Consider the following 72,089-nt stretch of genomic DNA (forward strand, 5'->3'; position numbering starts at 1 on the left):
TGTCGTCCCCTTCTCCTTGTGCCCTCCATCTTTCCCAACATCAGGGTCTTTTCTAGGGATTCTTCTCTTCTCATGAGGTGGCCAAAGTACTGGAGCCTCAACTTCAGGATCTGTCCTTCTAGTGAGTACTCAGGGCTGATTTCTTTGAGAATGGATAGGTTTGATCTTCTTGCAGTCCACGGGACTCTCAAGAGTCTCCTCCAGCACCATAATTCAAAAGCATCAATTCTACGGCGATCAGCCTTCTTTATGGTCCAGCTCTCACTTCCGTACATTACTACTGGGAAAACCATAGCTTTAACTATACGGACCTTTGTCGGCAAGGTGATGTCTTTGCTTTTTAAGATGCTGTCTAGGTTTGTCATTGCTTTTCTCCCAAGAAGCAGGTGTCTTCTGATTTCGTGACTGCTGTCACCATCTGCAGTGATCATGGAACCCAAGAAAGTGAAATCTCTCACTGCCTCCATTTCTTCCCCTTCTATTTGCCAGGAGGTGATGGGACCAGTGGCCATGATCTTAGTTTTTTTGATGTTGAGCTTCAGACCATATTTTGCGCTCTCTTCTTTCACCCTCATTAAAAGGTTCTTCAATTCTTCCTCACTTTCTGCCATCAAGGTAGTATCATCAGCATATCTGAGGTTGTTGATATTTTTTCCGGCAATCTTAATTCCGGTTGGGGATTCATCCAGTCCAGCCTTTCGCATGATGTATTCTGCATATAAGTTAAATAAGCAGGGAGACAATATACAGCCTTGTCGTACTCCTTTCCCAATTTTGAACCAATCAGTTGTTCCATATCCAGTTCTAACTGTAGCTTCTTGTCCCACATAGAGATTTCTCAGGAGGCAAATGAGGTGATCCGGCACTCCCATTTCTTTAAGAACTTGCCATAGTTTGCTGTGGTCGACACAGTCAAATGCTTTTGCATAATCAATGAAGCAGAAGTAGATGTTTTTCTGGAACTCTCTGGCTTTCTCCATAATCCAGCGCATGTTTGCAATTTGGTCTCTGGTTCCTCTGCCCCTTCGAAATCCAGCTTGCACTTCTGGGAGTTCTCGGTCCACATACTGCTTAAGCCTGCCTTGTAGAATTTTAAGCATAACCTTGCTAGCGTGTGAAATGAGTGCAATTGTGCGGTAGTTGGAGCATTCTTTGGCACTGCCCTTCTTTGGGATTGGGATGTAGACTGATCTTCTCCAATCCTCTGGCCACTGCTGAGTTTTCCAAACTTGCTGGCATATTGAGTGCAGCACCTTAACAGCATCCTCTTTTAAAATTTTAAATAGTTCAGCTGGAATATCATCACTTCCACTGGCCTTGTTGTTAGCAAGGCTTTCTAAGGCCCATTTGACTTCACTCTCCAGGATGTCTGGCTCAAGGTCAGCAACCACATTTCCTGGGGTGTATGAGACCTCCATATCTTTCTGGTATAATTCCTCTGTGTATTCTTGCCACCTCTTCTTGATGTCTTCTGCTTCTGTTAGGTCCTTTCCACTTTTGTCCTTAATTGTGGTAATCTTTGTACGAAATGTTCCTTTCATATCTCCAATTTTCTTGAATAAATCTCTGGTTTTTCCCATTCTGTTATTTTCCTCTATTTCTTTGCATTGCTCGTTTAGAAAGGCCCTCTTGTCTCTCCTTGCTATTCTTTGGAAATCTGCATTCAATTTCCTGTATCTTTCACGATCTCCTTCGCATTTTGCTTGTCTTCTCTCCCACGCTATTTGTAAGGCCTCATTGGTCAGCCACTTTGCTTTCTTGCATTTCTTTTTCATTGGGATGGTTTTCGTTGCTGTCTCCTGTATAATGTTACGAGCCTCCATCCACAGTTCTTCAGGTACTCTATCCACCAAATCTAAATCCTTGAACCTGTTCTTCACTTCAACTGTGTATTCATAAGGAATTTGATTTAGATTGAATCTTACTGGCCCAGTGGTTTTTCCTACTTTCTTCAGTTTAAGCTGGAATTTTGCTATAAGAAGCTGATGATCTGAGCCACAGTCAGCTCCAGGTCTTGTTTTTGCTGAGTGTATAGAGCTTCTCCATCTTTGGCTGCAGAGAATATAATCAATCTGATTTCGATGTTGCCCATCTGGTGATGTCCATGTGTAGAGTCGTCTCTTGTGTTGTTGGAAAAGAGTGTTTGTGATGACCAGCTTGTTCTCTTGACAGAACTCTATTAGCCTTTGCCCTGCTTCATTTTGATCTCCAAGGCCAAACTTGCCAGTTGTTCCTTTTATCTCTTGACTTCCTACTTTAGCATTCCAATCCCCTATAATGAGAAGAACATCCTTCTTTGGTGTCATTTCTATAAGGTGTTGTAAGTCTTCATAGAATTGATCAATTTCGGTTTCTTCAGCACTGGTAGTTGGTGCATAAACTTGGATTACTGTGATGTTAAAAGGACTGCCTTGGATTCGTATCGAGATCATTCTATCATTTTTGAAGTTGCATCCCAGTACAGCTTTCGCCACTCTTTTGTTGACTATGAGGGCCACTCCATTTCTTTTACGGGATTCCTGCCCACAGTAGTAGATATGATAGTCATCCGAACTGAATTCGCCCATTCCTGTCCATTTTAGTTCACTGATGCCTAGGATGTCAATGTTTATTCTTGCCATCTCATTTTTTACCACATCCAGCTTACCAAGGTTCATGGTTCTTACATTCCAGGTTCCTATGCAATACTTTTCTTTACAGCATTGGACTTTCCTTTCGCTTCCAGGCATATCCGCAACTGAGCGTCCTTTCGGCTTTGGCCCAGCCGCTTCATCAGCTCTGGATCTACTTGTACTTGTCCTCCGCTCTTCCCCAGTAGCAAGTTGGACGCCTTCCGACCTGAGGGGCTCATCTTCCAGCGTCATATCTTTTATATGCCTGTTGTCTTTGTCCATGGAGTTTTCTTGGCAGGGATACTGGAGCGGCTTGCCAGTTCCTTCTCCAGGTGGATCACGTTTGGTCCAAACTCTCCGCTATGACCTGTCCATCTTGACCTGTCCATAGCTTGCCTGAGTAATTCAAGCCCCTTATTGTATGCTTGTGAAACGCGGACCACTTATAAACTAACCTGATCTAATTCTTGTCTTCTGCCCCACCCCCCAATGTCAGGAAGAAGATACTGGCAAATATATTTGTTTGGCATCTCTCAATCTCTTCCTTTTATGATAAAAGATGTTTTAAAACGCTGTAATGGGCATGGCCAATGCGGAGGTGAAATGGCGCGGGGCTTTTGCTATGGCGGTGCCTCGATTGTGAAATTCTCCAATGTTGTCTACTTGCGTATGTCAACTGAAGACATATTTATTTGCCCTGAGTGTTTGGGAGATACTGGTAGATTTGATGTGAATTTAGCATAGTTGGTCTTGTGTTATTGCGCTATGTTGTTTATTTTAATTTAGTTTGTTTTATTGTTGTAAATAATGGTGATCAGTGCTCACGGCTAGCCCACTGGGATCAGCACTTACGACAAGCTGTAAGTAAGCACAGGTAATTCCTTTGCATCGCTGTTTTGAAATGAAGTCCGCAATGCAAAGGATCTTCATCTGCAGGCGCAATTTGAGCTGTACCCACAAAGTTTTTTCTCATTAGATTTTGGTCACCTGATGTCCTGGTGACATTAGATGACTGACATTTGGGAAGCCCTACCCACCTTTCAAGAGCGACGCGGGTGGTGCTGTGGTCTAAACTACTGAGCCTAGGGCTTGCTGATCAGAAGGTTGGTGGTTCGAATCCCTGCGACAGGTTGAGCTCCTGTTGTTTGATCCCAGCTCCTGCCCACCTAGCAGTTGGAAAGCACGTCAGGTGCAAGTAGCTAAATAGGTACCGCTCCAGCAGGAAGGTAAACGGCATTTCTGTGCGCTGCTCTGGTTCGCCAGAAGCGGCTTAGTCATGCTGGCCACATGACCCGGAAGCTGTACGCCGGCTCCCTCAGCCAGTAACGCAAGATGAGCGCCGCAACCGCAGAGTCGTCCGCGACTGGACCTAATGGTCAGGGGTCCCTTTACCTTTACCTTTACCTTTACCCACCTTTCAAAAGGGCCTGCAGATGGTAAGGATTTCGACTATAAGCTATTTGGTCAATGGTACAACTCAGTATGAGGCCCCTTCCTATGTTTCATTGGAAATCTGTACATATGCTAGCAAAATGGGCCTGTTTCTGGAAATCCTTGTCCACTGCCAAGACAGGGAAGTGTTTAAATGTGCCTTTCCATTTCCAGCATCTTTTAGAGGGTGGGACGGGAGACGAACTAGGATTTTAGCATTCAGTAGCAGCTCAAACATGTACAGTGGACAGTGATTGCTAACTGGCTTGGTTTTATTTCCAAACATTCAACCTGCTTTCTCTGTGACCTTCAGCAAAGCTCACCGTTCGTCTTGTCTGAGGCTGAAGGACGCCGTAAAGATACCAGAGATAGCTGGAACCTAGGTGCCTTTTGAGATGTCTAAATCGTTTTGAGACTAGGCAGCTGTCCTGCAGCTCTCATTTTTATACTGTGAAGGAAGCGCAAAGCAGATAAATCCAAGAGGATGATTTACCATAGCCATTTCCCACCCTCCCCCTATATCTCCGTTGCTGAAAAGATAGTCAGATATCCTCTTCCAGCTCTCAGGAGCCGTTCTCCTCTTCCTTTCCCTTATATCACCTTAACCCTATCTTTGGCTGCTGTTGTTTTTTTAAGCCATCCACTTGTATGGATATGGATATGGATATGGAGATATATATATATATGACGCCAGGCAGAGTAAATTCAGTCAGTTTGTCAGTGTATCCAGCCACATTCTCAGTCTCTGCTCAGTGTTCCATGACAACAAGGTGAGACGGCAGAGGTTATCCGAACAGCTGCTTCCTAAGCTAGAAATTCCAGGCATTGAAAACCATCTGTCTATACATTCACAAACGTATATAAGGGCAATCTATCAGGCGTCCTTCCTTTCGATCAGGCCTCGATCAGGCCTCCTTCCTTTCTAGACGCGGAACAATAAGACAGAGTTCCTCACTTTGTGTCACACAGAATGGCTGATTTGATTAAGTCCCCAACTCTCATTATGCTAGGTAGGGGTGTAGAATTTCAATGATAATCCATAATGCATGACCAGTTTGTCGCCATGGCAACATAAATTCAAGGTTACTAGCTCAGACGCATAATTGGGCGCGCATTGAGTGCTGAAGAAGGGCTGTTAAAATTCTTGTCATAGAAGAGTCACATCCATCATGCTGTCTAAAAATTGCGAAGGGCTCATAATCAGAAGTGGGGGGGGATATCCTTGGAGAATAATGTTAATAAAATAATGATTATATCTAATAGAATTGTTTAAGGTTCTCTCCCCCCCCCCCTTTTAAAGCACTTTGGTTGTGTGTGTGTTTTTAAAGCATTTTCTGGCAATAATGGTCAAATAGGATACTTCTTCAAAATTAGGCAGCTTTGGTCCAGCATTCATTGGCCCCCAAAATATTTGTGCAATAAGCCTGGCCTAAAACATTCCTTTCCCACATATGATTGCTCTTGAGCGAATCTAAGGATATGCAAAGAAGGTGGCCATTGTGTGGCTCAAAGCAGTTTGGGAAGTCATGCTAGCCACAATTGGACATTTTTTTTTGTCCTCAAGAACATTTTCAGCTTGTAAAAAGGGAAGAATATGGAGGAATTAGAATTTTGCTGGTTTGCTTCTTTTAAAAAGGGGGGGAGAAATACACCGGCAGCCATTTTAGGTTTTGAAGATGAAAATAGGCAGGGTTGGGGAGCAGATGGAAAGAAAAATGTTAAAAATAGACAGGAAAGGGTTTCTAGACAATATATACAGCAGATAAACAAATAGGTGGTCGGTGTTTGTTTGTTTTTTTAACTTCCCTTCTCTCACCATCTGCATCTACAGTTCTGGAACTGTTATCTGATAGCTGTCAATCAGAATTGATTTATTTATTTATTGTTCTTTCATCATTTTTGGTGTGTTTTGTGTTTTCATTTCAAAATTTAGTTGTCTCTGCAGTATAAAAACCATCTTATTTTTGATGCTTACATGCTTGGAACATGACATGTTTATTGCATGAGATCGTGATTGTAGTATGGTATCATTACTTGAAGTATTCCCTATATAAGAGGCTGAATGCAGTCCTAAAGATAATAAGATCTTTCACGGATTCAGACCATGCAGTCTAAGGGATGTGATCTCGTTAGCTTCAATGGGAGACAAGCATATGTCTAAAGGGATTTAATTTTGGCTGGATCGTGCCCCAGTTGTTTTCTTTCAAGTGTGATCTAGTATAAATTGAAGTGAGTGGTCCACATAGGGCAAAGAAAGGATAATACTGTAGATAAATAAGTAGAATGAAAAAGCTGACACACAGAGCTGCAGGAGTATCCTAGCTCTTAGCTGACTTCCTGGCCACAATCCTATACAGTACACACACATCTGGGAATTAAAGGGGGCTTCCTTTTCAATTTGCATGTACAGGGTCGCACGCTCATTATTTATCCAACCAGTGCTGCTTCACTGTGAGCAAATACCCTTCTCTTCCTTTTCCCTTCCCTGCGTTCTAGTCCAATTCACCTTCTGGCCAGGTATGTCCTTGATCACCTCACACGTTGTGGGGTTGTTGTTGTTTTTTTGGTCATGCAAGGTGCCATGACTTTGCCGCATAGTCCTAGTTCATTGTGGTGGGTTCGTCAAGTTACTTTCCTTCACTGAATTGGCCAGCTGTGGCCTAAATTTTCACAAGCAGCAGGCAAGGTGTTGATCCGTTTCTGCCACAGCAGCCCCATTGTGAAAGCGGAAGTCCTTGCCCAAGGGCTGACAGGGCTGGTTGGGTGAATCCTGCACCGAGTGTGGAATCTTGTTGTGCGGAAGAGCATTTCACCAGGTGAGCCTGGATCAGCAGTTTGAAGTGGTATAATCCAATCACAACTGAGTCAGAAGAAGAAGAAGAAGAAGAAGAAGAAGAAGAAGAAGAAGAAGAAGAAGAAGAAGAAGACAATCACATGCTCACAAGCTACCTTATTGTTTTCTGTAGTTGTTGTCTTGCTCAAATTCTGCGAGACCAGAAGGATTGGAGCAGGGTAGTACTCAAAACTCATACATGTGGTTGTTGTTGCCTCTTTTTATTGAGATTGTATGTTGAATACTAATGCTAAGGATTTGTTCTCCAAATCAGCCGTTTATAGGTAACCTGCCAATGATCAGTCTTCATCCCATCCTATGACTGTTCCTTCATAACTTTCTACATCCACTACCACACCCAAACTAAAATATCATATTTAATTAAAGATACTAAAGGGAAATGTCCTGCAAGTCACTTTTCTACTATCTGGATTGCACGGTTTACGCTTCTGCTATTTAAATCACTGCAACCTGTTCTGAGGGTTTTGAGATGGGGCGGGATGTAAAACATGCTAAATGCGTCGACACTCCTGTGGTGTTTGCTTGGTTATATAGATAGGGAAGAAGAAAGAATAATAATACAAAAAAAATGCTGTACAGCTTTAATAAGATCCGTTGATGAGATGTGTTTTTATTTGAACACAAAGCTGCTATGATGCAAAGCTTTCAAATATCACATCTGGAAATATACTCACTTTTTGATGTGTGCATGTAATTCCAATTAACATTATGTAAATGAGAATAAACCCCCATCAGGGGCTATTGAGGTAGGGGAGAAGTGCAGGAGTAGCTTGGCAATTCTGATTTAAATAACAAGTGACTTTTGTGAAGAATGCCAGCATGTGGCCCCATGCACTCGCATTGTAGGAATACAGCAGCTCTCACAGCGAACGCCCAATTTATATATTGATGCTCAGTGGTGCTTAGCCAAGTGAACCCGTCGTTAGGGGCAAATATTAAACCCCCAATGTGCTTGCTTCAGGAAGGAGTATTTTCAAAAGGGCTCTCCTCTGTTTAGGAGCAGGCATCAAAGAGCTTACTGGGAAAGAATGGCTTTGTGAATAAGAGAAAAGGAGACTGGTTGAGTTCAAAGGTGTGGATCATTTGTATTTGTGTGCGGCACTGTGTGCATGTGTGTCAATAGGATATCTAGGATATGTCAGGCAGAATTAAGTGTCAGGCAGAATCAGGGGTTGGAGACTGAAATTATTGTGCTCATCTCATTGACTAATTACTCTCTTATGGTTCCACTAGTCCCGGTCTTTGGAAGTATTTTTTTATTTTATATATAAAAAACCCCATGTTTTCCAATTTTACTTCTTTTTTAACCCTTGTGTCGTTTCATGTTTTTCATGAATTGGAGTAAGGGCAGCTTATCATGTCCTCTGCTATCTTTGTAAAAGAGAATGAGCGTATATTAAAATGTGTAGAGGTTTTGGAAGCATGCTCTGTTTATGTAGGTCGGAGCTCTTGCCTTGTTCCTTGACAACCAGAAGCGTATTACTTCCTTTGGCCATTTGGCAGCATAGAAAATTTGTGTTAGATATATTCAGGTGAAATGCAAGCATTGGGGGGGGGGCTAGACCTAAGGATGATCAGTGAGCAGAGGAAGTGTGGCAGGCATAACAGTACAGTGTGGTGACTTGGTAGCAGCAGCAGCAGCAGCAGCAGCTGCAGGAGTTGCTTCTATGTCTACTCTCCTGCCTAGTAGCTCCAGGGATTGCCCTAGAAGTCACCTGCCCAGCAAGCCAAGCTTCTCAAGTTCCAAGCACAGATATCTGAAGGGGAGATCCGATTATGAGCAGCTGCTTGCATGGCCCAGTGTTACACATGACTGGGAACCCCCTGTGCAATTGGGGATCCCAGTCATGCAGTGCATCTGCACAGCAGCACCTCCTGATGCCTATGCTCACTGGCGGAGGAACGGGGGGCAGGGGGAACGCACCGCCCCCCAACACCATCGGGGAGGAGGGTACCATTGCGGCCGCCCCTCCGACATGCACCGCGCATGCCCCCTGTGCGCCACGCCCCCGGGACGTGCGCCAGCCACTCCCCACCTGCTCTCCGCCCCTGGTGCTGGACCTCCTTTCTGTGCCTAGGCTTCCTTCTTTAGATGCCTGCGCTCTTGGCTGTGCACTGGGGGCAAGGCCAGTAGCATGGCCCCACTCAGTGCCAGATTTACGTATAAGCTAAACAAGCTATAGCTTAGGGCCCCACTCTCTTGGGGCCCCAAAAAAAATTTGAAAGAAAAAACTCCCCTGATACTTCTTCTTTATTATATTTCAGTTCAACAATAAATAAGGTCAAGGTAAAGGGACCCCTGACAATTAAGTCCAGTCACAAACAACTCTGGGGTTGCGGCACTCATCTCGCTTTATAGGCCGAGGGAGCCGGCGTTTGTCCACTTCCGCAGACAGTTTTTCCGGGTCATGTGGCCAGCATGACTAAGCCGCTTCTGGCGAAACCAGAGCAGCACATGGAAATACCGTTTACCTTCCTGCCGGAGCAGTACCGATTTATCTATTTGCACTGGCATACTTTCGAACTGCTAGGTTGGCAGGAGCTGGGACCGAACAACGGGAGCTCACCCCGTCGCGGGGATTCGAACCACCGACCTTTCGATCAGCAAGCCCTAGGCTCTGTGGTTTAACCCACAGCGCCACCCAAGTCCCTCTTTGATAAATACATGTTTTGTTATGTGCAAATGGCTTTAGATACCTAAAAAGGTAAAGGTAAAGGGACCCCTGACCATTAGGTCCAGTCGCGGATGACTCTGGGGTTGCGGTGCTCATCTCGCTTTACTGGCCGAGGGAGCCGGCATACAGCTTCCGGGTCATGTAGCCAGCATGACTAAGCCGCTTCTGGCAAACCAGAGCAGTGCATGGAAACACCGTTTACCTTCCCGCTGGAGCGGTACCTATTTATCTACTTGCACTGCGTGCTTTCGAACTGCTAGGTATGGCAGCAGCAAGGGGAGCTCACCCTGTCACGGGGATTCAAACTGCCGACCTTCTGATCCGCATGCCCTAGGCTCTGTGGTTTAACAGTCCCTTTTAGATACCTATTAGGTCCATAAATTACCATATAGCATATATTCAACACAAAAAAACAGCCACAAATTGTTGTTGACAAAGGACATATAAAGGGCCCCATTCCCTTCAGTAGCTTAGGGCCTCATCAAACCTAAATCCGGCCCTGGCCCCACTCCCCCTTGCATACATGTGTGCCACAAATGAAGAGGTTTAAATTCACCCCACTTTAGAATTCAAGTACAGGCTCGCCTACCACATCTGCCATCACTGGCCATAGGAGGGAAGGGGGAAGGTTTTTCAAACTAGATCTGCTTCTGACAAACCCTGCCAACCTCTCTCTCCCCTGTAGTTCCTCAAACTTTGCTGCAGTGCTACCATCCCGACTCTGGCATCGCTGCCGCCTACTTGGATGGTGTGGTGACATCCGAGGCAAGATGGCATCCCATCCAGGTAGGTATCTGTGACAGTGGTGTAGGGAGGCATTGTCCCACAGGCTGTGTCTCAAACCTATCCTAAATGAAATAATTCCCCATTGGCTCTGGTTTTTGTTGCCTGGGGCATATCTTAAATTTAGATTTCAGAATCGATCTTTACATTCATTCATGAACACCTTACCAAGAGACACATTTCACACATTGGCAAATCTACCCATCTGCTAGAATTTTATAAAATCTAGAATCGGAGAATTGCCGAGTTGGAAGGGACCCTGAGGACTTGGCAAAGAGACAACATGCGGCCTTGGGTGGTTGTTTTTACCAGCAGGCGGGAGCAAACACAGCGGCATAGCGAAGCTCTCATATCCAAAAGGGGCGAACCTCTTTGAACTGCCATCATGAGGGTTATAGGAGGACCTGGAGTGCAATTTCAAATAATAATAAACAAAATACGATCATGCTATCCTCGCTCGTCACAACCACTTACTGCTGTGAGTGAGTGCAGAACTTGATCTAAAGTGCGTAATTTATTGTCTCTTTTGCTCAAGGAGCTCTATGTCTTTAAAAAAAAAATTCTAGCCACATTTGCTGTTCATTTTGCACATTTTGAGGCACTGCATTTCATTGTGTAAAGTGGTTTCTGGGAATATGCCACACTCACAGTCCAGAAGAGCACGCTTCAGGTGGAGAGTTATGCTGTGTGTGTTTGCAAATAACAATTTGTGTGAGATAAAAGCTGTTGCAGGAAGAAGAGTTATATGCATTAACTGCACACCTGGTTACATTTTCTCTTTATGTTATTTGCCATGGGGAAAGGTGCTTAGTCTTGTGTTTAGTGTGGAAAGTATTTGTGTCATAGCTTTTTGCCATGTGACGGCACTTCTTGATTGAACCTGCCAGCAACAAGTAGCCTGGCAGTCTTGAATAAGCCAGCAAGCACCGACATTATGTGCCTGGGACCTCCCCCAACATCTGCACCTACAGCACGAATGTCTGTAAGAAGGGGGCATGCAGTGACTTCCAGAGGATCTGGAACCCCTGTGCTACCTCTGGTTACGTACTTAATTCGTTCCGGAGGTCCGTTCTTAACCTGAAACTGTTTTTAACCTGAGGTACCACTTTAGCTAATAGGGCCTCCTGCTGCTGCCACCGCGCCGCCACATGATTTCTGTTCTCATCCTGAGGTAAAGTTCTTAACTCAAGGTACTACCTCCAGGTTAGCGGAGTCTGTAACCCGAAGTGTTTATAACCCGAGGTGTTTGTAACCCGAGATACCACTGTACTTCTAAAGGTTCCACTCTTTACAAATATGTTGTGCTGTATGTGTTGTCATCAGAGGAAGAGCACATGGCATTGTGAGTAGGGCGATTTGACTCAATGCCAATTCTTGCTCCTGTCTTGAGGAACATGGTGAGCTACCAGAAGCAAGGCTCTTTTCAAGGTGAATTGGAAAGCAGAGATGTTCTAGTCAACACCACCCCATCCCTCTTGACACCTTCCAGGCACAGGAGGGCAAAGATCTGAGGTGAAGAGCTCGCTGTTCTTGTGCAGGCTCCTTGTGCGGTTTAGAACTGTGCAAAATCATAGCTTTTCATAGAATCAGAATGGTAGAGTTGGAAGGATAATCCTATTCCAACCTCCTGCAGTGCAGGAGGGATCGAACCTGCAACCTTGGTATATTAACAGCACCACACTTCAACCAACTGAGCTATCATGTGGGGATCCTTCATGAGCAGCACAGTAGGCTACTTACTGCAGACCTTTGCACTCCAGCACCATGGAGAGCAGCATGGTCAGGCAAGGGTTGTGTGGGGTAGGGGGCAGAGCTAGCTAGCAGCTCTCTTACACCCAATTCAGCTCAGCTACATTAGCAAAGAAAAAGCGTTTTATATGCGTTATAACACTGTGACCACCAGATGGCGCTGTGGAGTTCTGTATTTCGCCAACGTGATTTCCCCACTTCGAGGTTTACAACGTGTTTTCCTGAAACGATTTTTTGATGTGTCTAGATCCAGCCCTAGGGCTGATTAGAGCTGCAGTCTGAAGGGCCACAAGTTCCCCTGTAAATAAAGATATTGCCTAACTGTGGATTTTGGATGGCCTTCTCCTTCCTCTTCCTGGACCAATCTTGCTAGCTTTGGCTGCTTCTTGTGTGTATTGCTAGTGTTCTTAAGTTATTTACTAACATTACAAAGGTATACCAATCTTTTGCTGCACTTTGACCCGGACAGCGTTCTTTGGCAAGGTGGTTGCAAAACAACAACAACAAAACTAAAATATTTTACAAACAAGCTGTGCATTATACACATGGTTTAGAGGTTTGGAATGTGCTCGTGCTAGAATTTCTTATTTGTCAGATCTGCAGGATTTCATTCTGAACTTCCTGGTATAGTTATTATAATATAGAGGGTGGAATGGAAGTCGGGGAAGGGGGGAGGGGAGGTGAGGGGAAACCCCAGCTATGAAGAGGTGGATTATTTTGACATAAAGTGGTGGGAAGCCAAAGTCAGGCAGTTAGAAAGCCTTCTCTAATGAAGAGCTGCTATATTTAGGATCTGGTTAACATTTAGGAAATTTGTAGGCCGAGGCATTTCCGGGCTGAATTGCCAGTGCTTAAAGTGCAGCCCAGCACTGAAGGAGGAAAAGAATGATGTTTTCCCAGGAATAATAACTCTATCTGCCTCTGTGGTGGCTCCGTTTCCCCCAAAGATTTGAAAGGAACAGATGTAAAAATCATAGACATTCTCATTAAAATGTAACAATATGGCATCTCATTATGCCAAGACATAAAACCCAGCATCAGAGATGACAAGCTACCGTCTTCTGTGCTGTGTTAAGAAGAGTCTCATGATGAGAATGGAAGACATACAGGAGGAGATGCATGCAGACAGAAAGATAATAAGAATAAATAAGGTGGTGGGTTTTATTTTATTTTATTAAGCCTTAAGCCAGCAAATACAAAGCTCCATTAGCATGCTAGATGCAACTGGCAGTGTGTTTGCTCACAAAGGCTTCCCGGATAAGCAAGCGCTAAGGCAGTGCAAAGCTTCCAAGCTTTTCGTGTGCCCTCAGATTACCGTGAACTCAACACCATGACAAAATGGTGCTAATCACTATCGTCACCTCTTTCCTTTGTGTAATATTTTTGCAAAGTAAGGTAGTTGTGTGACCATAATGGCCATCTTGGGGGTCTTTTCACATCCTTGAAATCTACATATCACCAAGAGACCCTCCAAGTGCAGAATAAACGTTCATTGATAACTTCAAAAACCTCTGGAACTATACTTTTTGGGCGGAGTGATCTTCAGTGGCAAAGTGCTCACTGAGTTTACTTTCACTTTCACTTTAGAACGGAAGGACACTAAAAATAGTACTTAAATAAAGCATTAATACAAACAAATAACCGCGGATCTTAATGGATCCACGAAGTGTATTCCGACATCTGGGGTTGCGCCGCTCATCTCATTTTATTGGCCGAGGCAGCCGACGTACAGCTTCCGGGTCATGTGGCCAGCATGACTAAGCCGCTTCTGGCGAACCTGAGCAGCGCACGGAAATGCCGTTTACCTTCCTGCCGGAGCAGTACCTATTTATCTACTTGCACTTTGACATGCTTTCGAACTGCTAGGTTGGCCGGAGCAGGGACTGAGCAACGGGAGCTCACCCCATCATGGGGATTCGAACCGCCAACCTTCTTATTGACAAGCCCTAGGCTCTGTGGTTTAACCCAGTGTTTTTCAACCTTTTTTGGGCAAAGGCACACTTGTTTCATGAAAAAAATCACGAGGCACACCACCATTAGAAAATGTTAAAAAAATTAACTCTGTGCCTATATTGACTATATATAAAGTACCGTAATTTTTCCCACGGCACACCAGGCAACATCTCGCGGCACACTAGTGTGCCGCGGAACAGTGGTTGAAAAACACTGGTTTAACCCATAGTGCCACCCGCAATGATTGAATAGGGCAGCCCTATTTTCATTGGATAAATGTTGGAGGATATGACACTAAACTTTAGGAACAACAACAACAACAAAACGGAGAGGAAAGCAATAGGTATAGATTTAGTGCTTGGAGAGATTTAATTGAGGTAGAAGGAATCAATCCAAGGAGTGCCCCATTCATCTGAGTTGAAATGATGATTTTTTCAATATTGTCAATCACCTCGTCTAGGCTCTCAGTGCATCTCATGTGGAACACGAAGAGCATGTGTGCCAGGGTCTGAAGCAGAGTGCTGGATACCCAAATGTTTGATAGCCAGGCACCATGCAGTATGCTTAGTATACTGGCAGCATAAGCAGTAAAGAACCAGTTACAGGTGGGTAGCCGTGTTGGTCTGCCATAGTCAAAACAAAATAAAAAATTCTTTCCAGTAGCACCTTAGAGACCAACTAAGTTTGTTCTTGGTATGAGCTTTCGTGTGCATGCACACTTCTTAAGGGGAGTGGAAGGCTCCATATTGCTGCTAGGGAGTCCTTTAGGTTCATAGAGTGGAGTGGAATGGGTCACATCGTGTGTGCTCTGTGGCAGAGCGTGTGCATTTCCGCACAGAAGGTCCCCAGCATCTCCAGGTAGGGCTGGAGAGACTCCTGCTTGTAACCCAGAAGAGCCAATGCCAGTCAGTGTGGGCAATACTGAGCTAGATGAACCAATGGTCTGTCTTGGTAGGAGGCAGCTTCCCAAGCTCCCTTCCTGTGTTAGCGCATGCAAACGCTTAAGCATAAACGTATAATTGAGAGCCCGGGGAAGAAACTGTGGGCAATGTTTTGCCGTCATACCAACAGCAAGAGGTGATGTTGCATCATTTCTGAGTTTTGGTCCGGTGATGGCAGGCAGTGTCTTGCACCGAGTTGTAGGTGCTTCCAGGGAAGGTATATCAATGTAATCAAACCTGCAAGACTACACCTATCAAAAGTTGTTCTTTCCAGGGTCTTTACATCTGCTGATTGATGATTACCCAATTCCAGTGATATGACCTGAACGCTGTTCAAACAGGACTTCCTCAGTCTGGTGCCTGAAGTGAGCCGTCACAACAACTTCAGCCCTTGCACCTGATGTCTAAGTGACACAAACAGAGCAGCATTACATTGCAAGGATAGCTCTGTGCAGATCTCCATTCACGTCAGTGAAAGGGTGAAACTCTACACACGAGAAAGTGGCACGGTTATGAAGATGTACTTCAGTGCATCCGATAAGGAAGCCTGCCTGCTCTTGGTTAACATCGCAGCTGCCATGTCAATACAACTCTTCTTGCGTCCTGCGCACACTTTCCAGCTTGAGTACACAGGAAATTGTAAGACATCGCCTTGCTCCTCCAAAGCAACATGTAAATTAGAGCAGGGGCGGGCAGATCGCTCAATGACTTGCACGGAGATTGGCAAGGGTTTCTGACTCCCAGGTCTTTAAAAATAGCAGTGCTAACAAGGCTTTTAGCACTCCTAAATTAGGCTGCTTGAAATCTCTGGTATTATTATGGAAAAGGACGTCCCTATTTTCATCGGAGAAATGTTACAGGGTATGCACTCAGATTCTGCTTGCTGCTTTTCCACGGGCATCTGGCTGACCATTGTGAGAACAGGATTGGCCTAGATTGGCCTTTGGCCTGATCCTGCACGGCTGGTCTTTACTTTCTTATTTCATATATAAAACCAATTCCAAATCCAGTACAGATACAGACTGGGTTAAAAATATCTGCTTAAAAGTCTGGGAAGATCTTCAACAGGTGCCAAAAAGACAAGATTGACAGTAACTATCCGATATGTAATTAGGGGGTGGGGTGGGATTCCAAAGACAATACATGGTGCCTACAGGGATGCTGTAGAAGTGAGATCTGGATCTTCTACATCACCTGCTCCATTATTTCCATCATGCAACATGTGCAGTAAATCCTGTGTATTTATGTGATATAGGTTGAATCCTGATAAGTACTGCCGGGGGGGGGGACAGGAGGCAGGCAGATGTGGGGAACTCCCTGGTCCTGAATGGGGTAACTGTGCCCCTGAAGGACCAGGGGCACAGCCTGGAAGTCATTTTGGACTCACAGTTGTCCACGGAGGCGCAGGTCAGTTCTGTGTCCCGGGCAGCTGTCTGCCAGCTCCATCTGATATGCCGGCTGAGGCCCTATCTTCTCCCCCACTGTCTTGCCAGAGTGGTGCATACTCTGGTTACAAATTTGGACTACTGCAATGCGCTCTATGTGGGGCTACCTTTGAATGAGACTTGAAAATTACAGATAATCCAGAATGTGGCAGCTAGACTGCTGACTGGGAGTGGCCACCAGTACAATATAGCACCGGTCCTAAAGGATATTCACTCCCAGTACATTTCCAAGCACAATTCAAAGTGTTGGTGCTGACCTTTAAAGCCCTAAATGGCCTCAGCCATGTCTACCTGAAGGAGCATCTCCACTCCCATCGTTCTGCCTGGACACTGAGGTCCAGCTCTGAGGGCCTTCTGGTGGTTCCCTCACTGAGAAAAGTGAGGTTACAGGGAACCAGGCAGAGGGCCTTTTTGGCAGTGGCACCCTCCCTGTGGAACGCCCTTCCATCAGATGTCAAGGAAATAAACAACTACACTGTATCAGAAAGTTTTAAATGTTTGATGTTTTAATATGTTTTAATACGTGTTGGAAGCTGCCAAGGGGAGCTGGAGCAACCCAGCCAGATGGTTGGGGATTAAATAATAAAATGTTTATTATCCTGAAATACTTGTGTTGGTGCATTCACAGAAGTGGGGGGGGGGACTTTTAGGCTGCAATCCTGCACATGCATACCTGGGAGAGATCAGTGGGACTTCCTTCTGAGTACACTTATTTGGGATTTCAGTTTCAATTTTGTTCACCAAGGTCTTCTCAACTGAGTCAATAAGACTCACAGAAACACAATTATTTTCTCCTTTTTTCCTCAGCATCTCATTTTATTAACTTACAGAAAACAAACCAACAATGGTCAATAAATAAACAAATAAATAAATCCTCCTTGTACAATCAATGGTAGCAATGTCAATAACAATGCTGAGATGAAATGAAGCATTATTCTCTCCACAGGGTTTGGCTTAATTCCCCTGACCGGTATGTTTATTTGTTTTGCATGGTTTATTATTAGGCATGTGAAGTATTTCAGGTTGTAGTATGTGAAACACAAAATTAGGGGGTGGGGGAATCAATAAGGAATATGTTCTTCAAAAACAATAAAGAAAAAGAAAATAGAAGTTAGATATTTACTACAACAGTAAAAAAAAACAAAAATCCATGAAGTTCGTATCAAATATTTTCTTTTATAAAAAAAAATATGTAGTAGTTGGAGAGACGAGAAAAGAGAAGCAGCTTTGTACTGTGATTTTTTTTCTTTTTTAAACCCACTTAAAATGTTTTGAATTACATTTTCCTGTAATTCGCAGGAGATTTCTTTAAAACCTATAGAAAGTCTGTGTCACCATGTGATTGCTGTAATTAATATATTTAATATGGGAAAATGAAGACATTTGGGATATATAATTTCAATGATTGGATTGGTATGTGAATGTTGAACTGACATGATGTGCAGTTGAGCCTCCTGAAACAATGCTTGCATAGAGAGTAGCAAAGAGACCTTGACTTGCAAAAGCCCCCGGGGTTTATCCTATTCTTGAAATGTTGAGTGTACCTTTTCATTCTGAATCATCTCCTTTGTAAATACAGGTCGAATGAAGCAGTCATTCACATGGCTCTGATCTGGAAAGTATTCCATTGTGCTGCCAAACCTCTGCCCAGTTCTGCAGGACTCACAGTGGCACATAAACCTTGAGGACTGGAACCCAGTGTGCAACTGATGGCAGTGCTTGTGGTGGCGGCAACTTTTTCCTTCAGTTCAGAGTGGCATTCGGCTTATGGAAAGTGGACTGTAAATAGCGAGTGCCCCACTGGCTCTTTATTTCTTGAAGGAAGGTTCAAGATTATTGAGTGCTCTCTGAGAAAGCTGGGGAAGATCAAGCCCAGGATGTGCTCCACCTAGTGGTGTGGAGGAGCACAGTTCCAGTACATTGTTCCCCAGCAGAAGAACGTTATCTGCAGGATAACATTTTGCTAGTCTTGTGAGCTTGCGGGCGGGGGGGGGGGGGACACACGCAGTCTTCCTTCCTTCACTTGGCAAGAGTCTTTTCTGAACTATTTCTTTTATTGTTACTCTGCCCTTCCTCTGAAAGGAGGCTCCATTACAAATTGGACCTGAATATTGAAAGAATTAGGACTCAGCTTGTATTGCTTCAGTGTTTTCCAAATTTCTGGCCAATCAATCCCCAGTTCTTTCAGCACCATCTAGAACTGAGACTGAGACTTTTAAGCTTGAGACTGGCATAAAGTGGTGAGGGCATGGAGCTATCCCCTCTGCTGAATCCAAAGTGGTGTAAGTGCCTGCTGCAGTGCAACAACATCCATGGCCCTCTACTTTTGGGACAATAAATTAGAACCTGCCACCTTCCCAGAAAATCTTGCCTGAGCCATTAGCCTCAACATAGCAGTGAGCAACTCAGTTGTTTAGAGTGTGGTGTGCATGCTGCATAAACAGTTCATTTCAGATGATATGACACTACCCCCAATCTCTCTAAGCATGCCAGTTTAAATATGTAGTCGAAGCATCGGTATTGTAATATTTAACTGGTTGCTATTTTAAAATAAAATTGTTGATGTATTTTATCAAAACTCATTTATTTCGGAAAAGTCCATCCTTGCAAATCCTGATTTCGTGCTTTGTTTCCCCCTAGTTTGCAGGCGTATTTTGTCCTATATTATAAAAGCAGAATAAAGGCTTTTAGAAACACACCAATATTGGCTCCGTAGGTCTGCTGCTGGAACAGGTTTCAGAATGCTTCTAACATTTCCTCAGAAATTGTACGTTGTTGTCAACCTACCTTTTCATCATGTGGTGAAAGCCTTGCTCCTTCTCTGGATAGGTAAAGAAAGCACACACACACACACACACACACACACTCATTATGAGCCGAGCTACAAGTGGATAATTTCAGGTTTACCCACTTTAGTCCCATTAGCGTGCTCCAAATCAGTATTAATTGCTCCAGCAGCAGTGACTGCATCCGCTGAGAACAAGAGGCTCCTTTGTATTTAAATTTTATTGCAATCAGACATCCACATATACTAGAAAGCTACACGTATAAACCTGAACAAGGAGCTGTTTGTTTCAATGGGATCCTGAGGCAAAATCATATGATTTAGAAAGAAGGGGGGGGATATGGGAATGTCACAAAACAGCAGGCCATAATAAGGTAGGCACCAGTATTCGAGGAAAAGCTAAAGGCATGGTTTGCCTGATTGTAGGACTAATTTTAAATGAAAGAAAGTCTTGGGGGTTTTGGAGTTTTGTTTTTTTAAGAAACAATTTGCAGCCAGAGGAAGGATTTTGTGTCTCCCAGAAGCTTGCAATCTGAATGTTCAGTGGTAAGTGCAGAAAGTAAACTCTCCATGCCCCAATTCAGAAATTCAAACTGAAATAAGTGAAACCGCAGTACTCATAATGAGTCAGGCCAAGCCCTGTTAACCAGGCAAGCTTGGGGAACTGTACTATTCCCCTGCTGCTACTGTTCTCAGAAATAACTTTCAGGTTAGGGTTTTTTATTAGGCAACCTGTGTCCATATCAGCTGGGTTCTTTCTGGAACAAAGAGGAGAAAACTCCCCTTAGTGTTCCCAAGCCCCTGTCTTTGTAGCCCCCAATGCAAACAGGAAGTGCCCCAGCCAGCAATGTCAAGTGTAGACTGCTGAGCTCACCCACATGGAGCTTGACTGGCAGAAAGAAATCACGGAGTCTGGAGACCTTTCTAATCTGTGGATCTACTTGAGGTAGCAGGAAGGAGCATTTACTTGTGCATCGATTCAAGTGTGTGTAAGCACACCAGCTTGCTTTACAAACAGAAGGCTGGAGTACATACCCACAAGCCGACCTACTTGTGAGCAGGCTTGACATTTCAAGTTTGCAGGGAAGAATGCTTTTCTCATGCCTGTTCAAACCTTGTCCACAACCAAAGTGGAGCTCGGAGCAGGGACATCGGAGCCAGGGCGAGGTGTAAACAGCACAAGCTATTCTTGGGATGTTCCCCACTGAAAGCAATTTGTTTCAGGCATTTTTGCAAATGTCAGCAATCTGGCAACGAGAGAGACCTTTTATTGACATCTCTGACATGCAAGGGCATGACTACTTTGTTTCAGTTTTATCAGTGGGTGAGATGCTCTTAGAGAGAACTTCCCTTTCGAAATGTACATGATAACTAAACTGACTTCAGAATAAGGGACAGGATATCCAGAGACTTAACTGCCTGTCTGGAGTTGCCAGATTCAATCTGAAACCGCGTTCGTACTCAAATTCCAGGGTGGGCTTCCTCAGCCCTCTAACTTTTTGTGATTACCACCTTCGCTTTTCTCCCCCTCTCTTAACACAAGGGCTGGATCAAAGAAGCGTTTCAGTTAAACGTGTTGTAAACTTTGTACGAGAAATCGGATGGGCAAAAACAGACTTTCACAGCGTCATCTGGTGTCACGGTGTTATAATGCATATGCAATGCATATAAAGCGCTTTTCTTTGCCAATGTAGCTGAGTCCTAGAACTCATGGACTGGAACTTAACAACAACAATTTTATTATTTATACCCTGCCCATCTGCCTGGGTTGCCCCAGCCACTTTGACATGGTGTGTGGAGCAGTGGAGCATTCCTTGTGGGCTGGGCCTAACTAGACCTATAGCCCAGAGGCTCCCCACCCCTGTCTTGGCCTTAGCAATGCAGACTCCCATTTGGATGCCCCTGTGCCTTGAATAGTTGTGGAAGAAAAGAGAATTTGGGGAGGTGCATTATTGCTCAACATTTCAGCACTGTGGTGCTACAATTATTAAATGCACATTAACCTTGCATAGAACTGAAAAATGTAAAGCCCAACAATAATAACCTTTTATCTCTGCAGTCCACCACTGGGTGATAGAAGTTCACAGCTCAATGAGGGCTTCCAATAGTGGAGGATTTGAAGGTCTTCTAGTAAAAGGAGCAAGGAAATAGATGTTTTCATGTAGCAAATCAAAGGCTAAAATGACAGGCCACTGTGGAATCATGAGAGCTAGCAACCCAGTATGTCCTTCCTTCCTTCCTTCCTTCCTTCCTTCCTTCCTTCCTTCCTTCCTTCCTTTTTTCTTTTAATAAGGAGTGAATGATCCCTTTTTAATGGCTGGGCCTAACCTTAGGCAGAATGAGCAACTGCCCATGAACTCCCTTTTAAATGGTTGACCCGACTGTTAGGAAAAGTTAGGCGATTGTCTGAAGAAGCAACTGCTGGAAGGGAGGGACCAGTAGCCAGGTGTTGGAGGACAGAACATATGTGTACAGCTAGCTTGCTGTCCTCAAGTATAGTGAAGGACATTGAAGTAAGATTCAACCACTAGTCTAGTCATCTTCTGTATGTGGCATGGGGGCAGGTGGAAGGTCCATCTTGTCCTTTGACTAGGCAGCAAAGAGCGGTATGCAGCTAAATAACTGTTCAAGTGGAACAACTTCCATTTGCACAATAGAGCTTCCCCCTCTTCTTCCCTTGCTTGCCCTCTAAATCTGTTTGAGGGGTTTCCCCAGTCCTCCAGAGCGGATTAGTGCAGGGGCATACATAGTGGAAAGGAAATTTCCACTGGGGAAGCAGACCACACAGATCCCCACATGTTTGGATTCATAGATGAACCCACCAAAGCTCTAACTGATTAATCAATAGGACACATTTTATTTGGCTGGCTGGCAAGTTAAAGGTTCACTTGTCAGTTTTCTGATACTACCGTATCTCACTTTGGAATGTCGCTGAAATAAGGAATGAAAAAAATAGAACACTGAATTCTTCTGAGAATGAGAGGTAGCATTATGTTTGTTCAATTGTTTTCCTACTTCCTTCTGTCTTTCAAAAAGGAGCCTATATTGAGAGTCTAGGGATCTGCAGATATATTTAAATTTAATTGATTGATCCATTAATCAGTTGAAAAGCAGATGATTAATCAACTAAATATTCTTTAATCAATTTACAGCTTTAGTTTAATTACAAACAGGCTCATTTAAATGCGAAACATGATAAGTCATAATTTACCAACTTAATGTCTCATTAACCAACTATTATTTTAGAAAATGTGCAAATAATAATCCGGACTATAAAGAGGGCTTTGTTGGATCAGATTTCAATATTATACTTAAGCAGCAGCTAAATGGTACTTTTTGCTTCTCAACTCTTAGCAAATATACGGGAAGAGAATTAGAAATCCCAAGGAGATTGGAAAATGAGTACAAGAAACTGAGCAGCGCAGTCAGAGACAAAGTAGCAGAGCTACCCTACCTAGACAGTGCAAGGTGGCAAGGAAGGGGATCGGGGCTGTGAGACATAATGGCAGAAGCACTGGATCGGCTCTGTTAGTGTATCCACACAGCTCCAATCTTGTCACTGCCCTGCCTCACCGCAGTCCCATCTGCAGCAACACAGGCATTGGGATGGTGGCGCCACTGCATGGTCTGCTCCTGCCCATAGATGTCTGCTCAAAAGGAAGTCCCATTGAGTTCAGCTCGCAGGTAAGTGAATATACAATTGTTGCCAGTCTGCCATCCTATGGTCCTGGGAGGGTGTCCAAAAGTTCTTAAGAAGCATTAGGTCTCTTCCTCCTGCTCCAAGTGTGGCTAGAAAGGCCCAGCCTTGGAGAACTGTTGTCAGATGCCTCCTCCTCTGCACCATGGCGAAAACTTCTGCAGCCGTCTTGTGTTGGAGCTTTGACATCAACGGGGTCCTAAGGGAGGCATGCTGAGAGTGAACTGGGTTCTCTTCCAGGGAAGGTATTGCTCAAAAGGATTTGAGTTATTTATTTATTTATTTATTTATTTATTTATTTAATACTGCACCCACGTGGATGGGTTTCCGCAGCCACTGAAAATATTCCTGAACCTATTCCATTATTGTAACGTCTCCCAAAATTTCAATAGCTTTACTGATTGTCTGAAAAACACATCTGCATAACACAAATCTACTGATATTTTACCTTATATGAATCCCACAATGAAGCAGCAGTAAACTCTGTACAAGCTTCTCCTTAAACCAGATGACTCAGTGGAGTCAAAGCAGAGCTGGAGTCAGGTTGACAGTTGTGTTTGGTGTGCTCTAAAATGGGTCTGGGTGGTCTGATAAGTTCCCTCTCCCAGAGAGGGCTTGTATTGGCTGCAGAATCAAGTTGTTAACCAATGAAGCTTTCCCAGAGGGTTTCTAGATGGTCTATTTCAAACTCAATCCAGGCCTATGATTGGTCTAGTTCACTGTTGCCCAAACTGGGTCTCCAGCTGCTGTTGGACTACAATTCCCACCATCCCTGACCACTGGACCTGCTAGCTAGGGATGATGGGAGTTGTAGTCCAACAGCAGCTGGAGACCCAAGTTTGCGAAACTGGTCTAGTCAATCCGAAAGGCCTGACTAGGAGATGAAAGAGTTTAGTGAGCAAAGCAAAACGGGATGAATATATTACTAATGGTTTTCTGTACTGGATCTCTGCTGTCCACCTGAAGTTCTCTCTCTGTTTTTCTTATCTGTATATGAGGGGAGGGAGAGGGAGACCCCAGTTAAGTTGTTTTGCATTGGCTTCAGGAGAAGGAACGTAGGGTGCAAGATAGGCCTAAAACACAAAATTGGAACACTGTTCACAAGGATGTGATGAACTGCCCAATGATGAAGGTTTTGTCCAATAAGAAGATGTTTTAATACAGTTTGGGCAGTTGAAGTCTGGAAACAGAGTGCATTCTACACTTATATCATATGGGTACATATTGTTCCTAACACGGACTGTCATTTAAGTGCTTTTCAAATGCATCTAACACGTCTAGTCCCCCATCCCATTTTCCCAACTACACATTATCAGTTTTCCAACTGCACAATCTTTTCCCCAACCACACGTTACGTCCAACTGTGCACTAAAAAAAATAAATGCCTGGGAGATGTAGATCCAAAGCTCAAATCAAACCCAACTTTTTGAAACAGACCCATAGTATTGATTTTGGACCAGACAACTCACAATGGCTTTTGGGAGACTAGTTAGACCTTTGCATATAAAGCTCAAGAAATCACTTAGCAGTGACTGTGTTGATGAGAATTACATTAATGTGAAAGTTACAATGGCAAGGCTGACTGTCACAGACTGAGCTACAGGAGTCTGTTGGCTACAGTTAGCCCCTGCAGGCACACTTAGCTTTCCCCCACAAAACAACAGATCTAGTTTGTTGAAAAAAATACTGTATTTCCTGTAGTGCTCAAGGGGGTTTCGGGACGAGTTTCAGCTACTTTACTACTTAGTGGCTTACTGAATAAAGACCAGTGCCATAACTCAGATTGCTTCTATGCATTTTCTTTTTTTTAATTGTGAACTTCGTATTAAAGTTGTCAGGATACTAAACATTTTTATGATGAAATAGCAAGCCATGATGAAATGTGAGCTGTAAGAGGGGCTAGACAGAGTGTGATGGCATTATAATGTTCCTTGTTTATAAAATTATATTATTATAATATAAAAGAAGTGGGTGCAGCTTTTTGTTTTCCAGTAAACATAGACAGTGCTAAGCTCAGACCTTCCAAGTGTCCCTATTTTCAAGGTACAGTCCTGGATTTACAGAAGCCGTCTCGGTTTCTGATTCTGGAATGTCCTGCTTTTCCTTAGGACATCCCTATTTTCATCAGAGAAATGTTGGAGGGCATGAGGTTAGACAACCCCTGAGCCAAGGAGATAAGTAGCTATATAACCTTTATAGCTATATAACCTGAAAGCAGGGAAGTTTTAAAAAAAATGTTTAATACTTTATTATGTTTTTATATATGTTGGAAGCTTCCCAGAGTGGCTGGGGCAACCCAGTCAGATTGGTGGGGTATACATAGTATAACAACAACAACAACAACAACAACAACAACAACAACAACAACAACAACAACAGAATAGGATGTCCCCATTTTCATCAGAGAAATGTTGGAGGGTATGTAGATGGAGCAATGGCCTAACTGGGTATAGGGTTCAACCCTGGCTCAACTGCACTGGCTGCCCAATTCAAAGTGCTGGTTTTGACTCTTAAATGGCTCCAGTTGTTTCCTTTTTTCTGGGAAAGGTGGTATGTTCAGATAACATGGTATGTCACCTGGCCACAAGCTCCCATTAACAGCTACACACAAGATAAATAAGTCAATAAATATTGGTCCCTAATGCTGTTGAAGTAAAACAGAGCACAAAAGCACGTCTTGCTATGTCTCTCTTACGTCGCTTCTCTGTCGTCATCCTCCGCGCCTCTTTCCAATGAAAAGGATATGATGAAGGCCACCAGTATTAACAGGAGAGAGAAAGGAAAGGCCCAGGTAGAGAATCTATATCACTTTTCTCACTTCATTCAGAATGCATCACCTCATCATCATACCTCACAGAGCAGGAACATCCAGACTGGGAGGTGAAACTGTGGGTTTGCTGGCACTCTCGAGAAATGCAAAGCTGAGCATTGAGCAGACACTCGAAGACACAGTTTGTGTCCCCTCTCAGCTCAGCTCTTCTCACCTTGCAAAGGCCTCCCAGTTACACACTGGGAGTGAAAATGCAGTGCTTAAATGATCACACGGACCTTCTTTCTGCTTTTTTCCTTTTCTTTTTTCTTTGTCTGGCTGGAGAGTGCGTTTGCCAGCGCCTCAGACCTCTCCTAAGCAGCTGCGCACACACAACACCCGTGAGGAAAAGCACCCTCGCATCTGCTGTGTCATGACATGGGGCGACAGGAACAAAAAGAGACTGCCACATGCCCTGAACCTCTGCCAACAACAGCCTCCTCTCCTCCCCACCCACTGGAGCAGCCATTTCTTCTCGGTCCTCACTCTGAATCTGCCTTTCTTGCTTGCACCAATTGCTGAGCCAGTGGACTGGCGATAATTAATCTCCTTTTGTGCAGGATTGTGATGTAGCCATTGATCTTGCAGGCTGCAGAGGGCTTTTGACAAGTGTTGTACAACCCAAACCCCACAGGAGGGGGAGGGAAAGCAGCCCTCCTTCATCGTAGTTCATGGGTTTTTCCTCCCTCTGCCACATAATTAGATTTCTGGCAGATGAAAGCTGTTATTTGTTTGCAGCATGTGTGTGTGTGTGTGTCTGTGTGTGTGTGTGTGTGTGTGTGTGTGTGTGTGTGTGTACACACACTCACACACCCCCTTCTGAGGTTTTATTTAAAATCACGTATAAAAATATTTATATGCTACCAATACATATAAAATATCAAGGTGATGTACATCAATTTATACAGTATATGCAAGTGCAATAAAACATATGACACCATAAAAACAATACAAAACAATCATTAAAATGAGTGGCAAATCAAGAAACTGAAACTGCATAGGCATTTCAGCGTAAAGTGGTTGAGAGTTGCCTGAAGGTCACAGACAAGGATGTCTGCTGAATCTCTGTTGGAAGGGTGTTCTGCAGTATAGGACCAGGGCAACACTAAGTTTTAGTGTTTTAGATGTTCAAAATGTTTTGAAATGTTTTAAGTTGGTTTTAATGGGTTTTAATGGGTTTTTTATATATGAAAAGGGTTATTTTAAACTGTATTGTTTCAATATTTTGATGTTTGTCACTCTGGACTCCTTTGCGAGGAAAGGCAGGAAAGAAATGTTGAAAGAAGAGGGGGGAAACCAGTTGGGCCCCTGGAATTTAGGAGATAACCCACAATGCTCTTCGAGATGATCTCAGGGATTGAGCTTTGATGTTGTTGCAAGGGTTACTTTGCCAATGCCTACGAAACACTTTTAAAGTGCTATAGTAATGCTCAATATTATATCGAGAGTAAAATTCAGTTTGCAATTGCAGGGATATTTAGGGAGGGTTTCTTGTTTTGCTTTTGAAGCATCAGTATACAAATACCATTCATGATGCATGAATCTGTTATTTGGCCGCATGAGCATTTGTGATGGTAAGTTATTATTTATATGCCACTCATTTGACTGGGTTCCCCCAGCCACTCTGGGCAGCTCCCAACAACAACAACAACAAATTAGTAGAAGCACAATACAACACCACACACTAAAAATGTCTCTGAACAGGGCTGCCTTCAGTTGTCTGTCAAAAATCTCATGGTTCTTTATCTGTTTGGCATCTGTTGGAAGAGCTTTCCACACGGTGGGCTTGACTACCGAAAAGGCCCTCTGCCTGGTTTTCCTACTGATTTTAATAACAAGGGCAGCTCTGTGGACATAATGGGGAATGCCCATTTGGAAGTATCCCCAGTAAGGAAGCCAGTGGGGAAAAAACTAGCTTATGTGGGCATTTTGGTGTGTTTAGTGCTTTGGTATGCAGACCCAGAATTTCTTCGTACCATCCAAGTTTCCCCATATCAGCCTTTCTCACCTTGTGGGCTACAAGTCCCATCATCCCTAGCCATTGGATGGGGCTGATAGAATGGGATCTAGAGTCCAACCTTGTCTGGAGGGCCACTGGTTCTCCATCCCTCCTGTAAGGTCCTTTCCCATTTCTTCTGTTGGTGCCACTCTCTGAAGAAGATGTGCATCTTCTCCAAGATACTAGGTTAAGGTTATCAGACATCCCTGTTTCCCGGGGACAGTACCCGGATATACAAATCAGTGCCCATACAAAGCCCATTGAAGTTGAAAAGTGTCCCCCAAATCTGGTAACCTTATACTAGGTTTGTTGTTGTTGTTGTTATAGCAGAAGGAGATTAGCTTCCTTCCAAAGAAGCCCATGGAGTTGCACAGGGGTCCCCAAACTAAGGCCCAGGGGCCGGATGCAGCCCAATTGCCTTCTAAATGCGGCCCGCAGACGGTCCAGGAATCAGCATGTTTTTACATGAGTAGAAAGTGTCCTTTTATTTAAAATGCATCTCTGGGTTATTTGTGGGGCCTGCCTGGTGTTTTTACACGAGTAGAATGTGTGCTTTTATTTAAAATGCATCTCTGGGTTATTTGTTGGGCATAGGAATTCATTCATTTCCCCCCCCAAAATATAGTCCAGCCCCCCACAAGGTCTGAGGGACAGTGGACCGGCCCTCTGCTGAAAAAGTTTGCTGACCCCTGGAGTTGCCCTTTAAGCATCTACCATAACTAGGCAGCTTCAGAATACCTCGTTGTGTTTTTACGTTAATGAAAATAAAACGACTTGGCCATAGGTGGAAAGAACAATTGTTTTAATAAGCAGAAAATGAGTGTCAATTCCCTCAGACAGAATTAAGATAGATGTCTCCCACCCTTCACATGAATACTTCTCTAGGTATTTGGCTGCCTCCCTCCCCACTTCACACACTGCTTTTTCAAACGCTCACCTCTATCTTGTTTCTCTGCATAATGTCGCTTAATAATTCCCAAAGGGGAAATGTCACACTTCCTGCGTTTGCTTTCCAGTTGGAACCCAGAATCCAATTATAAACCCATTAAACAGTGGTAAAACACTCTCTGTTGGGAGTATGTCTCTCTCCCCCCCCCCCCAACTACATTTGCAGTATCCATTTACAGCAGGATCCTGGAAGAACGTTGTGCCAAGAGGTGTAGGCAAAGTTTATAAAAAGAACGGCTGCCAGATCTCAACATTACGAGGCAGTCCCCATCCCTCGACCCCCTTGTCCCTTTCCCCTTCTCATTCACCCACCCCCCCAAAGTGGAGAGACTTGCTTGTGTTAAATGATGATTCTATGCCACCCAAGCAATTAGGAAATATGTTGAACAATTAATTAGACTGCTGTTATTTGGACCATAAAGAGAAGAAAGACCCCAAACATTACTCTTTTAAGTGGTTCTAATTGAGAATGAGGACACCTCCATCATTACACTCCAAGGTCACATCTGCACCGTATCATAAAGGACATCTTTCCCCATGGCTTTCCCCAAAGAACTATAGGTTGTTACGTTCCCAGGGTTTCAGGGGAGAAACTATGTGTTTTAAACATGTGGTGCGTATGTGTCCCAACTCCTATGAGCTCCAGCCCATACGGCTAGTGATAAGAATTTATGGAAGCTGGGGTTGAGCAACATCTGGCAGACTGTAGGTTCCATATCCCTGGTGTAGTGGCTGACAATGTATTCCTGTAATTGTGTGTCTACCTAGGTGACAGCCATTGCTTGACTAAATAAACTCTGAGGTGGGAAGCATTCTCTCCAACACTTCTCCAGTGAAAATAGGAACATCCTAGTTAATAATAATAATAATAATAATAATAATAATAATAATAATAATAATTTATTGGTGTAGTGGTTAAGAGCGGTAGACTCGTAATCTGGTGAACCGTGTTCGCGTCTCCACTCCTCCACATGCAGCTGCTGGGTGACCTTGAGCTAGTCACACTTCTTTGAAGTCTCTCAGCCCCACTCACCTTACAGAGTGTTTGTTGTGGGGGAAGGGAAAGGAGAATGTTAGCCGCTTTGAGACTCCTTCGGGTAGTGATAAAGCGGGATATCAAATCCAAACTCTTCTCCTCTTCTTCTTCTTCTTCTTCTTCTTCTTCTTCTTCTTCGTATACCCCAGCTATCTGGCTGGGGTTCTCCAGTCACTCTGGGCGGCTCCCAACCGAATATTAATAAAATAATAATTAAAAAGTGACAAAACATCAAACATTAAAAACTTCCCTAAACAGGGCTGCTTTCAGATGTCTTCTAAAAGTCAGATAGTTGTTATTTTCTTGACATCTGATGGGAGGGTGCCACTACCGAGAAGGCCCTCTGCCTGGTTCCCTGTAACCTCACTTCTCGCAGCTGAATCTCACTGTCCGGGCTGAACGAAGGGGGTGGAGATGTTCCTTCAGATATACTGGGCTGAGGCCATAAAATAATAATAATAATAATAATAATAATAATAATAATAATAATAATAATAATAATGCTATTAGTTATATCCTGCCCATTTGACTGGGTTGCCCGAGCCATTCTGAGCGGCTTCCAACATACATACAAACATAATAAAACATTAAACCTTTAAAAACTTCCTTATACAGGGGCGGCTTCACATGTCTTTTAAATGTTGTATAGTTACTTATCTCCTTGGCTCGGGATTGCATAAGTCCATACCCTCCAGCATTTCTCTGATGCAAATAGGGACCATACCATCCATCCAGCATTTCTCCAATGAAATTCAGGACACCCAGTGGTGTAGCAAGGGAGAGGTGATGGGGGCGGGGTGCCCCGGGTTCCAGGGGAGGTGGGGTGACACTCGGCGGCCCCTGCCACCACTCCCCAAGCCTAGCCCCACCACCTGGCACCCCGTCCATGCTGCTTTACGGATGGATGGGGCAGCCACACAAGCCGCCGCTCGCTCAACGGCTCACTCAGTCGCCGCAGGAGTAGCAGCGCCAGCCTGGATGGACTGCGCATGTGTGGCATTTCCACGCCTGCGCAGTCCGCCCCGACGTGCATCATGACATCATGGTGCCCCACCCCCAGGGGGATGCCTCCACCCAGCGTTTGCCGCCCCGGGCAGCCAAGAGGCTTCCTCCACCCTGGGGACACCCTAAGGAAAAGCGGGACATTCTGGGATCAAATCAGAAACCAGGTTGTCTTCTGTAAATCCGTGGCTGTCCCTGAAAAAATTGGGACACTTGGAGCATCTGAGGAGGGGTTGGTTCAAATCCCAGGCCTGCTTTGAATTCACTGGGGAGCCCCCAGATAGGAGATCTATGAGCGAGATTTTCTATAGTGGTATCTTTGATTTTTAGTAATTAGGTGCCCCATGCAAATGTTTGGGAGACTAGGAAAGTGAAGTGGTATTCTTGGAGAGAGAAAGAGTATTTAACCCTTCTTCCCTTTTTTCTTCCCACCCTCCACCCCCTTTGCTATTATCTCTTTGTGGGGAAATATGACAGGTACTGCATCTCACCCCCTCTCCAATGAGGCAACTGGGGGAGAATGATTTTAGCCTGGGAAAGGGAAAGATAGAAAGAAAGAAAGAAAGAAAGAAAGAAAGAAAGAAAGAAAGAAAGAAAGAAAGAAAGAAAGAAAGAAAGAAAGAGTTAAACACCTTCTCCAAGAATGCGGATCCCCCAATTTCAAAGCAATCATGCGGTGTGTTATTTAGCTTTTTAAAAAAAAAAAAAAAAAAAAATGCATCTCTCAGCCTCATTCCCCCTCACACCTGTGAAGTGAGAACTGTCCTATTGGCCCCTCTCTCTCAGCATTGTTGTAAGAACAATTGTGAGTAATGTATGTGAAGTGGTTTGAGGGCTTAGTTAGGAAGAATGCAAATCAAACGCTGTGTTATTAGCCACTGAAAGAATCTACCCCTCTGGTCCTCTCATGACTGAGGTTTAGCATTCACATGCTTAAGCGGAGAGTTGGGAGAGCAAACACCTTTCATCAGTTTTAATGGGCTACCGCAGTACAGCCCATAGCAGCCCATAAATGCTGTGCAAGGATGCACTCCGGCTGCCACGTTGCGGGGGGGGGGGGGAGCATACTGCAACCACTTGCAGGCGGGATCTGCTTCTAATAGGTTTTATCTCATCTTATCATCTATCACATAACAGTTGCTGCCAAGGCTCCTTCCAGCCCACGTGGCAGCATGGCCTACGAGAGCCTCACAGTACAGAATTGCACGCCAAGGCTCTGCATGAGCATGCAAACCAGATGACCGGCTGGTGTAATGGAGCCCACTCGCCAGGTGTCCCCCACCTGTGCAGAACCCCAATCCCCTAAGGTTCCATGTTCCTACTTTGCTCAGATTTCATTTCATTTCCTTCCCTTTCCTGTTGCTGCTTTAGGCTCCTCTCGATCTACATCTGGCACCGGCCTGACCACAAATTTGCATTGATCTCTTGCAGTAAGAAGTTTTCATTACTTGGCTTTTGCGAGGGCGGCTAATAAAACGCAGCCCGCTCATCGTATCTACAGGCTTTTCGGCATTTGTGACGTTTTCTGTGCAATAAAGCAGCACTTGCTTCTTATCTGTGGTGCGCAGTCCATGCAGCTGCCCTCAAGGATCCAGGTCTATTACGGGGGGAGTATCACACATTCCAGCACTCAAGGCACCGTATTTTGTACCTGACGGAAAGCGATGCTTCTGTCTTTTCTGTTCTACTTGTATTCTTGCCGATAATCAGCTACTTTTTAGGGGAAAGCACTATAAGTATTATATTTATACCAGTCAGTCTTCTCCCCCCCCCCAAATATATTGGGAACTGTAGTTTGGTGAGGATGCTGAGAGTTCTAATAGCAATGTAGTTTTGTCATCTAAAAGTTTCCCTCCAATTCTGGAGCTGCAAAATTACTGTTAAATCATTTCAATTCCACAATGTAGATAAGTCCTTAATCTTTCTTCTTCTTCTTCTTCTTCTTCTTCTTCTTCTTCTTCTTCTTCTTCTTCTTCTTCTTCTTCTTCTTCTTTTGGTGCTGTTCCTTAAAATCATTGGAACTTATGTGCCTGCTCACAGGATGGAAGTGTAGATCCAAAAGTACAAGGAAGAAACAAATTGCTCCCACAGAGTGAACAAATTAGGTAATTTTAGGTGTGTGGTATTCAATTTAGGGCTCATCCACTCTTCTGTTTTCCCTGTGCCTAGAATACATAGTCTGAGAGGTTTCCCAGTTGCCCTGTGCCTTCTAGGCATGGTTTCAAGTCATTCTCTGTTTGCCTTGCCACTTTCCATGGGAAAACCTGCTCTTTACCTCTGAATTGGAACAAACGTCCATCTGTGGGAAACCCAATCGACATTTGCTCCAATGCAACTGTAAAGAGCTTTTTCCGGGGGGGGGGGGGGTTGGTGGGACAAGCCAGTGTGGATGAGCCCTAGATTTTACTCAGACTAAATCCACTGACATTCATAGGCTTAACTTAGTCATTAATTTCAATGGGTCTACTCTGAGTAAAACTTAATTGAATACCACCCTGTGAACTTTGTGGCCTTACAGGGATCCCTCCTTAAGGGCTGTGTACACAACCTACATTTAAAGCACATGGCTTCCTGCAACAAATCCTGAGAATTGTGGCTTGTTAAGGGCGAAGGAAATTACAGCTCCATTAGGAGTAAATTACAGGTCCCGGGATTCTTTAGGGCGTATCATGCACTTTAAATGGATGGTTGTCTACGTAGTCCAAGATCACAATGCGTGTTACTTCACTGTCTGCAAAATGTGGTAAGCCAGCAAAATCACTAAAGGTTGAAAACAGAAAGAGCTATTCCAAACACACTGAACTTACTCCAGAATTTCTAGTTTTGTCATTCACATTCGGATTGAGAAACTTCAAAAGATTTTGAATGTACAGTTTATTGATCGCTACATTCATAATGTGAGTGCTATACATTTGATGGCATGATTTCATTGTTTAGATTTTGCAGAAGTTAAATATGAAACATCGCAGATTGCTCACCTTCACATAAAATTAAACACTCTACACTCACATACTATTCCTTCTCCCACTAAGCAACTTTTTTCACCTTCTATCCAATTATGAAGCCACCGTCCCCTCTTATTTTGCTGCCCCCTTTGCACCTCTGCTTTCACTTTCACCCCAAATCCTGTGCCACTTCCTTCCTCCATTTTTGCACCCCACTTTCACCTCCACTCTCCTTTTCTCAACCCCTCCTTGCACAAATACCTCCTCCTCTCTGCTCTAGCCAAAAAGAAGTTCCAAGAGCAGTGGTATGAATTTTCCCTTTGATTCTGGAGAATTAAGAGATTTGCAGACTTGGTTCAGCAGAGAGGAGTGGAATGCCTTGCCTATCCGATAAAACCAGTTGTCCTATGACGAGGATTCTGACTGTTGCAATGCCAAGAGTTTTATTGTTATTTTTTTATTTTTAACAATGAGAACTTTTCATTCCTTTGATCGTAAGGCAAGTGCTATAAGTCACATAGATTTTCAGGACAGTTCCATATTCTAAAAGGATACAAATCTTTAATAAAATAGGTTGTGGTTTTTTTTAACAGAAAATTAAAACAAACTAGCAGGAAAGAGTGACATTATTTCTTTCTTTGAGATTTATTTCCTGTAATTTCAAGGAACCCAGAGTTTAACTCTTGTCGCATTTGTGAAGTAACGTTTATATGAAAGGGCAACTTCATCCACTTAAAAACTAATTTGAGCATTACTGCCTAGTAGAAATGTGAGTTTGTATAGATACAGATACAAACGCACATTTATTTGGAATACTGACATGACATGTAATTGCCCTGAAGCTCTCAACATGAATTACAAAAGCTTCTGGCCAAAAAACCTCCCCATAGCCAGGCTTTTTATCAGAAACAGAAATAACATGGTCCCCATGGCGCCAGAATTTTTCAGGTGGCATTTCTTACCCACCTCCCTATTCTCTTGCTGTTGACCTTTGCCCTCTGCCTGTTAGGCAACAGCACCCACTCATGTCCTCCGGGGCGAGCGAGTGGGCCCGAGCAAATGAATCTTGCTTATCCCAAAATGGAGGCAAGTCTTCCATTGCTAGCAGTTGCCAGGCAACCTCTCCCACTCAGGTCCTCTGAGAGACGGGAGTCAGGCTGAGCAGCTGGATCCCACTCGTTGCTATACTTTGAATATATATATGCTTTTCTAAATAAACGTTTTGAAGAATAGCCATCTAGTGTCAAATTTGTATATTGCACTTTAGAACACATTTAAAATGTTTTATTTGCAGCTGTGTAGCTGAGTCCTGTGTTTGATCTTAAGTTATGCGGGCCTTTTTAAACTACACAATCTACAGACAAACCATAGGTTGTAACCCAGGTTTATTCTTGGTTTACAGCTCTTCATTTGCCTAGAGGAGACAACCCACAAGCTAGGGCTGGGATGACATGCTAAGATAAACCATGGCTTGGCTCATAGGGCAGCAGGACCGGAAGAGGACCACAGTCTCCTCTCTGGGAACCTGCATGCCTGCATGAAGACTGTGGTTTGGTTTAACATTGCATGCGAACAGGGCAGTGATACTTCTGTATACCATTTTGTATTAGTCCAGAGAGTAGGAGTTGCTACAGTACCGGGGCAGGGGACACTTGCATGGCAACTCCCCATATATCATTGCCAGGCGAAACCTTTTTTAAAGCTCCTTTGTAAATACGGAACAGTCTACACTCAGTTCCATTGTTGCAGAGATGCCATTTCAGGTTTATAGGGAAGCAGAAAAGAGATTTCAGTAGTGGTGGAGAACAAAGACTCTCAGAAAGGTTGAAAGGCCCACTCCTGGATATCAATCCAGATGAAATTTCAGGAAAGTGGTGCATTTGTGAGCACTGTTGGGATTTTTGATACCTCATATGCACTAAAGATATATATGCTCCTGAGAATAAACATGTAGTCTAAAACATGGCTTGCAGGGCACCTTACCACCTTATCTGAGTGCAAATCCATTCAGCTTCTGTTCTGCAGTGTGTCCAAATTCAATACTTGGCTGCAGTTAATGCTGCTGCAAAATTTGGCATTAAGATGTATATTGGTTCTCCTGCACCTATTAAATGCCAGCGTCCTGGATCTATTGGACACCAAGATTATGAAGCTAGAATGGGAGGCAAGTTTTAAAAGTTAGGTGTGACATTGTGAATGTCACTATTTTATGTGTATAATGCACTTCTGGAATTCAATTATTGGAGCTGCAAAATTTAGCATTCCATTGGATAAATAACTTAGTGGGAGAAATATGCCCAGTGTTGGAAGGTTCATTGATCCAGCAGACTAAGCCTAGCTGGATGCTAAACTATACCTGATTCAAACACTTTCTCAGAGAGTGGATTATAAACTATTTTAATGAGCAATGGAGAGGGGCAGTTTCCCTCTCAAGTATAAGAGCTAGAACACTATGGGTGAGGAAAATATATGTATGTGTGTAAATGGGCATTAAGGAAAAAAGATCAAGGGGACATTAGATTTTATGTTTCATTCTACGCTACAGTCAACTGAAATCTTTAATTGATTATAAACCAGTACTACCAATAAATAAGTAAACTGGGAAGCTCTAGTGGCAAACCTGTTAAAATTATACTCAGGACCGCTTATGCACATTATAAAGAAACAAAGATGGGTTTGTCACCAATTGAACTCAATAAGAAGCTGCAACCAAACCCAGCTCTCGTTTGACAGGTAAAACATGTATGATCCACAGGCTTTTCAAATGTCTGTTTGCCACATCCATGCTTTACATTAGGAGTGTGCCTAACAATGTTGTGTATTAAGAGACCATTACAAATCTGAGGGGCTATTAAAGTCTGTAGAGGCTGTATTCCCATACCCATGTACTGAGAGTAAATACCATTGAACTCATTGCGACTTACTTCTGAGTAGACATGGATAGGTATTCGCTGTAAGTGAATTTTGTTTTGCAACATTTCGTTGCAAATTCACGCTTGCCTATTGGTCCAAAACAAAAGCAGTTTTCCATTTTTGTAGGCGTGGTTCTGTTTTTCCCCCTGCATTTTTAAAATAAAACCGAAACTGCTTCACAAAGTTTGGAAAACTGTATAATCTGGTTGATAGCTGGATTCTGATTTGCAGACCAGAAAATTTGGCTGATTTGTTTTAAAATGCAAACCAAACAAATTTCTCCTCTATCACTAGTCCAGTGCATGTTTCCCTTTCACTACAATTACCAGGATCCTTGAGGGGAATCAATGGTTCTTGACCCTAACCAGTTTCACAAGGTTGCTATGAAGATCGGGGGAGGAGGGAGTCCGTATAAGCCCCCCCTTTCATGGTCATTGGAGGAAGGATGAGATAAAAATCAGATCTACTCTGATATATATGTTAGCAACAAGCATGATTAAAAGTAATATCCGGAATGTTTTCAAAAGACAAACTAAGGATAAAATAGAGCCAGAAGTTCAGCAAGCACAGCTGTGGAACTGTGGTTGTGATCATTGGAATAAACCAGGCATCCCCAAACTGGGCCCTCCAGATGTTTTGGGACTACACTTCCCATCATCCCTGACCACTGGTCCTGTTAGCTAGGGATGATGGGAGTTGTAGTCCCAAAACATCTGGCGGGCCGAGTTGGGGAGTGCCTGGAATAGACAGTATTGTAAATAAATATTTCTTGCATTTTTGGCATAAATGGAAAGCAAAACAAACAGCATAGACTACAAGAGCATTTTACTTCCTGTACTTAGAATCGTAGAATTGTAGTGTTGGAAGAGGACCATTAGGGTCATCTAGTCCAACCCCCTGTAATGCAGGAATATTTCACCCAATGTGGGGTTCAAACACACAACTCTAAGATTAAGAGTCTCATGCATGCTCTACTGACTGGGCTATGCCAGTTTATCAGATAAGTCATTATTAAAGCACTGGACAAGTTGTTATTGAAGCACTGAAGTCTCTAGGTATGCATCAACCTGAAAGTATAGATATATTTTGGGTTTTATTTATTTTGATGTATAGAAAAGCATCTGTCTGCAATTCAGAATTAAAAGAGAAAGTATTATCCCAGCAAAGAAGCTGAGCCCTGAGAAATCGTTAAAAATCGTAAAACAGTGATTGATTATATCTGTTAGCCAAACAAAGTTCTTTATTCAATTCATGAGATCCCTTGGGACTCTATTCATGTAACAGAGCGTCTATCAATGACTATTCACTATTCAAAATGCTTCAGTCATATGAGAATTGGGGTGGGTGTGGAATGAATGGGATCATCTGACTTTGTTGAAATAGCTAGTATTCACCACGCCAGTGTAATCTATCTTGACATAATCAGGTATTTCATAAAGTTCAACATGACATCAGAACAAACAATAAATTTAAGAGTGGCCTTCTTGCTTCTCAGACCAATTGTCAATATAGACCAATATCCTGTCTCCAACAGCAACCAATTAAGGGTTTTTGGAGGAAATGTGTAATAGCAATCTATTCCAGGCCTCGGCAATTGCCCCATTCTTATGGCAATGGTTTCTCGTTCTACTTAGCATTTCCTGTTCTTAATCTGGGAACACTATTCAAGGCCTTGTGAGGATTCAAATCATTCTCTCCATGGCTGGCTATCAGTCATGATGGTTATGTTAGGGTTGCCAAACATCTGGAATTTCCTGGACATAGCTGGAATATGGCAGTCGGAAGCAGTGCCCAGGCAAAAAAAATGCTGAAATGTATGGGAAAATCCAGAAATATGGCAACCCATGTCAGAAATCTAGATTTTGTGGAATTTCCTTAAAAATTAGCTCAGGAGTTGGGGAAATGTATAAAAGTGTGTCAAATATATGTTGGAAATGTAAGGGAAAAGAGGGTAATATTTACATATGTGGTGGTCATGCAAAATGGTAAAGGGCTTCTGGGAAATAATATATAATGAATTGAAAAAATGCTTAGGATAACTTTTATTTACAAACAAACAAACCCAGAAGCTTTCTTATTAGGTATAACAGGAGATGAAATACCAAGAGACATCAAAAGACTTTTTATGTATACGACAACAGCTACAAGAATGTTACTGGCCCAGATGTGGAAAGAGCAGAAAGTAACAACAAAGAAAGACTGGACTTTAAAAATAATGGACTGTGCAGAAATGCCAAAGTTGACCATCAGGATCAGACATCAGGATGATAAAAAAAAAAAACTAACAAAGACTGGACAAAATTTGTAGAATACCTAAAAACCCAGTGTAATTACATAGAAACATTAGCAGGACTATTATAACATTTGTGATGCAAAGAAAATATTAAGATATAAAAATGGAAGAAGCAAAGACATAAGAAAACATAATCAGATACATGGAATTAAAGTTAACTTTGGAAGCCAGGGAGGGGTGGGGGGGAGTCTGTGGGGTGGGAATATGTTAGTATTGTATAAATGGAAATATATGAAAAGGATGGAAATAATGTTGAAAGCCTGAAAATAAAATAAAAAATAAAAAGCTCAAAAACCGCTACAGCTTTGATCAAGAAATTGTGTCCAGATTTTCACTTTTTAAAACATTGTGCCTATCCTAGATTATGTACTAGTATATTCAGCATTGGAAGCAGGAGACCTCTAGATACAATTGCTGAAGAACACAAGTGGGTTGGGTGCTGTTGTGTTCCAGAATGGGCCGTTGTGTTGTATACATCGCCACTCCACCTGTGTTGGCACTTCTTATTTGGGCATAATGCCTCAACAGGGCTTAAGTTTTCACAGAATCTCCCTAGATAAGTTGCCACCATCTGTACATTTACCCAGCCTTCTGCTTAAATAATGTAGAACCATGGAACCATAGAGTTGGAAGGGACCCTGAGAATCATCCAGTCCAACCCCCTGCAATACAGGAATAGGCAACTGTCCCATATGGGGATCGAACCTGCAACTTTGGTGTTATCAGCACCAAGCTCTAACCAACTGAGCTATTCAGTTTGGTAACTCTGCATTCTAAGTATTTCCCCCCATGTCTCATTGATATCTGTAGGCCTTTAGTACACAATGACCCTGCTTCTATCTGCTATGAACTACTGCAGATAGGTTGCCTCTGGGACTGCCTATTGGAGACTAACTGGAAACTTCAATTGGAACAAAAGATAATGGCTAGGTTACTAGTAGGTTGGCAGTAGTGCTAGTAGGAACATAGTCACCAGTGTGGCAACAGCTCCACAGGCTTCCCATCTGTTTCCATGAATAATTTGAAGGGTGGAACTTAACATTTCAAGCCTATAAGTGGAAGGATATGAACCTTTTCCAGACACATTTGGTTGCCCACCCCTTTAAGAAGGGAAGTGGTGGTGACCAGAGAAATGATGTTTTGGGGATGGTGCTTTCCTGAGTGGTCTGTCTGGCACTGTGTGGTTAAGCAGCCAAATTTATTTTATAAAACTTTGATACCATTTATAGTGCAATCGCCTCACAGGACAATGATTAACAGACAATCCTACTCCAAAGCAAGCTTCATAGAATCAAGTTGAACTTGGGTCAGTGCTGTCAAGTATCCCGTTTTCCCCGGGATTCTCCCTTATTTTAAGCAGTTTCCCGCTGCTCTCCCTTATTTTTTATTTCCCTAAAATTTCCCTTTTTAATGGAAGCAGCTCCTCCCCTGCTGGCCAGGGACTGGGTGGGAAGACCTCGCCTACTTGGAGAGAAAAGCCTCAGCCCTCAAAGCAAGTGGGAGCCGTTTCCCGTGCTTACAGGGGGGGTGTATTCCTCCCCCTGCATCAGCCCCTATCCGTTGCCGCCGAGCCCCTCAGCCGACCAATAGGGTTAGCTGGTGGGCAGAGCCTGGCTGCCTTTGAGCAGCTGCTGCTTCCTGTCCTGTTTTGATGGGATCAGACAAGACGACGATGGGGCTCCATTGTGCAGAGCACATGGCTGCCCTCCTCTTTGCTCCGCTCCAAGCCCAAGCCCAAGCCCGCTTGGAGTTTACATTGCTGCTCCGCCCACCACTGACATGTGACTGTCCCCAGGATAGGTGAGACTGCTGATCCCTTATTTTCAAATCCGAAACTTGACAGCTATGACTTGGGTGCCAGGCAGGTGTGCACAGGATTTCAGCTAAACAGATTTGGCATTTAGTAAGCAGCAATTTTATCCTCCAGGATGTTTTGTCTTTTTGAAAATGTGTTTTATAAAACAGCGTGTGCAAGCAAACACAGCCCACATTGCTTTTTTTGCTGGTATTTCTGTTCCGCTGCCATTTAGTTTTCTTTTTATATGTTGTCTTTTCAATTTGTCCTCGCTTTTATTAATATTTACTGCATACCGGTTTGAAAACAATTTAAAATTCAAAAAGTGCAACATACATTTTTCTGAAATGTATTAAATGAACAAATGAATCTACAAGGAGGCATAATTTCCCACTAAATTGAGAAGACTTGTTCCAAAGTTAATTATATACACAAGTTTGAGGACTTGTGCTACCTTGCTACCAGCCACTTGGAACACTCATGAGAGATTATGGGCTGTATTCAGGGCTTTTTTTCAGGGGGAGCTCACCGGAACTCAGTTCTGGCACCTCTCAGGTGGGTGCCGTTGCCATTCTAAGAGAAAGAAGTGTCATTTCCGGTGCACTTTCAGGCCCGCGGCGGCCATGTGCATGCACACAAGCTATTTCCAGTGCTCTGCTGACCCGGAAGTGTGCCGGAAATGACGCACATGCGCACAAGCTATTTCCAGAGCTCCACCGCCCCGAAAGTGGGCAGCTGCGCCACACCGGTAAGAGCGGGTGGCGGCAGCGGGTGGCAGGGGTCACTGGGGGGCAGAAAACTGAGTCCCTCGGGCCGTATCCGGCCCGGGGACCTTAGTTTGGGGAAGCCTGTACCAGATATATGGGGCACATCCTTTTCTTTTATGATAAGGACAGAACCAATAACTTGGTTTCTGCGTCCTTTGGAGATGGTTCCAGATCTTGGAACAGCAAAATCAGCCTAACAAATGGGAAATGAATTTGCAACACGCACACACCCCAACTAATCTTGCACATTTCTTCTTCTTTTGTAAAATAATTATTAAAGACCATAATCTTATTGTGAACTTAGCATGTGAACTCCCAAAGAAGATTAGTTGAGTTCCATTCATGGAAGTATACAGCCTGTTCCAGTAATATAAACTGACCCTTGAAGCAAAAAGGTTCAGACTCATTAAGAAAGCTCTTCCCCATCACCCCTCCCAAGAGGGAGATGTACATAGCTTTCCATGCTGTGCTCATCTAGGAAGGAGGCAGTGGAGAGACGAGCCCAGAATAACACTGTCGTCTGCAATCTGTAGATATGAGTATATCAAATAATTAACCTTTCCCATTAATGGCTGGGTTTGTCAAGAAAACACAGTGAGTTAATATTTGTGCTGTTTAAATATTCATTTATCCATATCTCTGTTTGCTATTGGCCCTCCAAAGAGTGTGTGTTGGATTTGTCATACATCCAGGCCAGATGCGTAATGAACGACCTGTTATGGGCATTCTTGGACCACTTCAAGTCACACAATTTGCCTTTTTTGTCACTGTAATTAAAGTGCCAATTTTATTTGCCACAGATTAAAATCCTCCTCCTTAACTGTTTCATGGCTAATGTTCAGATTTCCAACCAGTGCGGAAACTTTGCAGTTCTGAGTGGCAAATGATTATTATGTTGTTTGGCTGACTAGAGAAAAGAAGAAGAATGGATTGGATAAGAGGTTAACCATAAATGCCAACACGGAAGAGAACAACTTTGTGCAGGTCCTTATAACTCTATCCTGTGTAGCATCCTAGAATGACTTCACACGTATTGAAAATAATGCTCTCCAAAGTGAAATTTGCCAGGTGCTGTTTGTGTCTTTTGCCAGAAACTGAAGACGCTTTCATTTTCATGGGTTTTCAGTGTGCAACACCTAGTTTCATTCCTGCCAGTTTAAATGTGTGACATCTTTTACCTCTGCCCATGTTAGCTTTCTTTCCTTGCTTCTTGTATTGCATTTTTCTGATTTTTTTTAATTGTTTGTTGTTGCACTTGCAATTTTATTGATTATAGTAATGGTCTTATTATTGTGCTGCACACTGCTCTGGGAACTTCTAGTAGAAAAAAACACACACACAACCACACACACACACACACACACACACTGGTTTTAGGTCAAGAACTGCATTGCAGTTCAGGTTTTAGTGAGGAAAGAAAACTGTAGCATTGTTAGACCATTATAGTGGCAGTCTTACACACGTTTACCTGGGAGTGAGCTCCTTGAACACATGAGGTCTTACTTCGGAGTAAACGTGCATAATATTGCGCCCCACGGCTGCTGCTAAGTGCCCTCTGTCTTTGAGCTCTTTGCTCTCCTACTTCTAAGGCTTGCCGGGTTCTGAGAGATGGTGGGTCTGGACTGCTTTCTACTGATAATGTGTCAGCCAGCTGCTCTGGCTCTGCCTGCTCCTCCTCCTCCTCTCCCATTCCTTCTCTGACCATTCCCTGACAAGTATCTAGACCAACATCCAACCATCAAGGATATCCTGAGAGGATATGGGAGATTTTCACTTGTGCCTAGTGCAAATTTTGACTCATTGCTCCATTTTGTATGTCACCCGTCTGGAGTCAAACAAACAAGACAGAAAAGACAAGCCTTGTGTGACATTTCAAGGTGCACTCAGCCTGCAGGAAATTGAAAAGCTTTAAGTTTGGGCACAGATTCCAGCCCCCTTGAATTGAAAGCGCTATAAATCTTGGAAGCTGAATCACTGGCTCACCCAGGCTTATTTTTCCTAGGGGACCAGAATCTTTATTGGGGAAGGTTCATAAGCTCAGTGGGAGAGCACAAGGTTTAATGGATCTCAGGGCCAAACTCATAGCTGTCAACTTTTCCCTTTTCTTGCGAGGAATCCTATTCGGAATAAGGGAATTTCCCTTTAAAAAAGGGAAAAGTTGACAGCTATGGCCAAACTACATACTACTGTACACCAGAACTCCCTGTACGAAACTTCCAGCGTCATTTTCTTTTTGTAGAAGTGGCTGCAGGGCCCTCAAATTGGATGTCGGGGGGCAAGGAAAGCTGTACAGCCGTGCTCCCCCCACAAATACCTGCACCATGCCTATGACATGTGAAGAGAGCTACACAGAGTCAACTACTGAACTTGGAAGCTGCACCCAGAGCCTCATTTTAGTCTCTGAATCTGCCAGCGCTATTTTAAATAAAGCCAGTTGGAAGGCTTAAAACACACACACACACACACACACACACACACACGCTGGAAGACACATGTATCAAAAGAAAAATGCTATTTGAAGTTAAGAACATATTTTATCTTGCTTGTTTGAAATGCTTTGCCTTCATGGCTGAATCAGAGACCTTTTCTAAACAGAGATGCAGAAGCTCAAGAGAATAACAATTATAGCCAACAGCAGAGAACGTTGGTTGTCTAAAGCAGACAGGCTCCAGTTTCAGCTTTCAAATGCCAATATAGCCTGCCTAACCCCGGCGATAAAGACCTTTGTTTGGAAAGGCTAAGCAAAATTTATACTTGATAAAATGAATGCTTCAAACAGACTCTTAGTTTGTGACATAAGTTGGACATTTCCAGGGGAGTAGTGGTGTTTATAGCAGTCTTTTGCAGCGAAAACTACAAAGGGTCCCTCCAGACTGGCATGTCTCCCCCTCCTCGCCCCCCGCTGGGGCACATTCTGCACCATGTCATTGATGCAGTAACAGTGCACTCATGGTAGGTGCATACTTGACCCCAGACCCTCCAAATGTCCCTATATTCCAGGGACAGTCCTTGATTTACACAATCTGTTCCATTTTCTGATTTGATCCTGGAAAGTCCCGCTTTTCCTTAGGACGTCCCTATTTTCATCGGAGAAATGTTGGAGGGTATGGTAGGAAGTCCCTATTTTCATCGGAGGGTATGAAATAAAGCGAGAGATAAGTAACTATACAACTTTTAGAAGATATCTGAAGGCAGCCCTGTATAGGGAAGTTTTTAAATTATGTTTTTATATACAGTGGTACCTCGGGTTACAAACACTCGGGTTACAGACTCCGCTAACCCGGAAGTAGTACCTCAGGTTAAGAACTTTACCTCAGGATGAGAACAGAAATCATGCGGCAGCGGGAGGCCCCATTAGCTAAAGTGGTACCACAGGTTAAGAACGGTTTCAGGTTAAGAACGGACCTCCGGAATGAATTAAGTTCGTAACCAGAGGTACCACTGTATGTTAGAAGCTGCCTAGAGTGGCTGGGGAAACCCATTCGGATGGGCGGGGTGTAAATAATAATAATAATAATAATAATAATAATAATAATAATAATAATAATAATTTATTATTTCTTAAATAGGACATCCCTGTTTTCATCAGGGAAATGTTGGAGGGTATGGGATCCACACATCGTTCCATTTTATTAGTTGTTCTGTGATGGTTCCTTTTAATGTTAGTGTAGTATTCCTGCATTGCAGGGGGTTGGACTAGATGACTCTACATTTCTATGATTCTATTGCGATCTGGGGTGTATACTCAGGGAGCATTCAAATATTGGGTATATTGCGTTAGTTTTTCTGGTTATAAGTTAGTGCTCTGGTCCATGGGGTCACAAAGAGTCGGACACGACTGAACAACAAAAGTTAGTGCCTGCCTTGGTTTCTAATGTTCCTTTTTACCCTGCGCTATATGTTGCACTGTGGAACAATGGGTTTTTGAACGCTAAACCTCATTCAGACCAGTCGGTGTGATGTGACACAACAACAGACGCTATCAAGACATGTTGCCACCCTTTATGCCCATGTGCACTTCTGTTCTGTACCACTGCAAATGGGGTGAAAAGGGTTCCCTACCTGTTTTATGGTCACATGTGCACACACTGCTGAAAATTCTTTAAATCCACTGGCCCCTTGAAAGTCTCTGAATTCCCTGCCCTCCCCCCACATCACTTTCATGGGAGACAAACAGTCCTGGGAAAGGGTGGGCTATTTATGCACATTTCCAGTGCAACATCCTTTTTTATTATCTATGTAAAGAACTATGCAGAAATTCTGGTTTTAGTATGCTGGCTGTTTGCCATAATAAACATTGATGATGAAGATGATGAACATCTTTGGGTGCAACAGTTGCTGAGAGGAGGGAGATCGCATGCGGGCATATGAGGCCTTCTTCCCCGATTCCTTTACAAACTGTGAAAAGGCAGTGTCCAGATCAAATAGATTTACGAAGTCTGATCAGCACCGCACAACATCAGGGTGCGCAGAATGTCTTACAAGTCTCCACGAATGTCCAAGCTAATGATTTCATTACCTTGCTGATTAGGAATATTGGTGGATTCCCTTGCGTTTCGCTGCTTTAATAATGAGAAAATAATAAAGATTTTGCATTCATGCAGCAGTTTTTCCATTGAGGCAAGGATTTTCAGTTAAGCCTTTGAGTAACTCCCTGGGGAAGACAGAAAATATCCTAATTAAGCAGATGGCCTGGTGAAGTGCAAGCAGGTTAGTGGCACCAGAAACGCACACTACAATGGGCCTGTTGTTCAACTGCGAGGTTTTCTGACCTTTCTCGTTTTGAAGGGTTGTCCCTTGTCCCTCAACCCATGAGCCTCAGAAGGATGCACCAAATCTCCACAGTATCCCTTAATTTAAACATTAACCAGGGAATCCTAACAGCTTCACTGCTTCGTCATTGTGGGGGGCACAGCTGGGTAGAATTTTGCCAAAGGAATTAAGAGCATAAAACCATATAGTGGTGGGAAACTTGGTTGGGTAGGGCTACATGTGACACCATTCAGCTTTTGACAGACATGGCAGGATGCTAGGGATGTTTCAAGACAATACCCAGGCGCCAGCAGGCATTCTTTCCTTAGATCTGGGTTGGGAACCTTGTTTCCCCTTACATCTAGGTAAAAAGGTTTTTGGTAGCAAAAATTACCTAAAAGTGAGTATTTTTTGAGAAATTTGCACTCAAATCCTGCAGAATCATCATAAGAACTTTTTAAAACAAAAACAGACCAACCACAAACTGATGTGAAAATGTGGAGAATCAAACTTAAGACTGGAAAAAATGGAGAGAAAACAAAACGGACATCCTTAGCAGCCACCCCCTGTCTCTGCCCCCTCTTGTTAGTTCCTGCCTTCCTCTCCTCCCCATGCATCATGGAAATAGAGGTGGGTCTAGCCAGAAAGAAAGAGATTGCTTTGTCCCTCCTCTGGCAGATCAGTTTGCTTCCATCCTTCGTAGAGGAGACAGAAGCTTCTCTTTCACCTGACCCTGATCTTAGAAATGCAGTGACAAGAGGGCTTTGGCAGGAAAAGAAAGAGGCAGCACTGAACAAGAGGGAGGCTGAGGTAAAGATGCCAAGGACCATGCAGGAACACATTGCAGGCTGGATTTGATCTGAGGGCCAGTGATTCTGCACCTGTGCCTTGGGCCATAGTTCTTTCTTGCTAAGAGTCACTCAAAGGCACGAGCGTTTTGGGTGGGAAAGTAGCAGGACCTATTTTTAGGCGGCAGTTCTGTTGGCATTTTGATAAAAGGAGAATTCACAAGATGCTTAGATCCAGATTGGAGGCAAGTACTCTTTGGTGAGGGAACCCCAGCAGAAAGTTATAATCACAGAACAAGTGGAAATGTAGGCTGTTAGACCTTTAAAATGTCCCCTTCTAAGTTGTTGCTAAAGTTTCCCACTTCCCTTAGCATAGAAAAAGACCACACGTTTGGTAAGTTTAAAATGGTTTACTTACAAACTCCTCAAAGGTCAGATTCATGTGCTTTTCTGTACAGTGGCAAGAAAAGAGAGGCAGTACAGCTTAGTTTCAAAAATGAAGAGAGTTTCTAAATTATTTGTATAGAAACACAAAGATGACAGTAGATAAATTTAATAAATAAGAATAATAAAACCACATGGTCTAAGCTTGGAGCATCTAGCTCAGGCATCCTTATAGGAAGGGTTCACATGGAGTAATTGTGGAAAGTGGGAGAACAAATAGTTTGGTAGCTCTTCCACCCAATGAACAATTGAAAAATAACTGGCCTACATTTTCTGGTCAGCTCCAGGTTCCCTGTCTGTCAAGCCACTAGTTTTCCCACTCCATCCTCAGATGCATTGCGAGGCTTTTCAGCATCCTCTCTGTTCTCCTTGGCCTTTCTGCTTCCTCCCATGTGTCACTTGATATCCTACCTGGAGCACTAATTCCAGTAAGTCCTTAGGCCTTTATGGAGGTTAGCTCCTCAACTCAGCTGGTGGCGGTCATAGTAGCAACAGCTCTAGTAATAATACAGTACACATGCTTCACAAACGGCCTAAGGTTCAGTCTCCAAGCAGCGCATCTAGTTGGGCCTGGAAAGACTTCTCATTGAGACTCTTTCAAAGCTACTCATACAGTGCAGACTTTGCTGAGTTTAATGGACTTGGTATAAGGCAGTTTCTTAAGATTACTGTGCCATTCAATGACCAGTTCTTCCCTGTCAACAGCTAGCAGGTATTTACGCATTCTGTGACATCACTGTAACTCATGAGAGGGAGATCTGAAGAAAGCAACAGTATCTTTTTAGTTTATTACACACACACACACACAGGGGCGTTTCTAGCCCCTTGGCTGCCAGGGGCGGCAAGCCAAGAGGCACCCCTGGGGGCGGGGCGTTGCGGCATGTGCATGCGTCATGACGTCATGATGCACGTGCACAGCGCGATGCCACGCCCCTGGGGATGCCCCCGCAGGGGAAAAAAAGGAAATTTGGCGCCGAAAGGGGGGGAAAGCGCCCGTTTGCTCCCCCCCTTTCCCTTTTGGACGCTTCTTTCGGCACCGAAAGAAGCGTCCAAAAGGGGAGAAAAGCGCCCGTTTGCTTTCCCCCCTTTTCACTTTCGGATGAAAGGGAAAAGGGGTGGAAGCAAACTGGCGCTTTTCTCCCCTTTCGGACGCTTCTTTCAATGCTTTGCTTCTCTCCCCCCCTTTTCGGCCGCCCCTTTCGGCGCTGGCTGGGCTGTGGAGCCGAAAGGGGCGGCCGAAAGGGGGGGGGGAGAAGCAAACAGGCGCGTTTAAGTGACCGAAAGGGGAGAAAAGCGCCCGTTTCTCCCCCCCCTTTTCATTTTCGGACGCTTCTTTCGCTGCTGGCTGGGCTGCGGCTCTGCAGCCCAGCCAGCATTGAAAGAAGCGTCCGAAATGGGAGAAAAGCGCCAGTTTGCTTCCCCCCCTTTTCCCTTTTGTCCGAAAGTGAAAAGGGGGGGGAAGCAAACGGGCGCTTTTCTCCCCTTTCGGTCACTTCTTTCGGTGCCGGCTGGACTGCAGAGCCGCAGCCCAGCCAGCGCCGAAAGAAGCGTCCAAAAGGGAAAGGGGGGGAAGCAAACGGGCGCTTTTCTCCCCTTTCGGTCGCTTAAACACGCGTTTGCTTCTCCCCCCCTTTCGGCCGCCCCTTTCAGCTCCGCAGCCCAGCCAGCGCCGAAAGGGGCGGCCGAAAAGGGGGGGAGAAGCAAAGCTGGCGCGTTTAAGCGGCCGAAAGGGGGGGAAGCGCCCGTTTGCTCCCCCCTTTCCCTTTTGCCGCCGTTCGTTCCGTCGCCCCAGGAGCAGCAGCACCGCACACACTGTGCGCTGCTGCTCCCACGGCAACGGAGCGAGCGGCGGTGCGTGGGGGTGACAAGCGGCTGCCCCTCCTAGCACTCCCCACGCAGCACCGGTCACCCCGGGAGGAGCAGCGCTGCACAAACGGGGTGCTCGCTCGGCCGAGCGAGCACCCCGTCCGTGCAGCGCTGCTGCTCCCGGGGTGACGGAGGGAGCGGCGTCGCGTGGGAGTGGCGGGAGGGGCCGCCGCTTCTCACCGCCACCCGCCGCTTGTCGCCCTGTCACTGGGGGCATACCGCCCCTATCGCCCCTCCCCAGCGACGCCCCTGCACACACACACACACACCAGTCTATGGCTTTTTCATGACAGGACATGGGTCTCTGACCTTTCTGGTGGAAAATAAGCTGCAGGCAAGGTGGAGAGAGCTACCCCCCCCACACACACACACCAAGTGTGATTTTCTTTTTATCCAAACCTTTATAGAGCAGTTGTGCTGGCTGGAACAGATCTGCTTTTCCAGATCTACCATTTTCTTCCCTGGTCAAATTATGGCATTTCCGAGATGACATGTGGCTTGACTAGAAGATCCACTCACCCTCCGCATCACCTGTCGTCGTGATAGCCATTTTGCAAATTATATATTTATATTTTGATGTTTATATATTTCTGTTTTCATGTTTATTTTCACAAGGACCATACCACTTGAATAATCCTTGTTCTGTATTATTGACGCCGTGTAATTTCTGTTCCTGTACTAGATTTGAGCTCAACCTTATTTTGAGGATCTAGGCTTTTAAAGGTATAAAGTGGTATTCCAAATAAATAAACGTTTAAATATGTGCACAGCAATGCACAGTAGGCAAGCAAGACAATTTTTCCCATATGCCTGATGATCCTGTTCTCCCTTAAGAAATTATGAACAAATGAAAGAGCAAGAGGAATGTGACTTTCCTCCTGCAGTCTGTATCCACCAGCCCAATGCAGCTGCTTTTGGTTGGGTTAAAATATCTTGGAAATTGCTATTGTGTGGAACCACATCCAAGATTCTATGAAAGATCTTGCCATTCGCAGAGAGGGTGGTGGTGTATGTCCCCCCCACCACCACCACCACTTTAATTTATGATATGGTCTATATTTAATAATAAGCTAGAAGACTGGTTTCTTTTGTTGTTGTTGCTTCTCCCCACCTACCACCTACCCCATAAAATTGTGCGTATGTTATTTGCTGCTTGTGAAAAGCAGGTGTTCTCAAGCCAATTGGAACAAATCCTTGTTTTGAAATGCAAATGACTTTCACAGCGTCTGCATAGTTTGAGATAAAGCAGGCCAACAATGAATTAATCCTAGTTCAATGCAGTTCATTATCTGGAGACTATGACCAGGGCAGCTTTATATTTGAATCAGAACAGTGGGACACCAACAGGTAGCGGTCTCCTTCTCTCTCCCACCAGCTATTCTAATGAATCTGCTTTTGGAAAACTGACTTACAGAGAAATAACTCTCTTTCTCTCTCTCCTGTGTCTGGCCCTCATGATATAAATCTACCCCAAAAATACCACATTCAGATTTGACATAAAGGGCATTACTGTTGAAAATGGGCCACTGGAGATGACCTAATCTATGTCAGCCTGACATTTGGAAGGAGTTCCATTTTCATTATCATTTTCTTTCTGCAATGCAGTCCTCCAGGTCCAAGGGTGTCAACACTACATCCTTGGGCTGGAGGGACATTGGCACAGCAGGTTTGCCTATTGGAATTGCTTGTAGAGCCAGTTCTGCAAGCCATTCTCCTCCTTCAGTCCTCAACCTCATTCCCTGAAGAAGCAGAATCTGACCCCAAACCATTATACTTTTTCTGAAACCCTGAACAGCCCATCACCCTTGACCACAGGTCCTGCTAGCTAAGGATGATGGGAGTTGTAGTCTAAAAGCTGGAGACCCAAGTCTGGGAAACCCTGGTGTAGACAACAGTGAGTTAATGGTTTGACTTGGCAATGGTTTGTTCCATGTGCCCTTAGAATGAAGGAATAGGCTGCTTCTGAGCTAATCCCAGGAATTTGTTTTCATTTACCAGATCTGAAATCACTGTCCTGCCACACACTCAAAAAAAAATCCATTTCTCATTCATCTCCGCAGCCTAATTTAGAAGAAGAAGAAGAAAAGCTGATCTGTGGCAAATCACTCAGAAATCTGCCAGTAAATCCCAATTGTGCTCTGCCCCTCCTTGTATTACACTAACTATGCTGTATGAATCAGTGCAATTGGAGGGCAAATGGATCCAAATATAATGAAAAGCAGGTCTTTATTATTACAAGTAGATGTTTTATTACCTTTTATAGCTCCTTTGTACTTTTACTTGCCTTAGAACATCTGCCCGTCTGCTTGAAATGTGCATATCAATCAGATGTTACAACTCTAATTTTACATAAAAATGGAAGCATAGGTTAATTCTGAGCACTGATAAAGAAGAGCAAATGAGAGAAGCTAGTAATTTGCTCTACCTGGTGGAAAAGGTGCCCAAATAAAGTAGCAAACAGAGGTAGTATTGAGCAAGACACATTCACTAAAGGCAGATCATACATTAAAAGTACATTTGATGCACATCTGTTGTTTTAAATTATATTTTTTATTAAATTCATCCAAAGATCACAGGGCGGTTCACAAGATAAAAATACAAAACGAGAACACAGAATACATAATAAAAGCAAAAACAAAAACAAACCAATAACCCCATTCCACCCTAACCATACAATCCTATGCGTAACTATTCAATAGTAAATCCCAAAGTATTTTCAGGTAAGTGTTATAAAGCTGAGGTAGGAAATCCATGGTTAGCAGGCTGGATTTGGCCTGTGAAACCACTGCTTGTGACCTTCCACCTGGGGCTGGTCCAAGACATTTTGGCACCTGAGGCGAAGGACAAAATGGCAGGACCCAGAAATTAGGGGTGATCGAAGATGTACATCATGAACAAGGGGGAAAGAGATATCTACATTGGGAACAAGGGAGGGGGAATCAAATCAAGCTTACCTGATGGCAGCGGAAGAGGTGCAGTCTGAATGTGTGTGAAGTTCTGAGAGATCTACATTGGCTCCCAGTACGTTTCCGAGCACAATTCAAAGTGTTAGTGCTGACCTTTAAAGCCCTAAGCGGCCTCAGTCCTGTATACCTGAAGGAGTGTCTCCACCCCCATCGTTCAGCCCAGACACTGAGATCCAGTGCCGAGGGCCTTCTGTCAGTTCCCTCACTGCGAGAAGCAAAACTACAGGGAACCAGGAAGAGGGCCTTCTTGGTAGTGGCGCCTGCCCTGTGGAACGCCCTCCCATCAGAAGTCAAGGGTATAAACAACTACCTGACATTCAGAAAATACCTGAAGGCAGCCCTGTTTAGGGAATTTTTTAAACTGTGATATTTTAAATGTATTTTAATATTTGATGGAAGCTGCCCAGAGTGGCTGGGGAGACCCAGCCAGATGGGCAGGGTACAAATAAATTATTATTATTATTATTATTATTATTATTATTATTATTATTTATTATTATTATTATTAGTTGTGTGTGTTTGGTTTGTGGGTGTGGAGTGTGCATCTTTGCTATACAGGCCGTGAGCGTTTTAGGTGCATCCAATATGTGCATGATCGTGCAGACCCAAAAACGTAACCAAAAGGGGCAGAACGGGGTGTTTTCAGGCTTTTTCCATGGTGTTTCAAATATAGACGATTTCATTTAGATGCACGGTGCCTTGGAACGTAACCCCAGGGTAAATCAGGCGTTGCCTGTAGGTGTGCGAAGGAGCAAATGAGTGTGCTTTGGCCATGCACACTGCTGGCATGGGGTCCTTGATGGGTTACCCAGCTTGCAATATGGTCCCTGGGCTAAAAAAAGGTTAGCCTTCCCTGGTGTAGAGGATCATTGCCTAAAGCAGGCAAGCCTGTGGAATAGCTACGTTTGGTCACAGATGCGGATTTGTTTGTTGTTCGCTCAGACGCAGTTTTCCAATAATGCATACTTGCAATGCTGTGCCTTCTCTGCAGCTGTGTAAAATGGAGTTGAGAAATTTCAAAAAGGCTTTGACATGGGAGTCACCTTTCTTCTGAGCTGTAAAAGATAGCCCTGATAAGCAGCTACTTGGCTGTTGATTTAAGATCCAGAGATACAGTTGAGGGCATGGGGGAGAGAGAGAGAGAGAGGAAGAGAGAAGGTCCTCGATGTCAGGTGATACTTTACTGCTCATAAAACCACTTCAGCCAGAGGGGTCAGTCTAGCTATATCAAGCACTCCAAAGTCAAAGGCATCTTATTTTAACCCTACACATGTTGTGAAACAATTCATCTTTTAGAACATCAACCAGAAACACTTCTAGCAGGTGAGGGGGTGGGGAGAACAACCCTACAAGTGCATTTCCACCTGTGCATGATTATACCATTAGCTATAAATTGAATTTGCTTCCTTTACTAGTTCCAGAGGGGCAGTTGTGTTAGTCTTTCGAAGCAGATTTGTGGCACCTTAAGGGGTGACGCATTTATTATGGCATAAGCATTTGGGGACTACAGCCCAGTTCATCAGGTGCACAAAGTACAGGTAGGGACCATTTCGCACAGAGGTTCCGTTCCCAGCCCTCATGCGCGTTGGCGGAGCACACATAAGCACACCCCACACCATTAAACCCTGCCCCTGTCCCATTCCACCCCCTATTTTGTCTTCGTTCTGCTCTCTTCTGGGTCCAAGAGGAACTGCACATCAGCGATCACACATCAATTGGATGTGCCTAAAATGGTTGCTGTCTCAATCACCCTGAGTTACGAGTATATATGCACATAGTTTCAGGGGTGCCAACTTGAACAAAATATCAGAAGAGGGCCAGGTAAGCCCTGCTCTGCATAATCAATCACATGATGCTGTACACACACACCATTTGAATGGCAGTATCTATCAACTTTGGAGGGGGCCCCACCCTCCTCAAATATTTTTTTTTGGGGGGGCGAAAACCCCTGGGCCCCTAGGCATAGTTTTGTGTGTGCGTGTATGCGAAAGAATTGTACACAGTGAAGTCTGTGGGAAATGGAGAGTTTCGATGCTAACATTTTGGGATGGAACTGAAACCAAGAATCATGGAAACTGCAGTTTGTTCAGGGTGCTAAAAGTTGTTAGGAGACCCCTGTTCTTCTCGGAGAGAGGAGAGCAACCTGTGAAAATGGATTGATGGTTGAAGCTCTCTAAGAACTATACTAATGAAGCTCTCCGGTCAAATATATATATACTAGAAGGAAAGAATATACAGGAAGGCATATACTTCTGAAAAGAGTATGCAAAAGGTGCATTATAATATTGAAAACTGCTTTGCAAAAAAAATGATGGAAGAGGTAAATAACAGCATGCATGTTGGAGAAATTCACGCTATAATATGGAGGAATTTTCACGGGGGCTTTAAGAAAACCGCAGAATGATGTGGGGATGTGGAGAACTGAATTTAAGATTGGAAAAGGAGAAGCTGAATTTTTCAAATTCACCCAGTTATCCTATCCATCCACAGCTTAGCCCTTTCAGAAAGTTGACCTGCCAATGTGTACATTACAGAAGCAGCCACGGTTACGTGGCTAATTCAAGGCCTAAGCAAAAGAGAAGACTAAAACCTCCTGTTGCAAGCCCCTGTAAGATGTCTCGTGTCTTCTCCCCTCCCTTAAAAAAGCCATTCTTCAAATTGTTCAAATGCTCACTGCCCTCTGCGTAGGTGTGGACTGAGTGAGTCAATTAGAACTAGCTACCAGCAAACTATGGCTGCCATCCTGCTTCCAATTATAAACACACATGAGGCTACAGTCCCTAAACTCCCCTTTTAGGGACTGATCCTAGTTGAACTCCATTGTACTTAACCTCCAACTAAACACTCTTAGGATTACTTCCAACCAAACACAATCCCCGGAAATGAATGAAGAGAAAACAGCAGGCCTGGCTGATTTCTGAAGCAATATAGTGGTACATGGTTTGATCATTCCTTTAAACTGTAAAACAATTATGGAAAAGAAGAAGCTTTTATTGCCAATTAAAGGGTTTTGTGAGGTCATAGCATTTGAAGCCACCCTGCCATATGAGGTCTGGAAGGCAGAATCCTGCCATTGAATGAAGGGTGTTTGACTAGGACTTGGAGCAGGGATTCCTCCTAAGTGGGCCTGAACTTTCATTTCATTTCATTTATTCAGGCATTAAATGAATACTCTCCTCTTCCATCCAAAATGATTCCTGGAGAAGCTCATATAGACATTCTGAAACAATACTGAAATCAACAGCACAACACAGGCATGGACAAATCAGTCAATTTTTGCACCTTGGGTTCCTCATTTTTTCCATTATTTTTTTTTAAACCATTCTGAAAATTCACCAGCTTCCTTGTGAAAAATTATTCTGTTAACCATGGTTGTGTGCAGTTTTCACCAATATATGGCTTTCCCCTATTACAATACTTTTTATTATCTTCACTAATATATGTGTTTTTATCATACTTTCCCATAATATATTCATTTAGGTATGTGTTAATTGGTTGGAGAATTGTGTTGCAAAATTCAGAGAAGGGTGACTTTTGAAGGATAGTGGCCTTTTGGTTTGCATATTGATTCGAGAAGTGTGAAATGGGTAGTTTCTCATTAAAGTTCAAACAAAATAGAATTTCACCCCCATCCACGTACAATGCAATGCATTGGGCAGTTTGGCAGAGAGCGTGTCAACATTAAAACAGATAAACGGGACCTATGCAAAACTGTTAAAGTACAGAGAGTTCCTATTTGGGCTTCTAGCCAGCCAGCCATGCCTTTTTTCTTTTCCTTTTTTTGGTTACTCCATGCCACTGGCTTATCTCTGAAGCTAAAGGGGTGAAAATGACCAATATCTGGAAGAGAGCCTACTGTGTCTTGTGTTGCAGCTCTGAAGTATTCTGAAGGAGGTTGGCATACAAATGCAAGACATGAAGAAATAGGAAACTATTCCTAAAACTGTTGTTTCGGGTATGCTCTGTTCCTTATTTTAATCTTGAAAAAAGTCGCATCATTTGCTTCCAACAGCAGGACAGGCTTCCCAGCATATTTGAGCAACTTGTGCTGCCAGACCAGGCGGACTCTGCATTTCTGCTGGAATTTCTGGAGTCCCACAGTGGTTGGCTGCTGTTCAGCAAAGCTGTGAAGGTGAAAATCTCAGTCTTTCATAGGACTGCTGCTCATTATGGTACATTTAGAGCAGCTGCCAGTAGTCAACCTTGGCTGCTTGCATGAGCTACAGATGTTCTTCTATATCCGAGGAAGGCTGGGTGTGTAGCCCTGACAGGATAAGAGAAAACCTTCTGTCTTCTGAACTGGTTCCCTGATCTTTCTCTTTCTATGTTCTGGATAATCCCCCCCCGCACCCAGCCTCTGCTATTATGGCAAGCAGCCAACTCAAAGGATGGAAGAAAAGGCCGCTGTACAACCATAAGACCTTTCAGTCCATCAGATGCATGACCAAAGTGGTGGGATTTGGGGTTTGAAGAATCTGGTCCTCGTTTCAGGTGAGAATGTAAAAAGCCCTGGTAGCAATGTTAACAGTGAACAGAAGCAGAACGAAATCCCTAAGCAATGCCTACCTGCCCAGAGCATGGGGCTGGCAAATCCCCGGCTTCTTCCTGGTTCTACAAAGCACACCACAGAGCACACATCACCACTCCTTAAAGTGTCTACATGCAGAAATTCTGGTACTGGAACAAGAGCACCCATCTGAAATAGATTAGGCCTGTTTCAACCACACTGGGAGAAATATTATTATTTTTACTTGTACTAGTAGAGACATCTACAAAGGCAAGTCTTTGATGAATGGTTTGCCACTGTATTTGCAAGAGTACTTGCCCGTATGAATGGAGTGTAAATCACGGAACGTCTGGCTTGTGGCTGTTCAATGTACAGGGCACCTTGCATTTGTTGCTCTGCGCAAAGTCAGGCCAACAAGTAGTTAAATCATTTCTCTTCCCCTCATTTAGTGCCTCTTGCACACAAGAGATCCCGTGCTCCTTCACCTTTTCCCCATGCAGAACCTATTACACACACATAGGCCTTTCATTCGCTCCATATGCTCCATGGTGCTTTCCAGGAGAATTACAATAACGTGGCTCCTACTGCCATGCCTGTATAATTAACCTCTGGTCTTTCAACTGTATTTTGATACACTTGAAATGCTAGCTAGAATTCCAAATCCCCTACACATTAAGCAGGCCATGGTGACAAGCCTGGCTTCTCTGCTCATTTTATCAGAGTTAACTTCCAAATCAGCATTGACTTAAGCAGTCGGCCCAATTTAGGGAGCTAACAAAACCATCCATGATCCAGCCCATTCTCCACCCCCCCCCCCCCGTGGAATCAATCAATCAGTCAGTTGTCAGTCAAGGAGGAGAAAGAGACACCTTAGCACCTGCCCAGAAAAAGAAGGTAGCTTCTCTTAAGGCAACCTTACACATTTCAGAGGCTCTCAGCTGGATGGTTAGACCCCATTGCTCATAAATCTCCTCCATCGATTGCCTTTCCTGCTGCTGCCTATAGTCTGCTGCTTTGCCTCCTAATGCATTTCCAAGGTGGCATGAATGTTGTCCCATTCAGAGGACAATGTCAGCATTCTTGTTGTCTTTGCTCAATATGTTCTCCAGCTTCTTGGAAGGTATGGGACCAGCAGTAGTTAAGGGCACAGGAGAAAACTGGGCATCTCCTCCTGAGCAACTGAAAGGGTTTTCCACTAGTGCAAAGCGGAAGGTGGAGAATGTCCCATTCACATTTTAAAGCCAAACTCCCTAATCTGCACTCCCTGAAACAATATGCAAACCAAAATGCAGCAGTCCTTCAGAATTCACACTTTTCTGAATTTTGCAATTCATTTCTTTTGAAAATGTACTGTTCCCTAGCGTTTGGTGCCGGATGCGCAATTCTTTTTTGTATGACTGAATGCTCCCCAAGGCCAAGTGCTACCAAGTTGGCATTATTGAAGTTTTCAAAAATGACCCCACCTCAGAGTTTCAGCTGTCCCAGCAATTAACATGGCTTTTCTCTCCTCCAGGTCTTGCAAAACTTAAACAGCTCTTATTACTATATTTGGTACCTCGCATGTACATAATCTCTGCTGGTGGTTCCCCTTTGGCTTAGATGCATGGCTTCTAACTACTAGAAGCTGTTCATACAGGGTTGCCTGTGGAATTCTCTCCCAACAGATGTTATAAAAGGTGTGGGACAAAGACTTCCTTAGTCCAGCAGGCATTTTAAGGTGGGTGGGAGGGTTGTCACTATGGTGGGTTTTAATTGTTCTTTTTTAAAAAATAAAATAAAAAATTATGTACACAGATTAGAAATTCCGAATCCTAAGTGGCATAAAAATAAATACAGAGCAAGGAAGTTAGACTCCACGATTACCTTTAATTAGAGTGGACTTCCTCAAACTGCTGGTCTCCCCATGTTTTGGACTACCCATCAGCCTCAGCCAACATGGCCAATGATTGGGGGTGACTGGAGTTGTCGTCCCAAACTTCTGGAAGGGAGCAGGCTGTGGAGGGCTGAAATAGAGGATCAGTCTTCTCTCTCTCATCTCATGTCATATAGGTTATATGTTATGCAATCCATGATTATCCATCACTTCCCACCCCTCTCACCCACAACCATGCATTTTTCTTCATGTTCCAGCCCCCAATTCATTTGCTACATGTCACCTTTGTATCTTGATTTTCTTTAATCCTCCTATTGACTTCAGGTCCCGTCCCCCCACTCACCCAAACTATACACTGAAGTGTGACTCATGTATCACTCTTCAAAACAGGCACAATATGGCCAGCACAGTTAAAATTATTCCCGTGAGTCATGTTCCGGCAGCTGAACCAGCACCATACTCCTACTTGGAAAGGAGATGCAAGTCACATGGAGTGTGGAGGTTGTCATTTCAGGACAGCCATAATTGTATGGGATACAGATTTTGAAGAGGTCCCACAATGGATAGTTGGTGTATCCACAAATACTAGAGATCTGCTCCTGCGTAGAAGAAAAGGGCGTGGCATATTTCCGCTCGCAGTCACTGGAGAGAATTCAGAGGAAGGCAATTCACAGCTAAATGTGGGGCACACATCTAGCAAATGCCAACAAGACTTGGGCAATCGCAGAGTCTTGGTTCTCAAGATACAGAGGTGTGTGCCTCTCTGTGGATGCTCAAGTAGTTGGATGGAGACCCATTGCTGGTTGACTAAGCATTGCATGCACCATGCTTTCAAAGGGGATGGGGAGGCAAAGGACAGAATGTGTTATTGGACTGAGAAATTGTATTTTAATGTTGGTTCTTAATGTTTTGATATATTTTATCTAATTTTTTTATTTTATTTTTTACTCTGTAATTTACAATGGCATTTTTAAATATCGTAAACACCTTGAATTCCAGCTTGGGAGAAAGGTGGACTACAAATACATTAAATAGGCAAATAAATAAACCATCGTCACCCATAATGTGCCAAATTTTAAAAGATTAAAATACTCCTTTCTGAAACAGTTCCAAAATCTTGGATCCTGCCCGTTCCACCTCATACCTAGAAGTGGCTGGTGCCACCATGATTTTGTCCTCTGGAGAGCAGCATTGCTGACATATGCAACAACAGTGGAGTAGTCACATTGCAGTGGCTCCAGATTGGCTCTGCTGGTGCATCCACCGTGCGCCACTGCCCCACCACTCTTAGCCAGGTCACATGGGCAATCCATGGCTGCGCTGTAAAATTATCCATTAAAATATTTGTGCGTACAGGATTTCCCATTATCAGTAAAGTGTCAGAAAAGAGCTCAATAGTGGGGTTCTCTCTCTCTCTCTCTCTCTCTCTCTCTCCCCTACAGCAATTAATAAGTACCCTGTGTGCAACAGGCAAACTGACTTCGTGCCTAACCTACTTCGCATGGTTATGAGCATAAAATGGGCTTTTTTAAAGCTGGAACTCACTGAAATTCAGCTCCAGCACCTCTCAGGTGGGCACAATTGCTATATTAAGAGAACGAGGGTGAGTTCATAGTGAGTTCTGGCACCTCTTTGTCTAGAAAAATAGCATTGGGTGGAGATGGACTGGAGAACCAGATATGGTACTTTGAGATATGATTTTTAAAAAAACAGAGGTTTGGGTTCTGACTTAGACATACTTAAGAGTGTTCCCACTGATTTCAATAGCCCTATTTTGACTAAGTTTGGCTCAAACTCACGTACTTTGTAAAGCTGTGTGTTCACTGTGTATTTGGGCACCCTTCGTGATAGTGTGGCAGAATTTTGCATTATGGCTTCTGAGATCAAGATTTTTTTTTGCCTATCTCTGGATATGATGGGATGCCATTTTTAATCAAGTTGGTGGATTAAACCTTTCGAGATTGCACTGATTTCAAAACTGTTCTGTTCTGTGTTTTTTTTTTTTAGAGTAATTCCTGTGCAATGCTGGGTATCCTTTTTTTTCAGGGTTATAAATTTATTTATAAACGGTGCCATAGTTTTGAAGGCGGCGGGTAGGTGACGCCCACACTGTTGTCAACAGAAGGATAAAATTCTGCAAGGACCTTCTGCTTTCTCCTATGGGGGGGTTTGGTTTCCTTTCTGGTTCCATCTGCTGGGTAGTGTCTCGTGTATTTTAAGCAGCTCCTCTAGCTTTCACCTCTTCCATCTTGATTTCATTACTTCAAAATATTTAAATGCACAGAACTGCATTTTTTTTAAAAAAATAAATAAAATAAAATGCCTGTGTTACATCACTACTGCCATTACAGTGTAATAGATCTTCAAACGAAAGAGATCTCTGTTCTGGGTTTTGATTAACTTCTCATTTGTCTAAAGAGTAAAAAAAAATCCTTGATAGACACAGTAAATCTCCTTCAAAGTGGTTGCAATCGCTGCTCCTCTATGTCCTCTTTTTTTGCATTCAATCCATCCATGCAGGTGTGATGGTGCCCCCCCCTCTTCCTCCTCCCTAAGGTTTGGCTTTTGTGATGCAGGTGCTAGCACTGAGGCACCCACCCCTTGTTTTATGTTTTGCAGCTGTACTCTGCAACATGTCAGCGACACAATACTAGTGCAGTGGTAGTAGATTTATGCTGGACTGTCCACACATCGCTCTATTTTAATAGTTGCTCTGCAACTCCCCCCCCCCCAAGGTTGCCATGCTATTGCCTCTGGAGCAGCCGTCTTGTGCAACAACAACAACACACACACACAGACACAAAACCCCAAAAACAAACCCAGGGCATTTGTGGAGCTAAACATTACAGAACCTCAGCGGGAAGTTATGGGACCAAGTAGAAATGAAGCAGTATGTCCGCCCCAAAAACTTTTGGAGGTTATCCATGGTGTTGAAAGAGGGTCACATCTCACCATGAGTAAAAAAAAAAATTCATCACAAATGCACTTTAAGAAGGACAATTTGGGTGTCCTGTTTTTCCAGGTCATGTCCTCTTTTTCAGGGGTAAAATTTCCGTTTGGGTGGATTTTTTTTTTTTGTCAAAATGTCTCTGGCTATACTTTCTGGATGAGACATAGACATAACTGGTGGTTGAAGACTTGGTTTCCTCTTCTCTTCTCCTGCCCCCCCCCCCCCCCCCCCCCGACAATATACCACACAGCTTCCATAGCCTACATATAGTAGGGGTATTAAAAATAAGAGTCGTCATAGCATCCACATTTTTGCTCTTCAAAACATGGCAGCTCTAGGAGAGGCCCAAAGAAACTTTGCTCTAGTGATGGTAGGTTGGCTTATGGGAAGCTTGAATGCCAAGTAAAATAAGATTTTAAAACCATGGGGCTAACCTTGAACAAGAAAGACTGGTAATAACTCTTTTGGAAAATAAGCTTCGTTTGCCCCTGCTTTGCATTAAATTAGATATTTGTTGCAAAAAGTTCTTTCCTCATTTTTTGGCCATGCACAGTCACTCCTAAATTAATTGTGAATTGGTTTTTTTAAAAAAAAAAAAAAAATCTGTGCACTCTCTCTCTCTCTCTCTCACACACACACACACATCTCCGTATGAAAACCAAGGGCAGTCAATCTTTCATTAGACATGGGGTGACAGAGGGTCAGCAGACACTCTTGCCATACTAAAAATAAAGGCCCCACATCTGGTATGGAATGATGTCTGGAATTGTAATGCACATGCATCCACTTACTTGTCAGGCTGAAAACACAAACTCAGAGGCCGGTTGCCTGTTGAAACATGAACCAGTGTAATAGGAACCTAAGCCCTGAAACAGACTGTTTGTGTATGCAGCCAGTTTATTAGCAAAATGTGCAGGCCCAGAGTACAAGGACCTCAGTTTCAAGTCGATCCGTTGCACACTTAACAAGCTGTTTGTAATATAGTCCATTTCAGGGGTTTTGTGTGTGTTTTTTTTAAAGATTGGACTAGCGGGAGGGAGGGAAAGGCATTCCCACAGTAGAAGTAATGCATGATGCTTTTACCATATGGCTAAATTCTGGGTTTGCCACAGAAACTGTTGACACATGTCAAAACGACTGTAAGCTTGTTTTATACATTGCGTTTAAAAATCAGTTATGCATAATATAAATGAGGCCTACCTGGATCCCAAAGCAGCAGCATTATCAAAACAATACCCATGTTTATGTTACCAGAGAGCTGCTGCTGCAGAGGAGCCAAAGTCTAAAGCATACGCCCAGCACAGAATAAGTGAAGGGAAGAGAGCCTCTGAGCTCACAAGGAAGACAGCAGAAACATCAGAACAAGCAAGCATAGCTTCACTTATTGGGCCTGTGCACCGGATTTGGCTGAGGCCCAAATCCCAGGCCAGATCAGGCCTATTTGGTGGGGGGGATCTGGGCCTTACTCCAGTTGGGTTCAGGTAGTCCCAGATACCTGCAGTTTGGGTCAAAGGCCCAGAGAGGCAGGCATAAGGCTGAGAAACTGCAAAAAGAAGAGACCTATGGGGTGGCTATATCTCGAGAAGATCGAGGGACGCTTTTACTGGCAAACCTCTCTTTTTTCCTGTTCTTCTCCTTCTTCCCACCACTGCTAGGCTTTTTCTCCTTCCCTTCCCATCTGGGCTTTCTGTCTTCAGTTCTTCACATTTCTACATCAGCTTGCAATCTTTTTTTGGGGGGGGGGTGGGCGTGGAGGGAGAGACCACTTGAAAAATCATCACCATTTTCATGCAAATGTCTCCTAATATATCATTTTTGCAAAGCAATTTCCCCTACCCAGCCTAAATCCTTTTTGTATGAACCTAGTTTTCCCCTAGTGCATGCACACACACACACACACACACACACACACCCCAGCTTACTTGGCTGGAGAGCTGCATTGCAAAGTTCAGAGATGCACAAATTTCAAAGTTCCGGTTTGCTTATTGTTCTGGAAAATGTGCATTAGGTAGGTTTGCCTTTAAATGTGTTCTTCTCCATCCATGCCAGTGCCGTGGACCTCGGACAACTCATCTCCCTTCCCCACAGCTGCTATTTGCAAAATATTAAAACGGGTGAAGAGCCCAGCATGACCAATGGTCAGGGCTGTTAGGAGTTGGATCAATGATATCGTGAGGATCACAGGTTTCCCCAGCCATGGTTTAATGCATTCATGCATCTCAGTCCTCACATTTAATTTTGCCCAGAACACCACCATCCCAGAGCATGCTATAGAAATGGATTTATTTTATCTTGTTTAAAACACTAAATACCTTTAACTAACTTCCCAGGCAGATGATGCTGCCGCCTTGGCTGAAGCTAAGCAGGCTTGGGTCCAGTCAATGCCTGTGTAGAACGTGATCACCTGGGCGTCCCATTCTCCCTGTTTTTGAGTTGCACTACGCTGTGGGTTAAACCACAGAGCCTAGGGCTTGCTGATCAGAAGGTTGGCAGTTCAAATCCCTGTGACGGGGTGAGCTCCCATTGCTTGGGCTCCTGCCCACCTAGCAGTTCGAAAGCATGTCAACGTGCAAGTAGATAAATAGGTACCGCTCCAGCGGGAAAGTAAACAGCATTTCCGTGCGCTGCTCTGGTTTCACCAGAAGCGGCTTAGTCATGCTGGCCACATGACCCGGAAGCTGTACGCCGGCTCCCTTGGCCTATAAAGCAAGATGAGCGTCACAACCCCAGAGTAGTCCATGACTGGACCTAATGGTCAGGGGTACCTTTACCTTTACCTTTACAGGTTGTAAATAAATAACCATGGCTGCCTCAGTTCAAATATGTCAAAAACCTCATATCAACTCATCATATAATATAGTTAGGTGCAGATACTCAACATGAAAGGCAAGAAGACAGTCGCAGCGAACAAAGCTGTTTACTCTCTGATCAGGCTGCAGGAAGAGGCAGTGGGGAGTAAGCCTGAAGCGGCTGCATCTGGCTGAAAAACAAACACCATTTTGTTGCCACTTTATGGAGCTTCCATAAACCAACGGCAAAAACAACAGCAGCACAAGTCCAGCCGCCCATTTGCTGTCTGGTTTTGATTTATGAAGGCGACAGACAGCTTAGCAAACAGGGCGACATCCCAAACCTTTTGGTTACTGTTCAGGGCTGGTCCGTGGCTGCTTCCAAAGCCTGCATTTTAACGATACCTTTTTGCTTTTGCCATATTTTCTCTCTCACACATACACACACGAAACCCCTGAGAGACTGTAGCTAAGCCTCTCCCCGATGTGTACCAATGTACATGCGTAGCACACTTCCTTGTGCATAGGACTGCTTTGCCCACACAAACCAAATGTGCAGCCAATGGGGGCATGGTTGTAAAGCACAGAGGTGGGAGAGACTAGTCTGCTGGACCCCAGACCCTTCCATCCATGCTTTTACCTGAGTGGGATTGGGGGGGGCAGGGAGGTCAAAGTGAAACACTAAAAGGGGGAGGAGCAAGCTAGATCAGAGAGAGAGAGAGAGAGAATAGAGCAGGCGACCCCTGGAATGGAGCCTTTACTTTTGCCTCATGGCTTAGCTGTGTTTCAAGGACAATTGTCTGCCACAGTGGTTCTCCTGTTAAGCTCCTGAGGAAGCAGAGGATTCCCTGGGCCTGCATAGAACCTGTGTGGTTAACATGATGCGAAAAGGAAAGCCAATGGAATTAGAGTGGGGCACAACTGTTATGTGTACACCATTGAATAATCTATGCACGAGATCTGCAATTTATTACAAAAGCAGGAACCGCTTGCTTCACTGTGTCGTTCAGCAACTCACCTGAATCAGATTACAGTGCTGATGTCCATTAGTCAGAGAATGAAGGGCGGAAAGGCATCTCGAGAGTAATGGACTTCTGAGAAGCCAACATTTATTTAAGCAGATGCAAATAAATCTATTGTCTTTTTTTGCTTTGATTGAAATAGATGCACCTCCACTGAAGTGAATTGATTTATACAAGTTAATTTTGTTCCAGAAAAACGAAAAGTCACAAATGGGTTTCCAGGCAGGCAAGTGGATTCCCTCCCCCCCCCCACGCTGCCCTGAATCAAAAACTTGGAAAGGGGAGCTGCATTTGCACTATATTCCATTAGTTTTCTGGAAGCGACTTTTACACCACATGAAAACTCAAATATAACACACACGTTAACAGTTAGAGACACATCAGGAAAATGAAATAGACTCTCAAATGAGACAAACCACGAGCCTAGGTTGAGACAACATGCTGAGCCAAACCAAGGCTCAGCTCACGTCAACGCAGGAGAAGCAGCAGCACCGAAGGATGTGTAACACTTCTCTGGGAACCCAAATGCCAATGTGTTCACATTATGCTAGGGTTTGGCTTAGCATTACATGCAAATGAGCTCAGTTAAGAAGTTTAATGCTATCTCTTGTGCATTAAATGCACATAATTAATTTTTATCACAATACATGTGTTTAACTAGTTTATCAATGCCAGGATGTCTACATTATCAACTACTGGTTTTTCTGTGAACAGTCGCTCTTAGTACCATAATGGTCACCACCCGTACTTTTCTGGACACACACCCTTCTGACGTCCCTCTTTAAAGCTCCCTCAACCATGTCTAGATGTACTCAGGAGACCCTTCAGGGACCTGATGGAGTGGACTGTAGTCTGCAGAAACTTAGGCTAGCCTTCACCAACCTGGTGCCTGCCACATGTTTTGGATGACAACATACCTGACCAGGGCCATGCTGGCTGGAGCTGATGGAAGTCAAAGTCTAAAACATCTAGAGGGACCAGAATGGTGAAGGCTGCTTCCGGTTAGGTGCTGAGTCAATGGCGGACGGGAGTCCGATGGCTCCGTCCTCCGTTAGGCGATAGGGATCTCCGTGCCTGCGCCACGGGTCCCTTAAAGCCACGGGAAGAGCGTCCCGTGGACCGACGGCTTCGTGGGTCCCAGACGTGCTGTCTCCGCTCCTGATTTACCCTCGTAAGGGGGAGAATCGGGTGAGCGGAGCCCCAGCACGGGACTGAAGAAGCGACTGCCTGCGGAGGATCAAAGCAGCGATCCCGCCAGACTTGAGCACCCGGCACTTCCTACATAGAAACTTCCAAAGAAACTCTGTAAGTTAAAATATTGGATTATTCTACAAGTTTAAAGAGCACTGCTTGCAGAGGAAACTTTAAAAGGAAGCCTGTTCCCTTTGAACTGTTTGCGCGAGCTTGGTAGCGCTAAAAGATCAAAGCCGCGGCTAACGGGAAAGTTTTGCGAACTCTGCCAAACTTCTTAAAAGTGATTTAAAAGTTGTTTAAAGTTTGTTTAAAGATCCAAAAACAGTTGATATGGCAAAAGAAGAAGCCCCTCACCCTCTGGATTAGGATTCCGGGTCAGTAGCGGGCTGGGATATATTGTTGCCATTTTTTCTTTGTTGGTGTTCCAGTGTTACAGTGACTGTTTACCAGTGGAGATACTTTGACTCTTTTGCAGCCAGATACAAGCTATTTTATAGACTTGGTGGTTACATTGCAAGTGAGAAACAGATACTGACTTGGGCTATTTAAAATAGACTCTTCTTGGCTTTAAGGAACTTATAACTTTTGAAAAATCTGAACTCTTGCCTAAAAGTTGGATTGCTGGACTGTTGTGGATTCCTGGCTCAGCAGCCTCTTTGTTCTCAGAAGCTAGCTGCAGGCCACCTGGTGTTTACTTTTGGGACTGTTGGTCTTCTGCTGTGAATGTCTGAGATTGTCACTACAGCAACTGGAGTGACCTTGAGATTACAGTTACAGAGCCCACAGGGAATGGAACTTAGATCTAAAGGAACTGGCTCTGAAAAAAGGAAAGGCTCTGTTTCCTTAACCCTGCAGGAACAAATGGAGAAATTGGTTGCAAGTGTTGCAGAAATTGCAGCAGGTTTGAAAAGCGTCACCGATGGGTTGAAGCAAACACAAGAATCGGTGAACACTATTGGTGCATCAGTGAATACCACAGTCAACTCTGCAATTGAAAAACTCCAAGTGGATATTAAGGCTGATATTAAAACCTCTACCCAGATTTTAGAAAAATCAATTGGTCAAATTGAGGAAAATGTAAAAAAGAACAGAGAAGAAATTAATAAAATTGGGCAGGAGGTGACTACGTTAAAAAAGGACTCTGAGGAAATCAAAGTGGTCAGAGAAAAAATAAAAAAGGTGGAGGAAAAACTGGACAATTTAGATTTGGAGCAGCTAGAAAATATTGGAACACGGCAGAGAACTGTGGAAGAGTCTCTTGCTTTTCTGCAACTACATCAGAGGGAAGGAAACATAAGAATAAGGGGTCTTCCAGAATTGGAGGGGGAAGACCTAAGAGCCTATATTGTGGAACTATTTTCAACTTTTTGGGAGTTAGAAGAGGTGAATGTCTCAGCACGCATAGTGAAGGCCTTCAGATTTGGACCAAGAGGCTCCAGAGGAAAGAAAAGCACTAAAACAGTCAGTGACTGTTTGATTGTGCTGCATGATAGACACGACAGAGATTATTTTCTGGATTTACACTACAGAAACAACCTGGTGGTACAGCAGAACAAAGTAATTTTTTATAAGGATATCCCCAGATTTTTTTTGGAAAAAAGAGCTCCTTATAACGACCTGGTGACGGAGCTAAGAAGAAGAAAAATCTCCTTCAGTTGGGAATTTCCAGAAGGCCTGGCATTTACGTTTGAAGGGAAAAAGATAAAAATAAGGTCCCTGGCGGAAAAGCAAAAGTTCTTGGACAAGCATCTGGAATTCTTTAAAGGAACCCCATTAGATCCAGCACAGCTCTACAAGTTTCCAGAGGTATTCCCACCACCGTCGGGATCACCAGGACCAAGCCAAGATCCAGAACAAGAAAAGAAAGGAGAGGCAACTGGAGGAGAGGAATAAACAAAGAAATGGCGCTCAAGTTAATGACTTGGAATGTTCGGGGATTGAACCAGAGACCAAAGAGACGCAGAGTATTTTACAGCATAGAAAAGAAGAATTTGGACATAATATGTTTACAGGAAACCCACATAGTCCGGCGTCACAGAAGACTACTACAGAACAAAAAATTAGGCCAAGAGTTCATATCATCGGACAAGGTCAAGAAGAGAGGAGTAGTGATTTATGCAAAGGAGAAATATAGCCCAAGACAGCTATTTAAAGATGAAGAAGGGAGATACATCGCAATTGAAATTAACGTACAAGGCGAAAAATTTTTGATTCTGGGACTTTATGCACCAAATGATGGAAAGTCGATTTTTTACAAAAAAATACATGATTTGCTGCTGGATTATTTGGACTATAAGGTAGTTTGCCTCGGAGATTTTAATGGGGCAGTTTCCACATTAATGGATAGATCTCAAAGAACAAAACTAACAAATGATGGGAAACTCCCAAAGACTTTTTTTGAAATGGTGGACAATCTGAATTTGGTGGACTCTTGGAGATTAAAAAACCCCACAGAAACAGAGGCAACGTATTTCAGTGAATCGCAGCAGTCATGGTCGAGGATAGATTATATCTGGATCTCGAATGAATTGGCTCCAAAATTACAAAAAGCAGAAATCGGTCCCAAAACGCTTTCAGACCATAATCCGGTGCAGGTAAACCTAAAAATGATTTCCAAGGATTCTTTCAGGTGGAGAATGGATGATGCATTGATGAGAGATACCAAGCTAGTAGAAAGAGCGGCGAAAAAGATGAAAGAATATTTTCAAATTAATTGGAACTCAGAAGTGGAGAAAAGGATTGCTTGGGATGCAAGTAAAGCAGTAATGAGAGGATTCCTCATTAGTGAAAAGGCAAAAAAGAAGAAACAACAAAATGCAGAAATGGAGAGATTGTTGAAATTAATCAAAGGAAAGGAAAAAGAATTAAGAGGACATCCCAGATGCGTCAAAATCCAAAAAGAAATTAAATACTTGCAATCTCAATATGCGAATATTATGAATCAAGATATCGAATGGAAAGTGAAAATGATGAAACAAAGAACATTTGAATCTGCAAATAAATGTGGAAAACTACTAGCTTGGCAATTAAAGAAAAGACAAAAGGCAAATGTCATCAGTAAATTGGTAGTAAATGGAAAAAATGTAGAGAAACCGGAGGAAATCAGATGGTGTTTTCAGAGATTCTATAAGCAACTGTACAAGGAGGAGAAGATAGATGAAGCAGAGATAGACCGATTTCTGGAAAAGAATGGATTGCAAAAGGTCCCAGAGGAAAAATTAATAACTCTCAACCACCCAATAACGACACAAGAAATAGAAGATGCAATAAACAACATGCAATTGGGGAAGGCTCCAGGACCGGATGGATTAACAGCAAAATATTATAAGACATTGAAAGACTGGCTATCACAGCCGTTAAGAGAAATTTGCAATGGAATACTAGAAGGAAATAGGGCACCAGAAACGTGGAAAGAAGCCTTTATCACACTGATATTAAAACCAGATACTGATAAGACTCTAATGAAAAACTACCGTCCAATATCCCTTTTGAATGTGGATTATAAAATTTTTGCAAATGTTCTGGCTACAAGGTTGAAAAGAGTGCTGAAAGATCATATTCATAGAGACCAAGCAGGTTTCTTACCAGGAAGACAAATAAGTAATAATACGAGAATTATTGTGGACATTTTAGAAAAACTGGAGAGAGATATAAATACAGATGCAGCACTATTGTTTGTTGATGCAGAGAAAGCTTTTGATAAAGTATCTTGGATATTTATGAAAAAGAATTTGGAAAAAATGGGAGTTGGAGAAAAATTCTTAAATGGCATTAAGGCCATTTATACAGAACAAAGAGCAAAAGTCATTGTGAACAGTGTGATATCGGAGGAGATTGAAGTAGAGAAAGGAACAAGACAAGGGTGCCCTATTTCCCCTTTACTTTTCATTACGGTCCTGGAAGTCCTTCTAAATATGATTCGGAAAGATAAACAGACAAAAGGAATTAAGGTGGGAGAGAAGGAATACAAATTACGCGCCTTCGCGGACGATTTGATGCTATCCCTGCAAGAACCAGAAAGCAGTGTCCCCAGAGCTTTGGAATTAATTGAACAATTTGGACTTGTAGCTGGCTTCAAATTAAATAAGCAGAAAACCAAAGTTTTAGGTAAAAATATGAGTGCAGAACAGATTCAAAGAATCCAAGAAGCCACAGGCCTCAATTTTGTCAAATCTGTAAAATATCTAGGTATCAATCTCACAAATAAGAACTTGAACCTGTATAAGGATAATTATGAAAAATTGTGGATGGAGATAAAAAAAGACATGGAGATCTGGACAAGACTTAAACTATCGTTAATGGGAAGAATAGCAGTGGTTAAAATGAATGTCCTACCAAGGATGCTGTTTTTATTCCAAGCCATACCAATTTTGGATAAACTAGACTGTTTTAAGAAATGGCAAAAGGACCTATCGAAATTTATATGGCAGGGCAAAAAGCCAAGAATAAAATTTAAGATCTTAACAGATTCTAAAGACAGAGGAGGCTTTGCCCTGCCGGACTTAAGACTTTACTTTGAAGCAGCGGCCTTTTGCTGGCTAAAAGATTGGTTTAAGTTAGAGAACGTCGATGTGTTGGACTTGGAAGGTCATGATAATATGTTTGGGTGGCACGCATACCTTTGGTACGACAAGGTTAAGATCCACAGAACTTTTAAGACTCATATAGTTAGAAAATCCTTGTATCAGGTTTGGACTAGATATAAAGACTTGTTAGAGAGAAAGACCCCTAGATGGATCTCTCCAGTGGAGGCCAAGGCCTATAAGAGACCGAACATGTCTGCAAACTGGTTAAGATATATGGACATATTGCAGCAGGAAGGGGACTCTTTTAAGCTAAAAAGCTATGATCAGGTGAAAAGCCAGGTCCCCGACTGGCTGCACTATCATCAGGTATTTGAAACATTTAAGATGGACAAAAAAGTTGGTTTTCAAGTAGAAAAATCAAAACTGGAAACAGAACTGATAGAATCGAACTTTAAGAACCTTTCCAAAATGTATAATCTTTTGCTAGAGTGGCATACGAAAGATGAACTGGTTAAATCATCAATGATAGATTGGGCGAAAGATATAGGACATAATATCATGATGGATGACTGGGAGAGATTGTGGCAAAAAGGTATCAAATTTACTGCTTGTCATAGTTTAAGAGAAAACATAATGAAAATGGTTTATAGATGGTACTTGACACCAGTTAAGATAGCTAAGATGAATACCAAAATGTCAGATGTATGTTGGAAATGTAAACATGTGAAAGGTACCTTTTATCATATGTGGTGGCTGTGCCCAGCGGTAAATGCTTTCTGGGATAAGATTTACAATGAGTTGAAGAAGGTAATGAAAGTTACCTTTTGTAAGAAACCAGAGGCATTTCTTCTGAGCATGACCAACGAAGAGATACCCAGTCAGGACAGAGTGTTTTTTATGTATGCCACAACAGCAGCTAGAATATTATTGGCAAGAACATGGAAAGGGGAAGAGATACCAACGGTGGAAGAATGGCAGAT

The sequence above is a fragment of the Lacerta agilis genome, chromosome 3 (assembly GCF_009819535.1).
Source record: "Lacerta agilis isolate rLacAgi1 chromosome 3, rLacAgi1.pri, whole genome shotgun sequence".
NCBI lineage: Eukaryota > Metazoa > Chordata > Lepidosauria > Squamata > Lacertidae > Lacerta > Lacerta agilis.